The sequence below is a fragment of the Columba livia genome, chromosome 2, assembly GCF_036013475.1.
Source record: "Columba livia isolate bColLiv1 breed racing homer chromosome 2, bColLiv1.pat.W.v2, whole genome shotgun sequence".
Lineage (NCBI taxonomy): Eukaryota > Metazoa > Chordata > Aves > Columbiformes > Columbidae > Columba > Columba livia.
Window position 1 is genome coordinate 111389668 of NC_088603.1, and position 72089 is coordinate 111461756.

The window sequence follows — 72089 nt, forward strand, 5'->3', positions numbered from 1 at the left end:
AACACCATCAGTCATCCTCTAGACAGACATGCAACCCCATCTACTTTGGGCAAATGCTGGGACTGTTAGGACCTTATGAACTGGGGTTCACAAAAGGTACACTCTCCAGGGGGGAGCAGAGCACAACAGACATGGTGTTTGTAATGTTTTACATTGAGGTGCAAGAGCAAGTTCAGAGAAGGGCAACAAAGCTGATGAGGGGTCTGGAGCACAAGTCTGATGAGCAGTGGTTGAGGGAACCAGGGCTGTTTAGCCTGGAGAAAAGAAGGCTGAATGGAGACCTTATTGCTATACAGCCACCTGAAAGGAGGTTGTAGCATGGAGGGTGTTGGTCTCTTCTCCCAAGTAACAAGCAACAGGATGAGGGGAAATGGCCTCAAGTTGCACCAGGAGAGGTTTAGATCGGATATTAGGAAAAGTACTTCACAGAAAGTGTTGTCAGGCATTGGAACAGGCTGCCCAGGGAAGTGGTTGAGTGACCATCCCTGGAAGTGTTTAAAAGATGCGTAGATGAGGTTCTTAAGGACATGGTTTAGAGGTGGACTTGGCAGTGTTAGGTTCACAGTTGGACTCTGATCCTGAGGGTGTCTTTCAACTGATATGATTCTACGATTCTATGATTCCATGTAGTACCCCATGGCCAGACCAGTACCATGGACAGTCTCAAGCATGAGCAATCATCTGGAGCATCTTCTCCACTCAGCAATCATTACTGTTGCCTGACCTGTGATAAATAACAATTGCCTTTTATTCCTCTAGTAAATTTTTAACCTGCAAATCTGAAAACCAGACAACAAAATGGCATGCAGATGGTCTTCTGCCAGATCTTGCCATTATACTGATGCAAACTGACATCTCTAGAAGAACCTTGTAAACAAACAGAGTTCTACAGAAAAAGCCTGCAAAAACCTTTAAGAGTTTTCTCAGGCTGACTAAACATTTGCTGCCAGTCTCCTCATACAGGACTTAAGGTGTCAGTGCACTTTGCTGAGATATGACATTGGCTAAGACACCTATAGTCCCTCATTGTATGAGGACATTGAGGGTTTGTATGAGTCTTCTATGTTCCTTCTGTTCCATAAAAAGGAATGGATGCCATCAAAAACTTTCGGCAAGCACCTAAAATTTAAAACTCCAATGAAGATACAGTAGTTCTACATGGTGGAGATCTTTGCAAGGACAAAGATCTCCATATGTTATTTCATCATGCCAGGGCCTTCTCACAGCCAGAAATCTGGAGATAGCAACTCTAGAAAAAACAGGTAATTTCCCTGTTCTATACAACGGTCAAAAGAGCAGGATTAACCGACTCAAAAAGGGATGTTAAGGTTTCTAGCATTAACACAAAACAGTGCTCCCCAGAGAAGAGTGGAAAGATAATGTATTTATTCTCTTCAGTTCCTTTGCAGTGCTCAAAATACTTACATACCGAACAATTTATAGAGTAGACATAGGCAGGCAGGAGTCAGTACCCTTGTTCACAAAACCTCCATTGCATAGCATAGAGTCACTTGGCATGAAAGACCATGAAAGACGACAGACTTGCTTTTTACTGTAGAACATTGCTGGAGGGAATTCCCTCACTTCTTATTGAAAATAGAATGTTTTCAGCTGTTGATCTTCTATTGTAGTCTTTCCAGAAGTAAGATACAAATATTGCCCTGGTTTTGGCTAGGACAGAGTTAATTTTCTTCCTAGTAGCTAGTACACTGCTGTGTTTTAGATTTAGAATGATAAGAACGTTGGTAATACACTCGTGTTTTAGTTGTTGCTATGTTGTGGTCAAGGACTTTTCAGCTTCTCAAACCATGCTACGTGTACAAGAAGCTGGGTAGGGGCACAGCCAGTACAGCTGACCTCAACTTGCCAAAGGGATATTCCTCACCATATGACATCATGCTCAATATATATTTTTGGGGGAAGAAAGGAGTGACATTCAGAGTGATGGTGCTTGTCTTCCTAAGTAACCATTGTGCATGATGGAGCCCAGCTTTCCTGCAGATTGCTGAACACCTGCCTGCTGATGGGAAGCAGTGAATGAATTCCCTGTTTTGCTTTGCTCACATGCGCAGCTTCTGCTTTAGTTATTAAACTGTCTTATCTGAGCCCATGAGTTTCCTCACTTTTATTTTTCTGATTCTCTCCCTCATCCCACTGGGGGAGACTGAGTGTGCGCCTGCATGGTGCTTAGTTGCTAGCTGAGATTAAACCATGACAAATATATATACACGTATATATACACGTATATATACACGTATATATACACGTATATATACACGTATATATACACGTATATATACACGTATATATACACGTATATATACACGTATATATACACGTATATATACACGTATATATACACGTATATATACACGTATATATACACGTATATATACGGGCAGCAAGGATGAGAACTCCAATTAAAAGCCAAAGTACACATAATATTAATTAGAAGTATTACAGAACCAACAGAGAACAACATACTGTTATCCAGCGTGGAGCTAAATACTAGCATAGACACGCCGTACTGTATCTTGGCAAAACCAATTAGAAGGGTCTGAGTAGCCTCACACACGTGAGCTGGATGGCCACTGCAAAATTAAAAAGACTTATCAGGCTCATATGATGCATTAAATAAGTACTCCAAAAAGAAGTACCCATTACTTGACAGTGATGTGAGTTTTTGACAAAATTTGAAAAGTAACATACTCCATAGAATAAAACAAAGCTATACACAGTGTTCTACCATGCTTCTACAACATCAATGTGTTTTGTTTTTTGTTTTGTTTTTGGTTTTTTTTAATAACTAGGTAGAAAAAAAGAAATCAGATGGAACAGTGGTAAAGGAAATAGTCCCTTAGTGCTTAAAATAGCAGAAGTCTCATTGGGAAGATTAACAGCACGGGATATGTACACGCATAAATAAGTTGTGACAGTAGCTTGGACCTCTGTTTTTATAAAGCCATCTATTTTTTAAAAGATTAAGACAATTTTTGTTCCTTTGCAATTTATAGAAAATAGATGTTTCTATATTTATTTTTCCTCTACACAATGCACATTTAACAGCAAGGATAGTCAGGGAACTAAGTATCATTAATTACCTAGTTCTCCATAAAAATCAGGTTAATTGTGCTTTTTATGTCATGTTTCTGTATTTGCAGTAAGAACCTGTTCTTCAGAGAAGAGGTTGAAGAAATTTTATTAAGTATAAATATACATAAGACATATTAAGTAAACTGTACAAAAAATACACAAGCAATTAATGAGGGAACTGTATCCATATAAAAGCAAAAATCTACAAACGACTCATGCTACTGAAATGTACAGGTGCCAGTGGTACATTCTGAAAAAAAAAGAAACAAAACCAAGAGCAGTAATTATGTTCTAGTGCCTATTGTCTAAATTTAAAACCACAATCCAGAATGCAAATTAAAAAATAACTGACTACCTGACTTCATATATCACACACGAGCAATGTTCAAGGAGCATTGAAAAATTTCCTCCCTTTCAAAATGTGAAGACAATATTACCTAGTAAACACTGGCCACTGTTATTCTATGTTATTTTATGACAAAAATCCCCACAATATTTTACAGAACCTAGGTCAAAAGCTGATTCTACAGTCAATCCAGTTTAACTGATATACAGACCAATAGTTCAGCCCAATAACAAAAACATGTTGCCAACATTACAAATGTGGACTTTTTATTACTCAGACTATTTTAATTTCAGAATATTACGTTTGCCAGTACATGAAAGAAGGTGGTTGTGACCTTGATTCTTTAACCTATTATCATTTGGTTAGTATTAGTCCTTGGAAATTATATTTGTTTTAATTTACTCAGCCAACTGACTACTGCATATGACAAAGAACCTGCAGATACTAATAAATACAGGAACAATCAGCTATAGAAGCAAATAGGTATGAGGCACCCGAGAGAGCATAGTCCCTAAGCAAGCACATATTTTAAAGGAACGTGATTACGCTGTATGTTTCACAGCTTTACTTAATTAGAAGGTTATTATTTCAGATAACAAAAATATTAGAAAAAAAAATCACAAAAGAAAAAAAGCTCCTAAAGAGAAGGAACTGAGATTTGATAAGGATTAGGCTATAACATGGAAAAAAAAAGTTTGTAAAGGTAAAATGAAAGAGGACAACAGAAGAAAGCAGAAATACTACCCACCTGTCAGAAAACTTTTATAGCTGTCTGGACAAAAGAACTGAAAGTGAGAAGCTTAAATCATGCCATCATTGTCATAATGTCTGAAACAAAATACACATATTGGAGCCAGAAGATTCACACACTATGTTAAGGACAACTGAGTTTTATATATGGTCTGCGTAAGTATCCTGAAATAAAAGACAATTCAGTTTTTATTTGCAGTCTGTTCTCAGCTGGTCTAACTTAAGTTTTCTTATAGATGCTAGGGATCTGTGTTTCATTCAAATAGTGACTAATTATAGAATTAAGGAGCAACTTCATTTAGCTATCAGCAGCTAAAATCTTTTGAACAGACTGCAAAGTTGTTTTTATCATTGTGTATACAAATCAGTGATATTTATTATCACTGAACTCTTTAATAAAAACACTCAAATACTTCTATACTTTTACTAGGAAATATCACCGTAAACTATCCAAGATATAAATGCTGATTTTTGTTTTGTTTAAAAACACCTCACAAAGGTATATACAGAGTAGATAAGATGACACTACTTCCATATAGCACTGGAGACAAGTACATGTTCAACAGATGTTGTTACATTTTCTTCAATGTGTTTGGACTGAAGGCCCCCATCCACTAATTTTACTGCTACTTTCCTAAGCAAGAGAAATCAGAGTCTGTGCTAGTGGTCTAACAGGAAAGCAGACTCATTTTGGGCCATTTTGATGTATCCAACATCAGCCAAATCTACAACTGATCAGCTATATTGCCAGAATTCAGATGGTGTCCTACTTAGAACTATCTCTGGTACACATATTGAACTAGTACAATGAAGGTTCATCTGGGACTATGAGCAGATAGAGACAAAACTTCGTTTTCAAAATGACTTTCTTTCTCTAAACTATTTACAAGACTACTGTATAACTACTACTGATCTTTTCAAAGAGGTTTTTGTTAAAAAAAAAAAAACCCAAGCAATCTTACTCATGGAAGCGGGGTCTCTGAGTAGTTTCATATATAACTGAAAAAACAGGAGACTGAATGACATTTACATTTGGTCTTGCTACTAAAAGAAAGGCTTGGGGAAGGATGTCCACTGTCATGCATGTGCAACAAATACATATGTATACTAAGAAATACACAAACTATACTCCAGAAAGCATAACTCTTCTCACAGTTAGCAATTTTACAAGTTTACAAAAACCACAAATTAAGTTGCAGTATTTCAAGTTGTCAGTGTCCCCTCTGTATTTGTGCTCTCACTTGTGGTTCCTTCTTTAAGTCCACTTTGGGATGTTATTTTAACAGGCTAACTGTACTTTTGACTTACTAATGTTCCTAGAAGAGCACAAATGATTTAATGATAAAGGAAATATGAAACTAAATTGTTCCACAGTTGTCCTGTCACAGATTTTTGTAATCATGCATGATATATTGCAAGGAGGAAGCGAAAGCAAAGCCTTTAAGAAAATGCAAATATATTCTTTAATGTGTTTGTGTCAATGCAACAAAGGAAGTCCATAAATATTTCCTTATGCTTAAAACCAGTTTCACTGCTAAATGCAGGAAGTACCCATTCTTGTAGAAGGCATCATACCAGAGCTTCAGAAATGCAAAATTTTCATCTTCACTTTTTTTGTAATTATAGACTTTCAGCCTTCTTTTTATAACTGTCTAGAATTCTGGTCAAGGATGACAATAGATCTTCAGAAATGAATTCTTCATAGTCTCTGTCAATTTTTTCATTCTGTTCATCAAGATATTTCTAGAAAAGTGTTACAGAAAGTTTATTAGAACTATCATGGTCTCTATTGCACTGGTTCTGCTAAAGCATGTTAAGCAGGCATTGTACAGTTTAAGTTATTTCAATTCAACACTTCTCTGAAAGACGTTTACCAGAAGCAGATTAAACTTGACTGTTACTGCTGAAATTTAATAATCAATACTGATTATTTATACCAAGGATTTTGTCAACAAATTTATTTAACTAGAATCCCCAGACTCAGGGCAGCAGCTCCAAGTAACTGATACATTATTGGAAAGAGTAAGTTCTAATTTCCATGTGATTAACTGCAGTTGCGCATCTCTAGAAAGATTTAGTTTTGAATATCAAACTTTAGCTTACCTCTATAGACACTACATGGGTCGCAATCACTTCTAGAAGTCGATTCAAGTTATCACCAGCTTTCCTGCTCTCTTCTGTTGTTGTTTGCATAACAACTTGATATCTAAAAAGTAAAGACACTCAGAAAGTCACATCCATAATTATAAAATTCCTGACATCTAAAACAAACCCTTCACCAAGTATTCAATGTTTAGCTGTATTTTTTTCTATTAGCATTAACTTGAACCAACTTAGATTTGTATATCGACACTCAACTTCAAAGAAAAAGGACTTGCTAACCAATATGAAACAAAGTACATCAGAGACAGAATACAATCAGAATAGTCTTTCCAGACTTCAGGCTGTAAAATGGAGTTGTCATATAAGTTTGGAAACAAACTAATTTCTTTATTACAACAGTATATATGAAAAAAATTACGTGGAAACCAGGAGTTATCATGTAGCAGACAGAATTCTAGCAAAATTTTAAGTGTTAATGATAAATTCCTTTTAGTTGTGAATTTTTGAAATTTATATGCTTGCCAAATAATTTTACCTTACAATTCAAGAAAGTGTCTTTATCCTTGAAAGACATGAAAACCAAAATAAACTACACAAATAACTTGAAGTTATGGGCCTTACTGTCGTTGAAGATCATCCAATTCTTTTGTGGCTTCACCAAGACCTTCATTGACACCACTCTCAAGTAGCTGTTTATGCTTCTCTAACAACTCCAGTTCATTTGTCCATTTTTGCTCTTCCTCTCCTACCTCCTGTAAACATAAGGAAAGAGGGGAAAAAAAAATAAAAAGCATAACTCAGAAATAATCAGGATTTTTTTTCTCCTTTATATTACCTGATTACATTCCAATAGTAAATTCAAAACTCCAAACTCAGAACTAAAAAAACCCAAGGACATCCCCCCAAATCTGAAGTTTCAGGTATTTTTTTTGTATCACCTTCCACCCAAAACCAACCTAACCCTCCCTTTATTTCTCTAACCATATTTCAAGGTTTGTGTTACAGCTATTTTCCTTTCATAGGAACACTCAAAAAGTGTTATTTACATACTCTGCATACTTTAAATAGCTTAAAAATGGAACATGATGAAGAACTGCTTCTAGGTTAAAAAAATAAAATACTCGAATAAGAAAATTGCTTTCCCTTTCATGTCTGAAAGATGAGTACAAAATGTAAGTAATCCTCTCTCCAAGGAGAATGACACTGTTGACACTATACTTAGCACAATTAAATGCACAAAACCAAACTAAGTTCTGCCATCAACTAAATATGCAATTCTGGTAAATTACTGAAACATCATCCTTCAAAATAATTTTAATACTGTAGTTTTATCAATAGCATTTTAAAAATTACATGAGGAATTACGTGACTATGTTTTATTATAACCATCCAGTTGCAGCGGAGTATTTTTATGAGCTTACCTTAAGAGAAAAGCATATGCAACGGTATAGATCAGAAGCTAAGTTTCAGGTGATTTTGAAAGCAATAAACGAAATGAATTGCCTTCAGCCACCTAAGCCGGTATTGGCGATGAAATAACCCTGTTTCGTGGCTATAGCACAGAAGTAGGGATTTGAAAGAGCAGGTATGTTAAACACTAGTTCAGTTCAAAAAGCATTTTTCTCCTGGGCACTACAGCCCCACCAAAGCCATGCTGTTAGAGGAGCTGGGAGGCACTGAGGCAGCCGCAGCTGTTAACTGAGAGGACTATGTTTTGTTGCTAAACTAGATGTGAGGAAAAGGGTAGGAACTGCTCCCCCACTGGGGAAGAAAAACAAAGCAACTATTTTAGATAATTAAAACATTTAATGTGCTTTTAGTAAAATAATGTTTTCCTTATTTTTAATGCAATTAAACATATTTGCTAAATCTGTAAGTGTATTTATTTTATGTAAACTGAATAGACAAGTCAGATACTGTTAACTCTAAAATCTTCTTCAAGAACATGCTTTGAGACATCTTGAGGTCAGGATATGATTGCCATTGCTTTTATTACTGGATGAAGTAGCTTATGATTTACAAGATCTGCCAAAACACGATGCCAGATTTTCTTATGAGAAGGTGAAAACTGAGTCACTTAAGGTAGCACTCAAATATTTCTGAAAATAAAGAAACCTGCAAGAGGAATGGAGGGACACAAGAGTCCAAACAAACAAAAATGCAACCAAAAACCTTATGTATAAATATAACGATTAAGGATAAGGATACCATTAAGGACAAATTGTCATCAACCTATAAGAAGTTCTACCTTATGCTTCTGATGGTAAAGATCATCTAGCTTTTCAGCTTCTTCTTCCAGCATTTTCACACTGCTTTTCTTGTCTGCTACCATTACTTTCACCTAGAACAAAAACATGACCAAGAAAATAGAATTCAAAAAGATTTGCAACATATAAATCCATGCCATCACAAACAATATGTGGTAGCCCAGGAGTATTTAAACCAGTTCAGGCTGGGATTGCATTAACTTACTCCATAGCAGCCTGTGTGGTGCTTTGTTTTGGATAGGTGGCTAAAGACTGTTGGTAACACACAATGTTTTGCCTGTTGCTGGTATAGCGCTTGGTATAGCATCAAGGCAGCCCCTCAATGAATAGGGTAGGGGCAGGCAACAGGTTAGGAGGGTGCACAGCCAGGACAGTTCACCAAAATGGCCCAAAAGGATATTCCATACCCTATATTGTCATGCTGAGCAATAAAAACCGAAGTAGGGGAAGAAGAATGGGGAAATAAAATTTTCTTTCTTCCAATCCATTCTGAACCCAGTATTACTAAAAATCTTCCTCGTGACAACTTGGTAGCAATGGTAAGCCACACAGAAGACTGGAATGGGCAACTTTTTTTAAAAAAAGAACTTTTCAATGTTTATGGTCAAATATCTGTAAGCTGCGTAATCTTCAGCGCAGGGAATTCATAGTATTTCAACCATCAGGAGACCCCAATTCTCTCAAAAAATTTTAGGTTCTGTTGTAATTAAAGCAATCATCACACAGCTCTCCCCTCCTAGCACCACCAACCAGTCACCCAATCAGAAAACAACCCATCACACCACACTTCATGCAGGCAAAAAGGTCAAATGAGGCCAGCAGATAACATTACAGTATTTTAGTCCTAATCTTCATTAACCAACACACCTGTTCCAAAGTATCTGCCAACGTCATGTGCCGTTGAGTAGCATTCCTAATTTCTTCCTCCGTCTGGTTTATGATCTCCATAAGAGGAGCCTGTAATACATATACAAGAAGATCTGGCTAATGCAATTTGTTCATTTGAACTAAGATGTACACCTATACATCTTTTCCTTCTCCCGTTTTTGTTTAGGCTGCTGTACCCTCCAATATCAAACTTCCTTCCTATACTATGATGTAGTTATGGCAATGCATCACACAAGCTTTTCAAGGAAGCTTCATGGAGCTTCTTAACCTAAAAGAGACTTTTCCAACAAAACTTTTTTTTTTTTTTTTTTTTTTTTTTTTGGTGAGGAATAACAGAAATATTCAGTGTTGACTTGACTTACCTTGATCTGAGTTCTGTATTTGACTAGGCAATTAGGTCCTGCCTCAGGATTAAACTGAATCTCAAAATCGTGGCCTTTGGAATTCTCAGCACTTATTGGAATTAATTTCAGTTTTCGAGCCAGTTTATGATACTCTGCCAATTGCATTTCAATCTGTTCAGAGGAGAAAAGGGCAAAAAACATAGAAGAAACAAAGTGAAAAGCTTTGCAAAAAGTATTCATATGGTCTTCTAAATAGATTTCCAAGTTCTCTGGACAAACATGACCCCAAGTCATGCCACAGCATGCAAGAGCTGTATGAAATGACTGTCCAGCAGTTTGCATTGTTTGGATTAAGTGCTGGTTTATGATTCTCTCAGAGTTCATTCTGCAAGGTTTCTCAGTCTGTGTGGGAAAGACTGAATGGTTTCACCTGTGTTTTTCCCTACTCTTTTGCCATATGTTTTCCTGCCTCAACTTTTTAGGATTACTTGATAGAGAAGGAAGAACATGCTTGGAAATACAAATAACTAAAACAATGATCAGTCAGAAGGCTGTGCTACCATCCAGTGAGAGCTGGACAGGCTGGAGAGATGAGCAGGGAAAAATTTAATGAAATATAACAAGAGCAAGTGTAGAGTCTTGCATCTGGGCAGGAATAACCCTGGGTTCCAATATAAGTTGGGGAATGACCTGTTGGAGAATAGTGTAGGGGAAAGGGACCTGGGTGTCCTGGTGAACAGCAGGATGACCATGAGCCACCACTGTGCCCTTGTGGCCAAGAAGGCCAACGGCATCCTGGGGTGTATTAGAAGGGGGGGTGGTTAGTAGGTCGAGTGAGGTTCTCCTTCTCCTCTACTCTGCCCTGGTGAGACCACACCTGGAATATTGTGTCCAGTTCTGGGCCCCTCAGTTCAAGAAGGACAGGGAACTGCTGGAGAGAGTCCAGCGCAGAGCAATGAAGATGATTAAGGGAGTGGAACATCTCCCTTATGAGGAAAGGCTGAGGGAGCTGGGTCTCTTTAGTTTGGAGGAGACTGAGGGGTGACCTCATTAATGTTTATAGATATATAAAGGGTGAGTGTCACAAGGATGGCGCCAGGCTCTTCTTAGTGACAACCAAATGATGAGATAAGGGGCAATCGGTATAAACTGGAACACGGGAGGTTCCATTTAAATTTCAGAAGAAACTTCTTCATGGTGAGGGTGACAGAGCACTGGAACAGGCTGTCCAGAAAGGTTGTGGAGTCTCCTTCTCTGGAGACATTCAAAACCCACCTGAATGCCTTCCTGTGTAACCTCATCTAGGTGTTCCTGCTCCGGCAGGGGAACTGGACTAGATGATCTTTTGAGGTCCCTTCCAATCCCTAGCATTCTGTGATTCATCATGTTGATATTCCTTCTCTCATTGGTTTTGATGGGAAATGCCACATAGCCACACATCCTAATAACAAACTTTAACTTGAGCATACCTCTAGACAAAGCTTATTAAATGCTCTATTTTCTGATTAACGAGTGCCATTGACGTGCAAACGCCAGACAACATAAGTATTTTTTCCAGTCTTATGTGCTTCATACTTGCAGAGTATGAGGAATTTAAGTTAATATCAAGTGCTTGATAAAGCATAACCCTTTCCAAATGCAAAACATATTTGAAACTTTTTTTTGTTTTTCATCTAGCAAAGTAGAAGCTTTTAAACCCCATCACTTACAGAACCACATCTTTTCACCCTGTTTGAGGGAATTGAATTTGGCCTTTAAATCTACTACAACTTCCAATTAAGGGATCAATCCAGCCCTAAATGCATGCAGAGATATTGATTCAAAGCACTAGTTTTGCATTACTTCCTTGCTATCAAGTCTTACTATTAGTCTGAAATTGCTTGTGTTATCAAAGCAATTTCAAGTTAATGTTATCAAGGCTCTTGATGCTGTAACAGGAAGAGCTGACAGTGGTGCATATTCTGTTTATGTCCCTTATGATGCAGAAAAAAATGAAAATAATACATTTCCATTATGGTCAAAACAGAAAAGGGGCAAAGATAAAAAAAATTCAGAGAGATTGTAAACAGAAGCCATTCTTGTCACTTTAGCCTGTTAAGACATATCTGTGTTGTTCTTAAATTATTTAGGACACAAGTCAGCAATAGTGCAAGTCCCAAGTTTAAACTTGCATAATGAAAACTGATAGCCACCTCTCAGCATAGCTGGGTTTTCACATACCGCCTCTTTACTCCTAGCATATTTTAGCTCTTCATTCCACAGCTGATGTTCTTCTGCTTCCACTTCCTTAGTCAGCTTGTTAATGGTTTGCTGCAACTCATTTCTCTCATGATTTATTCTCTCAATGTCCGCAACCGAGTACTTTTGGTTATCAAAGATGTGTTGGAGCCGGGCATTCTCCTGCTTCATTGCTTCTACTTCCATTTCTAAGTTCACAAAACATATGTGAAATGAATGTAAAATACCAGCCTATATAGTTAATCTCTGTATTTTTATGATTAAATAATATCTGCATTTCAATACTCTAATGTACAAATAGCTATCAGCCAAAATAATCTCTATATTAGCAATAAATTTCAGAAAGTTTATTTGTAGCATCATCATACACTAAGTATCTCTCTCTGTCTTGAAGCTGAGAATTACAATTATTTTAAACCTATTTCTAGCTTCACTATCAGCAAAGCCCTCTTACCTCCTGTTTCAACTTCCTCATTAACACCTTCCACTTTTTCTTCAAGGATGACTATATGAGATTCCAGATTAGCCAAATAAGTCTTGTATTTCTGGACGTCTGCTTGAAGAGACAATTTCAGGTTTCGTAGTGTTACTCTACGATCCTGGTGAATGGATGGAAAGAACAGCCACTATTATATTGATCTAAAATAATGATCTTACTTTCCAGACCAGACAGTAGAGTAATTGGTCAACTTCAATAGTATAAATATAAAATTAAATACCTTTAATAATATTTTATCTCTGTGACAGCTGAATCAACTTAATCATAACAAAAGAATAAGTAATCATAAAAAAAAAAGTACCTTAATTCTTGCATTTCATCATTTAGTCTTGGATTTGCATTAGGCATTGCATTAAGAAAGTTCTTACCACAGATTATTTGCAACTTAAGTATGATAATAATACACAAAGGGCAGATAAAACAAAGGGCAAGGAAAGCTGGGAATACGAGCAGCACATTTTGCACAGTAGGCAGGAGTCTCAATTTGCCAGCTTCACAGCCACTAAAGCATTTTTATATTCATGATATATTAAAAGCAGAATCCACCTTTTCAAACAAGATATTTTCCCTAAAATGTACTGTTACAACTGAATCTTATAATCTCAATCCCTAATAAGTTCTTATACCAACACTTTTGGAAAAGACAATGTTGAAATTCAGACAAAAAAGGCGGTCCAAATATTTTATTAATATTTCAGCTAATGCAAGATCTCATTACCTGAAAATATCTGCATAATATTAAACAAATAGTAACTGAGGACTCCACAGCAAATGCCTTGTACTATATTGGTACAGAGTGTGTAATAACCTGGCCTAATTAAAATATTACAGAGCACTGAAAATATTTTTTTCATTTGTTGTAACATATCACCAGTATCTTCATTTAATAATGACAATAATGATCAATAATAGAAAATGCAACTCCACCATATAAACAAGCATAGACACAATTTACTAACCGGCTCATTTTCCTTTTCTTTTTCTAGTCTTGCAATCTCTTCATTAAGTCTTCTGTTGTCAGATATTAAACCTTCTATCTGAAATTCATCTATATTAAATAAATCCTCTATGGAAATAAAAAAAAAAAAAAAAAAATGGGTGCAGGTTACAAATAAATCTCACTGGATATCGTAACCTAAGCTGAATATCTGTGCTTTAGCTTCAGCACAGTATATACCCATTATCTGGACAATTATTTTAAACTAAAATAAAAAAACAAACACATCAAAAAACAAATAACAAACCTACCAAACAACTTTCATTAGAAAGCAAATAGACAAAGCTACAACACCACAAGCAAACAACAACAACAAATGTGTTTTTCAGTCCTCATAAGACCTCAAAATCACTCCTGTAAAGTCAGTTTCCAAACTCTCATACAGCCCACACTGCAGGGTAGTGGTTATCTGTTCCAGCTTCACAAGGTAATGCAATTTGTATACTCCTTTCCTATCCACATACTTCCTTGCCTCTTGAGACACCTCTTCCCTTACTTTCCTCAGTGTTTGCCAAACAATGGCATGATTACTTTTTCCTACTAATATCTAGTAACAATCTGGTAGCTTATGTTTCTTCTCTAACTGATGGCTCTGGCTTGCAATGGTAGTGTCCTTAGTCTGGCTTTTCATAGAAGGGCATTGAAAGTGAGAACTGTTTTTCCTCCTTGTTCTCATATTCTGTTGTTATTTCAGTAGGTGATGAAATGAATGAGTCAAAAAATTAATAACTTTCCACCTCCCTGAAGACAAACACAGATGCACGCTGAATTATATAGGGGAACCTTCACAACAGAGTATGGAACTCTTGCAGACTGTTTTCAGACCTCTTTGAAGCTGAACTTTCTTACTCATCATATGTGCATCCTCTGATAATATTTTTCTTTTTTTAATTGTTAACTTTGTCAGACAGAAACAAGAGTCATTTGCATAGATGGAGTTTGCATCTGAATAACTGTGTACTGCTTTTCTGTCACAAAGCCATTGAAAACAGTAGGGTTACACAGGTACAGCTGACAGCAGAGCATGACTTGTGTAATAAGTGATGGTCAAAATTTTTAATGTTGAACAAATCGAGTGGGATTCAATTGTATTATGCATATTATTGTAAGCAGTAACTGTGCTTGTGCGAGTTTGATTATGTTTTGTAGAACCTTGTTGTAGTAGTAGTTAAAGACAATGCCATAAATAACAGGACTACCAGGTGGTGCCATAAATAACAGGACTACTGGATGGTGTCATAGATAACAGGACTCCCGGATGGTGCCACAGATAATAGGACTCCCGGATGGTGTTACAGATAACAAAGCGCTCGGATGTTGCAACAGATAACTAAAGTTCCAGAGGCGGAAATTCCCAGCACGTAAACGAACGCATAACGTATATAAGCACATACGAAAGGTTGATTTGGTGTGCCTGTTGGTGGAACTGAGCTTCCCCCGGTCACCCAGCGCTGTTTTGCCTAATTACCGCTTGCTAAATAAAATCGATTGATTGACGCAGAATCGATTTATTGGCTCTTATTTATAACAACTTGTTTGTCTGTACTATTAACAAAAAGAAAAATAAGTCGAAGTAACTGAGAAGTACTTGGGAATTTCAGGTTCTCTTACGTCAGATCACTTTCACTTGTAAACTGAACAACAGTGATGCTAGGATAAAAGAAACCAGTAACACAATTAAATACTTCATTAAAACATGAAAACTTACTGAATTTTGATTGCACTTCTGCATCCAATTCCTCAAAAGTATCTCTCCCTTTCATGAATTGCTCATAGCACTTCACAGAGTAGTCCACGAAAAGCTGAAAACAATTAAAAAATGTTTCATTTCAGTGATTCAAAGGGCTGTAAAATATCTGGACAGTCTAAATGTACTTAACCAATTAAATTAAACAGGCACTAAAAATATCTTTCACTGGTTTGCCTGCACTTCCATAAAAATCAACTTTTTTCCCTTCCCTTTAAACACAGAATGTCACAGATTATATCCAGGCAGTAGGAGGCATCTAGAATTCACATTTAGAAATATCTAGAAATACTTGGTACATTTTTCTGGGATACCTAATAAGGATAGTAGGTACAATATTTAAGAATGTGCTATCTTGAAGCATATGATCCTCCCAGGTTTGTTTATGGAAACTGTAGGTCTGTTCAACAGACCTTTTCAGTAAATATGAAATACTTCAGATCTGCAGATGTCAGAGAACTAATCTAGAATTAAAGAAAGGTTACTCAAAAAGAATTTACTGGAGACTTTAAATTACAGATCTTTCAGAAGCAATTACATCAGTATTGTAAATTTTGTTTCCACATATATGCCTATGTATTGATGTCTAAGAACACATTTAGCTTAAAAGCATTTTTACTTGTCAACTGTCAGGTTTGTAACCTTACTCCAAAATTCTGATTTCATTTGATTTTTGCAATTTTCTAATTAAATGTTCTGGCACATCATACAGCCTCAAACATCTGCTGTGATGCAATTTAACACAGAGTTAGATCTGAATAGTGCTAATAATCTATGATAAATTAGAAAGAAAGCAAGCTGCTGGATTTTTAAATTTCTGAATTACATTGTCACCCTATTTTGTGGCTAGGCAATTAAACATTATGACCAATGTTTAAAGTGTAAACTGAGTAGATATTGGCAGGAGCCACCACATTTGTATTTAAGTCACTGTCTTTACACTGTACTGCTGTTAACCTTAGGAGACTCAAATGCCAAAGAGAAATACACCGGAGACCCTACTAAAAGAATAAACAAACAGCATAATGACCCCCATTGTCCACAAAGGAGAATAGAAACAGTAGCAACTCAGAGAATATGGCATTTCAACTTAATACCCAGTCTTCACCAAGAGACTGGCCACGATGCCTGCTCAGGAAACCAGCTGATCAGGCTTTTTCTATTAATATAATGCTACTATACTTACAAGAGAACTCTGTGAATATAAAACTGAATAGGATATATAAGTACAATTAAAATTCTGGTGTCATATATTTAAATTGTGTTATTACAGCACATGGCAAAATTAAGTTGAACAATACTGGTAATAATTTACTTCTATGCTACCTTATTATGTACAATTCCATCTTCTGTCTCTCCTCCCCAGCTCTGTCCATCATCAAACAATGGTGCATTTTCCCTCATGGCAGCATACAACTGAAAGGCACAGGTGTACATACAAAAAGCAAGTGTGAAAATCCCCATTAATTTTCATATTAGTTTTGTGTTCATAAGAAGCAGAATAACATTGGATTAGGATTTCAGCAAGCAGGGTGTAATGGCTCTGCTTCAGAATGTGACCACTCACATCAGGGTAATGAGCCTGTGCTTAGTTGACTGAAACTATAGATGAAGACACATTAAATGGACATTCAACACTGCCAAATTGTCTTGCTAAGCCAAACATGTCTTTTCAGCATAAAGGATGGGATTTTATGTGTGCCCAGTTCAGCAGTGGTGAACTTTTGTCACAGATTCCAAATTTTGCTCAGACCTGAGCTGGCAGCAGAGTTATCACTGTTAAAAAAACAAAGAACAAACCCTACTCAAACACAAAACCCCCTACTCTATACAACAATCACAGGACACTTGAATAATTGCTATTGAAAATTCCATCCTTAGACTTCAAATTTAGGAGAGGATCACAGAAGTCACAGGAAGATCTGCACTGAAAATGCATGATTAACTTTTCAAAAATTAATTATGTGGAAGGCATCATTGCCTACCAATTTATCCAGTGCACACAGTTAAATATTATAATATATCATTAAAACACAGTTTAAAGTTACTGAAAGTAAGGCTAAAAACTAGCTCCCAGACGGCAAGTAAGAACACCGGACTTTTTCTTTACAAAAGTGTCAAACGAAGACATTTTTAGGAAGCATTTAAGAGGTCTCTGTTGAAACTAACATTCCATCCTGAAAAATGAAACTATTTGACTTAAAGAAGACAAGTGATACCTTGACAGAATCAATTAACCAAACCAAAGCTGTCACGATCTGAGGCCATGTGTGTGGTGCTCCCACTGTGTACATGGAGCTTTTTGACAAAGCAAAGGGGTACCTACAAGGCAAAAGAAAATACATCTTTAATAGCTGGGGCAAACAGTGATGAAAACAAAAGAGCAGTTTTTTACATGTAGATCAAGGCACAGTAGGAAGAACAAGAATTGTACTTTATGCCAAACATCAAAGGGAGATAAGCTGAGTTCTTACAGCACTATTTTATCCGATTATCATGGGTTTCTCATTTTGTGATTCATAGAATCACAGAATACCTCAAGTTGTAAGGGACCCATAGGGATCATCAAGTCCAACACCCTTGCTCCTCCCAGGACTACGTAAAACTAAACCATAATACTAAGAGTCTTGTCCAGACACTCCCTTGAACTCTGACTGGCTTGGTGCTGTGACAACATCCCTGGGAAGCCTGTACCAGTGACTGGCCATGCTCTCAGTGAAGAACATTTTCCTAGTGTCTGATTTGAACTTCCCCTGATGCAGCCTAATTTCCTCTCCTTGTCTCCCATCACTCGTCACTAGAGTGGAGATCAGCACCGCACCCTCTACGTCCCCAGCCTTCTCTCCTCCAGTCTGAACAAAGCAAGTGACCTTAGCCACTCCTCGTAAGTCTTGTCCTTGAGACCTTTCACCATCTTGGTCATCCCTCTCTGGACATACACTAATAGGCTTGATATCCTTTGTATACTGAGGCACCCAAAACTGCACACAGGGCAGCACTAGTGAGATATACAGTGGGACAATCACTTCCCTCAACTGGCTAGCTAGTGAACAAATGGCCTTTTTTTGCATATCCAAAGATTAGGAACAATTAAGGCCTCATACAAAGAAGCATAAGCTATTCCTTCACACATTCCTTAGCCTCTTCATATTCAACTTAGTATGTTGGCTTGGTCTTGGTAGCAGCAGATTTGTCTTTCTCCTTCTGAAGCTACTGTGAGAGGAGAGATGGGCGCTGCAACACTAAGGACAAAGGAGTGTGTGCCCTGTGGGCATGAGGTGATTCACCATGAGACAAAGACCCCAAAGGAAAGACAACAAACACAAAGAAGGGATTAATACTCCAATGGATGATGTTTAGACTTCCAAACTGGGTGTGAAAGCCTGAAGGCTTTCCTAACAGATGAAAACTAACTGATACATGGGAGTCCTGTTCTTAGAGGGCAAGATGCTTGCTTCTTGGGTCAAATGCACTTTGCCAGCTGCTTTTCAGTTTTTCAATCAGCTTAGTGTCATGCAACTACATAAAATAATTTCAGAACAGCTGCATATCAAAGTATAATATTAATATTACATATAAATACAGAACACACAAAGGCTATACTGCTAATTACAGACATCCTCTCAAAATCTTCTACAAATAAAGGAACACAGAAGTGCAGATCTTATTCCATCTTTAGACTGACAGCTGCCTGAAGTTATTTTAAGAATATAGGACAAGAAGCTACTGATAGACTGATAGTTTTAAATATGCACTCGTGAGCCATTCAGCCTGAGAATTTTTAAAAATAAATTTAGATCCATTTTCTAACTCTCAAAAGACAACTTAAAGTGAGTCCTCAAAATAAGTATTTTTATACAGGATTACACTTTTGGTGCAGCAGAGTAAATCCTCTTGAGAGCAACTTCCTTTTCAATATTTCAGCTAGGTCAGCAGTTTAAAATGTTATAGGTTAAACCAAACTTTTATTAAAACATTGAGAAGTGAACAGAACAGAATTTTGCCTACGTCTAAGGAGCCCTGGTACTTTGAGGCCATCATAGGCTCGAATCTACAGGAGTAAAACACACTTCACTTGTTTTTTTAAGCAAGACTGAAAACTCACTGTTATCAACAGGGAGAACATTTTTTTTCTTGAAAAGTGTTAGTACATTAATTATTTCAAACAGTTACTGAAGAAGATTGAAAAAAAACCCACCCAGCTACTTAGTTTATTTTGTGGGTTTTTTTGTGTGTTTTATTTTGTTTTGGTTTGTTGTTGTTGTTGTTTGTTTGTTTGTTTTTATTTTTTTTGCTCCCACCTTGGTGTAATTTTTATTTCCACTGCCTACTTTGAAAGCAGAATGACAGAAATTACAAGAAAAATGATATTAACTAAATGAGCTGGATCCAACTTTCTGAAATTGTTTTTCAGTTCTTGGATTTTAACAGAATGAACCAGAAGAGTATGTCAAAAAAAATTGTGTCTGTCTTTCAAAGTTTAATACAAATAAAGGTAATGAAAAAAGAGCAAGCTTCCAAGTGCTTATAGTTCTGGAAGTTCACATATAAAATGTACAGTAGAGTCTCAGAATCAGACAGTAAACTTAGAACTAAACAAAAGGGAAAAACAATCACAACATTGTAGTTTCAGAGTCTCATCTGAATAAGGAAACCTATCTGTTCTCCGCAACTATCAAGCAGAATTCTTAGCTTTTAAATTTCTAGCTGTATCAAATCCATTTAGCACAACAATAATGATCTTACCCAAACTCTTTAAAAACTCTGGGAATTTCTTCTTCAAATTTTGAGTTAGGTAGTTCATAAGAAGGGCGGAGAAATCCAGAGATAAAAGTGAAGATTTTTAAAAAGTCCTTAACCGATGGAGACTGCAGCGATTTCATGGAAACATTATGCGCGTAACCATTCTCAGAAAGAAACTGAAAAAAATAGACATGGCATATTAGTCACTAAATAAAATCTGAAGTTGAAATCATAAAAAATAATTTGAGTAGTATCTTTTATGCCTAACAAACATTTAGAATAAGTTAATAAGTTACCTCACAAAGCTGCTTGATACATTGTTGGATGAATGTCTTGTCATGAAGTGGCCTGGGATCCTTGATTTTCTCTGTACCAAACATACCATACTGACTGTTGCGTGTACTTCCAGCCCCACTAGTTCTAAGAACAAAAAATAAATACAGTTCTTGTGACAACATAAAGAATTTACTTAATGTTTAAGTCACTAGAATTGCTACTTTTATGTTTCTTTTGCATGCCTGAATGTTTCTAGGATGACTGGAAAAACATCAACCTGGAAGCCATAATGCATGCACACAACAGAGGGGTTACTGCATTCTAGGCGAATATTTTCTTCAGTGTCCTGAAAGAAATAAAGTTTTGCAGAGCAGAAAAATACCCCAAAAATGAAGAAATAAAATGATGCAGGTCATTGAAAATAAAGCCTGAAATATTTAAGGAATACTTAAAAGGAATAGTTCCCCGAAACAGTGGGGTCCTACAAAAGATGATACTTGCAAGAACCCAGAAACCACAAACTAAGCTGAAAGGAAGGTTTGCATCTGAGAGAGAAGAAACTATGGCAGAGTGTACTGGGGATATCACTCTTCCTTAAACAGGCAAATGTATTGAGGAGCTCTTAAGGTCTGCAGTGCATATAATTCCCAAGAGGAAGAACAGCTCTAAAAGCAATTCCTACTCCATGGCATTATTGTTTAGTGATGAAAGAGGGGACGAAGACAGACCTAAAGGTCTGCTGGCCTCAGGTCCATTATTCCCTATAAGGAAAATTTGTCAAGAGACAAAAATTACAGAACGATGTGGGACTGTTATTGTTTCAATTTACAGTACAGAGATCTAACGCTGTTAATACCTTTTCCCAAAAAAGCTGACTTTTCTTTCCGACGTTGCAGGTGTAGGTTTGCCCACGCTCAGCTTCCCAAATGTACCTCTCTCCTGCCTGAGGGATAGGGAGAAGGATTCAAGTGACCATTTCATCTTTTGTTTATGTAAGAAAACTATAAACACATCCATATAAGCCTAAGCATCTTCAGCCTAGAAACATCTTAGAAAAGTCAACTGTTTTTAATGCATTATTTGTCCATTAACAAAACTACTTCTGCAAGGAGATTTCTAAGTATACATATTATGCATACACACCCCCACAGCCACCTCCTAAGAAATAGGTAAGAAAAAGTGTTACAATTTGGAATGTGTCATAAGTATACAAATAAATTTTCAAAAGTTTTTTGCAGAACTGGAGCACTTATTGGTGCAATTATTGTTGGCTGCAGGGAATTTTCTTCTTGCTGCTCCCATTTTTTTTTTCCACTTGCTACTCACACACTCAAACACATTATAGTAAATCTCTTCATAGTTAGTTTTATATACCTGTTCTCAGCAAGACATTAAGCAAGACTTACATCTGAGGTGTCTGAAGACCCATTTTGTTGTTGTCCTGCACTCTCAGTGCCATCATAGATTGCCGACCACTGCTTCTGGTAACATTTGAACTTCGTCTCATGGTGACAAAACTGTAAATCACAAGCTGTCAGTATTGGAAAATCCAGGATCTAAGAGTATTCGCCTTCTTAAACACCACAAGGACTTTCCAAAGGATCAGAATAAGCAAGTAGAACTGTACTTTGGCGCAGGCAGTGTGACAGACAGTTTTCAGAAATAATAGGTTCTCCTAAAAACAAAACAAAACAAATAAACAAACAAACAAAAATTTATTTCAGGCTCCAAAACTACATGGCACCAGCCACAGCCTTTCAAATTATTTTATTGATAAAAGTACCAGTGCTTGTTCCAAACCTACTATTTTGCCTTTATGTATATGTCGGTCATTTCTAACCTACAGGTTCCAAAAGCAAAATGGCTTAAGAAGTTTATGTTCAGTCAGCTGAGAGGAAGGCCACACTAACAAATCAGCCATCCATCTGTCCTTTATCCGCTAATTCAGAGACCACTTATTGGCTCTGCAAATGATAATGCAGTATCATAGCACAATAACTGGAAAGCCTATTCTGAGATAATATTATGGCTAACTTCAGGCTACACACACAAAATATAAATCAAACTGCAAGTATTGAACTGTCCCCACAGTGGTATTAAGTGAGATTTTGAGGCAAATAAAATTAACTCTGCAAAAAAATGCCAACTTTTGCCCTGAACAGACGATGTATTTTATTTGCAGGGCAGGCTCAAATGACTGAATCAAAAAAACTTCATTACAAACATTACCAAAACACATTAACAGTGTAAATTGTGACTCATGATCACACTTCTAGTTCCACTTCTCACAAACCGTGACAGAAATTTAGGTCGGGCCCACTTCCCAGGACAGCTTATCCACGACCTCAATTTCTCTGGGGCAGTAAGCTGCGCTCTCCCGCTGCTTTACCAGGGACCCACCTCAAACAGAGTAAATTGCCTCACCGAACGGGGAGTTTAAGAGCGCAGCTCGCTAGAATCGATGCACCAGCAGAAGAGAGGCCTTGCCCCGGTGCGCGGCCAACGGCTCCCCGGGCAGGGCCGTGCCCGCCGCCCACCTCACGGACACACACCCGCCCCACAGACAGAACAGACACTAGCCCGGAGCTGCTGCCCGCGCCCTCAGCGGGGAAGGCTCTCACCGCGGAGCGGCCCGTCCCAACAGCCGTTACCGTTAAGGCCGCCGCCTTCGCCTTCCTCTCAATTTCAAATCCGCCCGCCGATACGTCACGCACCACCACACGTCACAGCGAGGCGGCGGAGGGGCAGGATAGAGCAGGAGGGGGTGTGTCGTCACTTCCGCTTGCCCGGTTGCTCACTCGTAAACTGCCTGATTCCCCCGGAAGCTTTCAGTGGAAAACGCGTGTCCGTACAACAAGATGGCGGCCTCCAGGAGCGGCGGGACAGCGCGGGTAAGTGCGTGCGGCTTTGCCGTGCTGGGGAGGGCTGCGGGGCTTTTCTCTGCCCGCAGCGTCGGTGCGGCGGTTGCTGCGCCCTCGGGCTGCACGAGGAACACGGCGTGAGGTGCCCGGGGACAAGCCCGAGCTCCCAGGCCCCCTGTGCCCGCGGGCGCTGCTGCCGCCTCTGTCCCGGCGCTTGTGTTACCGCTCCCGGGTGCTGCCAGGTGAATTCCTGGTTTATGTAATTGCGTTGCGATGGTGCTGTTTTCTAACTTGTTAAAGATGATCTCAGAGTGCATCTAGACTGTGTAAAATCACAGAAGCTTATTTAAAAATTGCTTATTAGAACAAGACCAGTGAAGTAGGGATGAAGCAGAATTCATAATGGGAAAACTAGCTGAAGTTTGTGTGTGCATGGAAATGCCTGCCAGAAGAGTGGTGACACTTAACAGAACAGTAATAATTCTGAAAAGTGAACTCTTAAAAATTCCCACAGGAGTTTTCTGTAGGACTTGTGTGTGATTACCTGCTATGGTTTCAGGGAGCTGATTTTTCCTGCTGAAGCGGCAAGTGATGATGTCCGTGGTACATCGGCTGGCAGCGGGGTGGCTCCTGGATCATCTCACTTTCATCAACCAGTGTGGCTATGAGGTCTGTGACTCCTTTGCACGCCCTGGTGGTGTCGCTCTCAATACCTCTGTCATGTCTACTGGAGATTGCCACCATACTTCTAACTTTGCTGCCACCTCCACATCAAGAGATGGTTCTATTCCTGGTCCTGGAGATGTAGTAGAAGCAGAACTTAAAACAGCAAAAACGAGATACGTGTTTCGAGAGGAGTTCTTTGACATTTCTAAGCCCCATATTGCTGTAGCTTCTGAAGAGCAGCTGTGTCAGGGATGCCCGGAGTTGAGTCTCACAGAAATTAAGGCCAACAGCAACAGAGAGGAACACCAAGAAGGAACCAAGAGTGGCATCGGAGGTTCTGTTGCCAGTGCTAGGAAGGTATGTTCGCTGTAATACAGTAAACCCTGGTAACTAATATATCACTAACGTTGTTTTGCACATATCAGTTTTCTGAGGTTGCGTAGGAGAGCAGAAATGTTTCTACAGTAGATTTCAAGATGACTGGAAGAGGTAATCACTCCTTATGACATTCTTGTGTCCCTTATGTCAGTAATGCACATCCTGTGACTCAAAAGTAGCGGATTTCTTACAAAATCTTCTGATGTTTGTTGTGGTCAGGCACTTGAGCTGAAACTCTGGAAGCTGTCAAGATTGTGCAGACGAATGTAATTGTGAACACCTAGTTCATTTTCTCCTGTTATAGACAAGCTGCATTTGGCAGCTGAACAAATATCTTCTGATGTGGAGCAGAGGAAACGTGAACATGAACTGTGGTATACACTAGGTACCTTCAGTTCCCAGTGCTGTGAGCAACAGTTCAAGAAGGACAGGGAACTGCTGGAGAGAGGCCAGTGCAGGGCAACAAAGGTGATGAAGGGAGTGGAGCATCTCCCTTATGAGGAAAGGCTGAGAGAGCTGGGGCTCTTTAGCCTGGAGAAGAAGAGACTGAGGGGTGATCTCATTAATGTTTATAAATATGTAAAGAGTGAGTGTCATGAGGATGGAGCCAGGCTCTTCTTGGTGACAGCCAGTGCTAAGACAAAGGACAATGGGTGCAAACTGGAACACAGGAGTTTCCACTTAAATATGAGAAGAAACTTCTTCTCAGTGAGGGTGACAGAGCACTGGAACAGGCTGCCCAGGGAGATTGTGGAGTCTCCTCTGGAGACATTCAAAGGCCTGGACACCTTCCTGTGTAACCTCATCCAGGTGTTCCTGCTCTGGCAGGGGGATTGGACTGGATGATCTTTTGAGGTCCCTTCCAATCCCTGACATTCTGTGATTCTGTGAACATAACACAGCCTTAAGCCTGTGTACCTTGAGCATTCCTACAGCAGCCTATGTATTTTGAGAACATCTTTTTGCTTATTGGACTCCTGCTAGGAAAATAAAGAGATTAAAAGTTTCTTTTGCTTTCAAAAGAGTTAATTTGTAATTCAGGTGTGTTTGATTTTTTTTTTTTCATTTCATTGTGGATTAATATTTTTTTTTTTCCACTGTTTGCTCATTCTGCAGAAACGTAAAAGGAAATGTGTATTCAACCAAGGGGAACTGGATGCTTTAGAATACCATTCAAAGGTAAGTCTCAACAAAAGTATATTTTGCAAGTACATGATACCCGGCATTGGGTGTGTATGGGGTGCAAAACATGCTTACAAACAAGTTTGGTTCTTGTAGCTTGTTCCACTGATGGGAAGGTCATCTCTCCAATCCTTAAATCATACAGAGAATATCTACTGTGTATGTTTATGAAATGAACTAAACATGAAACTGCAGCAGAGACATTTTGAAGAGCTTGAAGCTGCATTCACAAAGTATCTTTTACTGCTATGGATAGCTGAGCATCACATAGTGATGAATTGAATATTAGTTGAGCAGGAAGTGACTGATTTGAAATAAACAGCATACCCTGTTCTGAAGATCAACTTGTTTTTAGTATAACAGGACACTGCCAAGATTATTCAAAACTTCTCTGACCAAATGTGCTGCAAGATGTCTTGCTTCTGCTAATGAGAAACAATTATTCCCTCTAACATTTTGTATTGTCATACTAAAGTATCATGAATGAATTAGAATGCAAGTCTCTATTTAGGCTTACATCAACGATATACTGGTGAAGTTACAACTGAATTGTACTGAAGCATGTTAGTAAATCCTAGAAATGTAAACTGTGAATAATGTTTGATGTGTTCCTGTTTCTTTCCTACATAGTGATATGACCTGAACTAGGACCTACACGTGCTTGCTTTCCTCTGACAAAGGTGTTAGTCATATTGGGCTTTTTAAATAAAATTTGTTCCTCTTGGATCATATTTAAATTACTGAATTTTTTACGCTCAGATGGCAACGATTTTGTAGTAAACATGTGTAGCTTGCTATAATATAGTGTAGAAGTCCTGTAATTATTGTGAATAATCTATGCATGTGCAGAATCTCCTTAAAGGAGAGAACTTGGTAGTTCAACGTTAAACAGAGGTTTATGAGTATGAAAATATTAAAGCTAAAATAAAGTAGCTAAATAATAGCAGTAAGGGAAGAAATAAAGATGTCTTGGAGGCCTGTGTAACTTCAAATGATTTTTGGTGCAAAAAGGACACAGTTTTGAAACATCTGTGACCACAGCCTCTGATATAATTCTCAGATTAAAATGTATTATTTTTTAATTGTATTTGTAGTGTTAAAGGTTGTAGCTCTGCAAGTCAATTCGGGTTATTTTGGCACTTATTCATATCTTTAGAAGCATTAAAAAAACCAAACCAACAACCGAATTTGAGTCTGCCAGTGACAGTAGGCATTGAATCCACTTATGAATTTCAGTCAGAGCCAACATAAGCAACAGTACAAAACATGCTAAATTCTTTCTGCATTTTTTAAAACTACTGTTTAAATTGCTTGATAGTGAAGAGGTTTTGGCTGCCTGTGGATTAGCGTGAGTGTAAGAAGAAAAGCCATCTGCATTAATTCAGCTGTACAACTTGTAGCATTTCTAAAGATATATTTATTAATTATATTAAAGCAGTACAAATTTTTACTATTGCAAACCTAGGCACTAAAAAGTTACGACTCTGTCTTCTAAGATGACTAGATGGTGGTGGTATTAAAGAAATTATTTAAAAAAAAATTCCTCCCCCTGTTAATTTGGAAATTGCAATAACGAGTATTTTGTAAAAAGATCTTGTAAAGTTGAGGATTCCACAACCAGGAGCTTTAGAAAACGTAATAAGTATTTGAAACCTTTGATAAAGCTACTGTAACTGGTAATACTGCTTTTCTAAATGAACAAAAATGCCTTGCTGATAATTAAAATCATAAAGGGTCAATGATTTGGGAATAAACTATGTCTCTAAATTTTACAAAGGGAGCGTGCTGAGGTGAATGAGAGTGTATATAGATCCAAGAATCTCGTCTACTCGGACTCACTTGCAGATTATTTGAGATGTGCATCACTTGGAAAAGTTACAAAACCAAATGCTAATAATTTAACTTGATTTGCTTATTGTTCTTCCATAGTACTTTTAAAATGCATAAACTATGTTTTTTGAAAGTGAATTGAAATGTTGGGAAAAAAAAGATTTTTAGATCCCAGTATACATCTCATTTAGAAGTATGTTTATGGGCACAGTAACTTGAAATTTGATTAGAATTTTAACTTCAAATTATTGCTTTTAAATTTATGTTTGTTCGGAAGAATAGTATTCTACCTCTATTGTCTGAAATGTTTTATTCAGTAGTCTCTCACTCTTTCTTCCTTCAGGCTTCTAATTGTTGTCACTTTACCAGAAAACCAACAGAAGTTAGCATGGCCTCATTTTCATGCCCTTATAGCCTTTAAGTCAGTTATTTGGCAAGGATCCTTTCCCTGCTCTGCGGATTGAAAGTGTTTTGATTTCTGTTGCCTTCCCTAATCAAGTAGGTACTTGAAAGATCATTTATTTTTCCCTTGTTTCTTTATGCCCATACAGGTCAGGAAACTCATTTGGGAAGGCACTTGGCGTTTAGTCCAAGAAGGACTCAAAAGTGGTTTTCTTCACCGCAATACTGCAGAAGTCAGTTGCAGGAAGAATGTTGGGCCTGGACACATTGACTGTGGATTGGCTGAATTATGTGAAATGGCAAAACAGTTTCTAGCTGTAAATGAAAGTGACCATCAAGCTGTACATGTGCTAGATGATGAAACCTCCATTCCAGAGCAGGACCTGCTTTCGTGTGTTACAGAAAACAGTTCAAACTGTGCGAAGATAGTTGTGTTAATGGGGCAGAAGTACTTGGTGCCACCAAAAAGCAGTTTTCTTCTGTCTGATATTTCATGTCTACAGCCCCTGCTGAACTGTAAGTATCTTCAGGCATTATAATTTACCATTCCTCTCCTGCCTGGGAAGGGCAATTTAATGTCAAGTTGACTAAGGATTCAATGAACGGATATTAGTATACAGCATCACACTGATATGAAATGCTGCAGCAAGCTTTCAAAGTCATATTTCTGACTTTGTACAATTAGGTGAGCGTTTTCAAAGGAATCTTGAGCGGTAAGGAGCTCATGTTGTGGGGAGATTATCTGTCTCCAGGAGGTTCCTTTAAAAATCTCATCCACAGTATTTTACATTAAGCCCAAAATACAACAGTTTGTGAGCATGTTCTGGGCCACTGTCAGGATAGAAGTAATGTAAATGCATTAAATTGGGACTACTTATGCTGCTGGGTCCCTGCCCCACTGGATGAGGCTGTAACGTAGATGAATCCATGCTACTGCTAGGGTGGTGTTGCAGCTGTCTTGGATTTTAGCTAAATTAGACCATGGAGGAGGGATGAGGTTATGCACCTTAAAGCAAAGCTTCCTGTACAGATTAATCCTGCTCAGTGGCAGAGTCTGTTTAGATTGGCATAAACTGATTGTGAAACCAACCTGTGGCCCCCAGGGAAGGTGAATGTTTGAGAAACTGCTGCACGCAGCTGGAGGTGAACACCACTTTAAATAAGACCGTGAGCAGCTGACTTGAGTGGACTTCTCAGCTGCTCCATTTCACAGCTGAGAGTATTGGCTTAAACCAAAATTAGTGACAAGGAAATGGTGGGATTTTAGAACTAATAACTCCTCTGTAAAAGTAAATCAAAAGCTGTCCAAGCCAGTATCCCCAGCCTTAATGGGTCATGCAGAATGTTTTCAGCTGACAACGTGCTTCACTGTACTTCACCATTCCATTAGCTTTCAATTTGACCTTCATTATTATTGTTATTATTATTAGCAGCAGCTAAACTTCATCAGACAGTCTTACAGGAAAGATGGATGGTGCCTGTGAGCAAGAGCTGGGGATTACTGCTCTGCCCTTTATTCAGTAATTTTAGATTTGTTAGTTACATATGTTTCCTCTCATATGCAACTAAGATGTTCACTGATATTTTTTTTTTTTTATTATTAACAAGATATGCAGGAGGTGGGATCTTATTATCTAAATAATAATTTTATATTTGAAGTCCAGAATTTAGTCAATTAGCTGTTTTCAAGTGGATGAAAGAAGGAAGATTGCTATCACTATGCAGAGTTCTGCATAAAGCAAGTTTGGATTCTCGTGGAGGTCAGAGAGCAAGTCAAAAACTGTGCTTTTAATGTAACCAGCAGTGAATATTAATATAATGCCATAACTTTAGACTTTTTTTGAGGAAGTGTACTGTCCATTTAAAGTATTTTTCTTCTCTCCTTTGACCTGCCAATAGAGAAGTATTTCTTGCAGGTCAGCCCACTGTCAGGATAACACCTCCAATGTTAGTAAAGGAACAAGATGTAGAAAGCACATTTAATGGACATTAAATATTAAACAGTTATTCTTATTAGCTATTTAAATAATTGGCATCAGACTCAATGAAGGAACAAATATTTTTTCCTGGAAAAAAATAAAATAGAAGAGTACTGTTTATTTCATGGATGTGTCCTGTATCTTCTGTCCTCCAACTAAAGGAAACCCAGCTTCTCCCTTGAAAACTTTCCAGTTTTCTTCCTCTTGCCCATTATTTTCCATTTCATGCACGGGGTCTGTCTCTGTCTTTCTCCACATCCAGGAGTGCAAAACACAGTTTTCTAGGGCTGGTTTGGAGCTCTGTGTGTCCCACTTGACCTGCTGAAAGATCAAACAGGATGGGAATCTTGTGTTGGGGGCTGCGGCCTATCACTCAGCTGGGTGCCCTATTACATAGCTTCTGTTAGGAAACTTGGAGAAATTTACATCTTTGAGACTTGCACTCTGCTATCAGGTTGTTAGGTTGTTTTGTTTTTTGTTTTGTTTTGTTTTTTGTTTTGTTTTTTTGTTTTTTGTTTTTTTTTCTGAAAGTCCCCAGGGTGTTCAAAATTTCTTTGAGGGATCAGACATGGATCACATAAAAACCCTTTCCTTAGGTAATCAGCCTAAAAAATCTCTGAAGTATATGATTATCCGAATTAAAGTGAGCATGCTAGAAGCCTTTTAACTTCTTATTTGGAAAGAACAGATGAAAATTGTGGTTTTGCTGCGTAGTTGCTCTTTTTAATGTTGTCTGTACATGGGTAGCTAAGCCTTTATCAGTTTTAACCAGTAGATTTATTTTAAAATTAATTTATTGGCTTTATTTTTTTTTAATTTCACTTCCCAGACAAGAAAAAATATGATGTAATTGTGATTGATCCACCATGGGAGAACAAATCCCTTAAAAGGAGTAACAGGTAAATTTTATAGTAAAATCAAACAGACTTTGTGGTTTTAACCTGCAAAGGGTAATTAACATTTCAATATACTGATGCAATCCAACACTAATATAGCTCTGAGACTGTAGCTTAAACTAGCAAATATTTTGACACATGCCTACCTTCAAGTCTATGAAATGTCTCGGGGATTTCACTGAAATGACTTGGATGCTTTGCATACAAAATATTTGCAAGAGTAGCTCTTGAATAACCTGACTGGTGAGAGAATTTTAGTCCTCGAGACTTGTAAGACAAGCCTGGAGTCAGCTGTTTTGTAATGCCCAGATCATGCAGATATTAATTTGAAATTAGTAGGGTTACTTCAGTGGGCATAGAGCTAGATAAATGTGTAAATATTTCTAGGACTGAGGTTGGATTTAGAAGTTTCAGGTGCAGGTGGTGGGGTGTGTGTGTGTGTGTGTGTGTGTGAGTATGGTTTGTCGTTTTTTTTTTTTTAATTTGAGCTGTAGTTTGAGCTTCAGTCTTATGGGTAGAAGAAAGTGATAATGCAGCAGTAAAATCCTCAAGTGCAATAGGAACTTTCTGAGTACTGTAGTTTATGAAGTCATTAACTTAAAATTTTATGGGCTTCCTTTTCCACTGAGTAACATCAAGCCTTATGCCAGTGGAGCTCTCTTGATTATGGTAGGATCGTATCCATGTGAAAAAAAGGGCAGACAGCCAATACATCCTTACAACTTTCTAGAATAATGTCTACTGTAGCTTTTGAAGCTTGTTATGAAGACATACTTTGAAGGTGCAGAGACTGATAGCAGGTTTTACTTTGAAAGCCCTACAGAAACATCTAGAAACACAGAGTTAAACTGATTCAAGTGTATTTCCTAAGTATTTATGTTACTCAAAGGAAAGCGGTGGTCTGTTTTCCAAGGTGACAAGTGACTGGATGAGAGGAAATGGCCTCAGGTTGCTCCAGGTGAGGTTTATATTAGGCATTAGGAAAAATTTCTTCATGGAAAGGGTTATCAGGCATTGGAACAGACTGCCCAGGGAGGTGGTTGAGTCACCATCTCTAGAGGTGTTTAAAAGACCTGTAGATGTGGTAGATGTGTAGATGTGGTAGGTCATGGCTTAGTGGTGAGCTTGGCAGTGTGAGGTTTATGGTTGGACTGGATAATCTTAAAGGTCTTTCCCAACTTAAACGATTCTATGATGATTCACATGCCTGAATTAGCCAGCAAGGTCCTCTCTCCCTTACAAAATAAAGGCAAAATGTGGAAGAGCTGTCACTGCTGTTAGTTACCTTGTCGATAGCTAATCTTTGATAAGCATTTGACGTCTGGGTTGTGAATCTTGTTTCCTCTAGGCAGTCTAGTCTAGGAGGTGTTTTGGATTTTATCCTTGTTACCTGTTTCTCATTGTTGTTCTCACTGTTGCATTGTATAGGGATCCTCAGTATCCAGAACAGGGGCTGTCAGTTCTAGTAGGCAGCATGCCAATGTTTTTGATTCTGCAACTGTAGATTTCACAAACTGCAACTCACTAAGAGTGTAGAAAACATCATGAGAAAGATGGTAGAACAGGACAATCTGGAAAGCATACTCTATTCACCTGTGTAGCATGCAGTTAGCTCAAAATTGTGCAGAACTGTTCTGAATAACCTAGAGAACTTTTACCATGGCTGGTAATTTAAAAATAATGAATAACTTCTGCAAATAATTGGAGAAGTGATTACTCTTTTATGACCTTTTAACTTGCCAGTCAAATTAATGTTGCCTTTGCACTTGTAAATGACTCACTTGTCATTTTCATTCAGAAAAGAGATTGCTTATTATGAAAAGTGAATAATGTTACTTTGACTAAAGAGCTACTTTTCACTAAATAGCTTTGTTCTGGTGTAAAGTTAAGAGTATTGAATCACATATGATAGTTCTTAAATGAAATGTGGGCTTTTAGACTTCTTCAGAATCATAACTCTTAATGCTTTATTTGGGGAAATAGTAGAAATACTTAGTTAAAGGTGCTGCTTGCTAAAGCTTAAGTACATATACTGAGGATTTTATAGCAGAATCAATCAGATTTAGCCACTGGGTGTCAGTCTTGATCCGTTTTTATGACTTGTGTTGTCAGGAGATAATTCTTGAAGTGTCTTGGCTGTGTAATTTCTTTATCCATTTGTCTTGCTTTGCAATTTTTATATTTAGTGTATGCTAACTTGTTTTCTCACTCTATTGGTGTGTAGATACAGCTACTTGTCTTCATGGCAAATCAAGCAGATTCCTGTACCAGCCTTAGCTGCTCCAAATTGTCTTGTAGTCACGTGGGTGACTAATAGACAGAAACACTTACGTTTTGTTAAGGATGAACTTTATCCTCATTGGTCTGTGAAAACACTTGCGGAGTGGCACTGGGTGAAAGTAAGTTCTCAATTTATGTTGTTCCTTTCTTGGAGACTGAGAGGTCTTGCACTGTGACAAGTCATATTCTTATAATCTGTCTATTTATTACCATGTGCTTTTGTATTTGAAAGGTATGGTATCATCAATATCTTCTTTTTTATCAAAGAAAATGTCTCAAAAAAATGGATATGAAAATCTTGCTCTGTGTATTTTTAACTCCTTTGTGTCAGATTACTAGAGCTGGAGAATTTGTATTGCCTCTGGATTCTTTACACAAAAAGCCTTATGAAGTTCTTGTATTGGGGAGAGTTCAAGGAGACATAAAGGAAGCCTTAAGGTATGCCAGGGTATTTATGGTAAATGTCTTTTCTGAGGCTGCTAGGATTCTCTTTGTATATACCACTTGTTCACTCTATGGTGTAATGTCTCAGAATTTTCTCTTGGTGACATCTTTTGGCTGATTTTTGGACCTAAAAATAGCCTTATTAGCTTTGGGATGATGTAGTGCTGTAGTGAGATTGAAGGATGGAAACCTTTGTTCCTAATATCTGTCTGCGCTGGGGAACTGGCTCAGATAAAAGTCTCGTGGATAAGGCTTCGTTTGCCAACAGCTTCTCTTGGACCATGAGTCCTTGTTACAGGCTGATGCCATTTTGGGGATGCTGGTGATTTTCTACATGTGAAAACATACGGAACTATGTTTTTGGTCCTCATTGACCTTGTGTGGCTATTGTTAACCATGTTTTGTCTACAGCCTCAGTGATTTCATAAACTGCTATTTTATATATTATGGCTGAACAACACTCAAATTCCCTTAGACGTACATGAAGTTTGGCCGTGTGTTACCTGCCATCTGAAGTAATTCTATGAGAGCTGCAGCATCACATTTGGCGGCATTCATTCTCATACTTCTTTTCTTGCTCTTGATTTATGTGACAGGAAATCTGAAGATGTACTTCCAGTTCCAGAACATAAGTTAATTGTCAGCATACCCTGCAGTCTGCATTCACATAAACCCCCTCTTACTGGTACGTTTTGTTTTGTTGTGTAATGTGTCTGTGAGACAGTGGACTTGAATGTCTGAAATCAATGCACCTAGAATGAGATACCTTTATATATGAAGTGCCTTTAATTTCCCAAATCACAGAATCGCAGAATGTTAGGGATTGGAAGGGACCTCGAAAGATCATCTAGTCCATATGCCAAGCAGTTTTGTTCAACAGGACTTGTGGTTCCTCAGTGTTTCTAAAAATGCTGTCAGGCCACTTAAGTCTTGGTCTCTAAAAATGAATATGAAAAGTAGAACTTCAAGAATTACTGTGTGAATATTTTAGGTAGACGTGAAAAAAAAACTTGCATATTTAAAATTAGTTTTTTAAATTCTGCAGAACAGTTTACAGATACTGTATGTATGGAGTTATGCCAAATGACCTAAAGTGCCTTGGGAGGAGGAACTTTGGGAATATATAAAATAGGAAATCTAGTTAGCTAATAAACACAGAAACCTCTTTATTATGTCATCCCGAAAGAAATGTTTTTATTTCTGCATGAGCTGCTTATACATCTACAGTTGTGCCTTTAAATCCAAAAACTTAATTTAAAAAAAATTGTTAACAACAGGCAACAACCTGCTTGTTTCTGAGGAGCTGTATTTAATTTACTGAAATTGAGGTGGTAACTCCAACCAGCCAGTTAGTGTGTGTGTGAATTCATTTTTTTTGGAGTTTAGTCCAAAGGGTTTGGAGATTTCTGTGTGATACACTAGCTTTTGCACATTGTTCAGAGCAAGCTTATGTTGACTAGTGTCATCAGTACCAAGTCATCCTACTTGCATCATTATAGCACCTGAGTGCTATATACCTCCCACAAAAATTGTTCCATCCTCCCCCAAGGGGGCAACCCATGATGAATCTGCGAATATTCCAGGTGCACGTGGTGCTATGTAATCACAGCAGAAAAGGTACATAGAAGAAATGCATAATGCTGTTGGAGAGGAGAGACATCACAGTTTGCTTCACTGATGTGCTTTCCTTTTTCTGTTCTCAAGGAACAGAACAACTTCAGCTTGGAAGCTGATCTGAACAGTTGTTATATGTTCAGGGAGGCTCTAAAATTTGTACTCTGAGCTTGTATTTATTAATTTAACATACATATGTATACCTGTTCAAAAACTGGGGGGTGGTACAATTCTAGGAGAATCTTTTTGCAGTTTTGAAGCCACATCTTTAAGAATTAGGGCTACAGCAGGAAGTATGTCTGTTGATTTTAGCTAATGAATGGTCAGGTAGTGATTTGCGAGGCAGCCAGCTAGCGCCTCTTCAGGAAACTAATGCTTAGCAGCACACTCAGACACAAATAGGAAACTTGTGAGGTATTCAAGGGTGCAAACCAGCAGTTTGTATGTATTATAGAGAATTCTAGTGCCTGGATGGTCCTCAGAACACTGGTCTTGTAGGGAAGATTCTAGAAACCATATAGGGGAATCCTTTATAAATGATGATCCTGAATGGGTTTTGAAGTAAATTGTCTGTGCTAATTAATCTATTTCTTTAGTCTTTACTTGAATGCTGGGATTTGATGCTATTCTGCAGCATTTGTTTCTATATGAAAAAAGTGAATTTACTGTTGAGCAATATCAGTTATTTACAAGGTTTTTATAAAAGTGCATGTGTATCTTACAGTTTTGGCAGCTCCATTCAGAACACGGTTATGGAATGAAAAGATAGACCATAAGACAAAAGCTATGTGCTGAAGCTTTGACTTCAGTGTTGTAAAAGGGTATCGCTTTCATGATTGGACAATATTCTCAAGTGGCCAGTAGAGAGCAGCTGAGATCCATTCTGGAGTGGTTTAGAAGAAATTTGAACAGAACCAGAGATTTGGCAATGGGGGAGAAGGACACTTGTGTTCTTTATGCTTTGTTTTAGTAGTAACAAAGCCAAAAATATTAGTATTTACTGATGCTGTCTGGCACTTTATTTCTTGTTACTACTCTAAAGGCTGTATGTTGGTACATATGTAGCCTCATAATGACTGATTATAATAATTTATCTCTTTGGGAGAAGAGAAAGATGTAAATTAAAGTAAGCCATCAAAAAGAGATGTTTGGGTTCATGCAGAGTGTTTCACCATGAAATTGTGACTGTAGGGGTTTTTGGTGATGTATGTGCTGTGTTCAGTGCTTAGAGCTTTAATATGTCATTGTAAATGTACTTAAGCTTCTTTATGCAAATGCGTTAAAATGAAATTTTATCACTCCTGGTTTTTATTCAAATAACAGCAGGTTTTCTTCCTAATTCGATTCAGTGTTGCTCTTAGAAGCCATGGAAGGTATTCTGTTACACAGGTTATGTGAAGTAATGTAGGACTTCAAACACCTTCTTTCCTTTTCCTGTTCTATAGATTCTTTTTGTTATAGCTATTTTTCCTCCAGTTTTTAAGTATGTACATTTATTGCTAGAAAATAATATTGTCGTATAAGGCTATGTTTAAAACCACTGGAATTAATTCCTGACAATGTTCTAGCTGCTTTGCATATGTCTAGCAGAAGAGTGCAATGGAAAATACTGGGAGCCCCCTTCTCCTGTAGCAACCCTGGCTTGTTAGGCTGTGTTATAAACGTGTTCTTCAAAGTGAAAAGAAGTAAATGCCTTTTGTTACCTTATACACCTTGTGAGCCCTTACTGTTAGACGAATTGATAGATGCATCTACATCTAGGTTTAACTTGGAGCTCAGGAAGGAGGCAGAGATGTAAAGCCATCTTTGTGCCGAGTTTCAGATCATTTGCTGGTCCTGCTCTGGTCAGAGATTAGACACACTGGGTGATGAGGACCTTTACATTGCCAGCTCTTTTGAAGGGTTATTATGAAGTGAGTTCAGTCTTGTGCTTTGCACGGCTCACAAATCAGACAGTCTTTTTCACTTTATCCAGTTTGCCCCACAGAACTTGCTACTTAGGTAATGGAAGCTCAAAAGATAAGAGAAAGCTGTTGCTTATTTCAAAAATGATTCCTCCTTTACCTTATTTAAACATTCTTGGTGGCATGCATCTTCAGTGCATGTTTGGGGTTGAGAACAGGCAGGTGTCCTGCCTGACCACCGGATCGCGCTCCAGAAGGAAGTGGATTTTCTGAAGTGGGATCAGTGTTACAGCTACCAGCTGGTTTTGTGCTGACTTCAAGTGTCCTGGGGCATTTGGTGCCCAGGTGTCAGTGCCTAAGTTGCTGCCATAGTGTTGGACACCTGCAAGTGATAAACAATAATCTATTTATTGTCTGTTTGAGATGGTTATTGCAAGTAGTATCTGTAAGTGGATAGACATGGGTGTTTTGTTTTGTTTAAATCTATTCCTTTGGTAGAGAAACCTTGATATTTAATCTTTCTACTGATATAGATCCCCTAACCTGTTTCCAGAGGAAAAAAAACTTCAGACTTTGCTTAAGGGTTATGAATCAGATCCATGTGTGTTAAGATAGCCTTCTGGTGACATAAGAGCCTAACAAGCTGTAATTTATAACTCAAATACCGATTTTCCTATTTTAAGGAAAGCAGCGTTATGAGATTTTATGACAACAAAATCCAGCAACATTGTTTCCCTCTTGATACAGTAATTTTCATTGCAGTGCTAGTTACCACCTGATGTGACTATGTGAATACTTACAACCTACCAATGGAAAATCATGCTATAATGTGATCTTGAACAATATGTAATCTGTCTCTGTTTTTGAAAAAAAATCTCACACTATAAAAAAGACCATCTCCCTGGCAGCAGGAGAGGGGGAGATTCCTGGGGCTTTCCTTTTAAATTCAGTAACCAAATTGATTGAAAGATTCAAGTTTCCTGCTTCTGTTAAACTGACTATTTTTTTGGCACCTCTTTTTTGTCTTTTGGCAAATGACTCTTTGAGGTTGGTTGAATCTCCTAAGCATGCTCTTAAAATTTATTCTCTTAGGCATAGGAGTTTTTGGTGCTTATAAAACTGCTTTTGATTAGTGGACTTAGTGCTATGATTATATTTTTAATCTGTATGTTTTCAGAACAAATGTCAACATTACTAATGTGCTCTTAATGAAATTTGTCACCTAAATAATTGCTTCCTCTACTTAGCAGCCCATATAAAGCATAAAATGGTTATATATATATTTTTTTATAGGGAGGTAGGGAAAAAGTCGTATTAAGCCTGACTTGGCAGTAAGCTCTGCATGATCTTATGCCCACTAGGGCCAAAAAGATACCATACAGATGTCAGGATCTGCTTACAGAGAGCTTGTTGAAAGCTTTTCAGTCTCTTCTGCAACGTCCTGTAAGATGGGCTCTCTTAGACGATCAAGAGAACAGATTTTTGGAAGACCTTTGTTAAAATCATAGAATGGTTTGGGTTGGAAGGGGCCTTCAAAGGTCATCATGTCCAACCCCCCTGCAATGAGCAGGGACATCTTCAAGCAGCAGTTTGCTCAGAGCCCCATCCAGCCTGGCCTTGAATGTCTCCAGGGGTGAGGCATCTACCACTTCTCTGGACAACCTGGGCCGGTGTTTCACCACCTTCATTGTAAAAAATTTCTTATATTCCTTATATCCATTCTAAACCTACCGTTTTTCAGTTTAAAACCATCACTCCTTGTCATGTCGCTACAGGCCCTGGTAAAAAGTGTTTATCTTTCTTATAAGCCCCATTGAAGTACCAGAAGGCCACAGCAGGGTCTCCCTGGAGTCTTCTCTTCTCTGGGTTGAACAACTCCCAACTCTCTTAGCCTGTCCTCACAGGAGAGGTGTTCCAGCCCTCTGGTCATGTTGGCGGCAAACTGTGCACAAGAAAACCTTAACTAATTAGAGCGTGGAAAAAGAATAATACATTTTTACCACTTTTTTTTTTTAATATGGTGAGTTTGCAAAATGGTATAAAAGCAGCTACTCATAAGTGGTATCTAATTAGATGAACTCCCATGACACCAAACAGCAATGAGTGCAGCAAGTCTTTGTCAGAATGTACATTTTCCTCTAAACCTTCCAGACTCTTCTCTGCAAATGTTAAATCTGTTTAAACATTTTAGCTTGCCTCTAAAAGAAGCAGGTTTTTAGAATAAGATTCAAGCTGGTAGCAGTATTTTTTAGATTAAATGCTGCCTCGATGATAACCCATCCGAGATACTAATTTGACATTTGTTGAAGGATGGGGGAAGGAGAATAGATTTATGTGCTATGCCAAAATACAAGAAAGTCTGCAAAGACCCATTACAAAATATTTACAAAGAAGTTTTGAATGGGTTGAAGCTTTGGAAGAGGCCATTGTGTAGGAAGAAGATTTATCTGGGGTTGGTTAACACTTACTAAAGAGTGAAGTGGATGCTCATCTTTCTGCAACAGGAGCAGTCCATGAAAAGATCAGCTGAGGTGTCACAAAGGGAGTCTGCGACTGGCAAACTTGATGCAAAAAGTCAGAACTTGGATTGCACCAAAATAAAAGTATGCTGATTGGATATATTTTTGCATTCTACACTGATCATATCTGAAGAGATTGAGTCAAGCAACATGGTGTTGGATTTATGAGATGTATTTTTAAGCTATAGAAATTCAGAAACCACAGGGAGAACTGATAAAAAATGACCAAGCTAGCCTTTGGAAAAGGAAATGGTTTCATAGGATTCCTTCTTTTGTCCTCAGCAACAAAAATAAAATCTTAGCATGTAATTTTTAGTAGAGATATATTTTTCAGTCTTTCTGCCTCCTTTGTACTGTGTACTCCTTAAACCTTTGCTTTTTTCATACATATTTTTATACACAGTATCTTTGTAGCTGTTTTCTGAAACTTAGTTAAGAATTTGCTTGACCCAGCCACAAACTGAATGGGTCTATATGGCAAGTAACATGTTTAACAATAAACTGCTTACAGAAATACGTTTTATGTGAAGTGCAAGGTCTATTTCTGTCACTTCAAGAATACCGGTTATAATCAGTGACACAACTGATGTTAATGACAGGCGTCTGTTTATTTGGGTTTAAGCAGTAAAAATACCCAACTGTAGAAGACATTTTAGATTTGTGTTACTGAATGAAAGACCACAGTTACAGAAATATTTCTTCAGTTGCCAAGTTGGTGAAAAAGAAGTTCCTGCATTTTTATAGCCCTTTTACTGCTACGCTTATTTAACCGGTGTTTCTTATTTTACGTTTTAACAGTTGTGATCAAAAAAATGCTTTTATCCCCTTTAAAATGCAGAGGAGAGGGTGTGATCTTAAATAAGGGAAGGTTTTATTTACTTCTTTATTTTAGAAATGTCGCCCGTGTGTTGTAGGAGCTAAGTGAGTCTTTATGAGGTGTTTGGTTGTTATTAGTGAAAAATTCAGAACTCATCTCTGTAGAGGCTGAAATAAATCCTCATTCCCCTTCCTAAATGAAAACCAATAAATCAAGGCTATTGAAGGCCTTGACAGTATTGTTCAGAATCTCAAGGGCACTTATTTAAGATGACTTTCTCAATATAAATAGTCCAGCTGTTTGATGAAACCCCAGAAATTAATTTGCTGTCACTTCATTTTTTTAATGAAACATTTAGTTTTTCATCTGCTAGCAGCACAGGGGAGGTTTTATTTGTTTACTATTGTTATTTGTACCGTTGTCACTGTTGTTGTCTTCTGTTTTTCTGTTGCACAGCAGTTCTGGCAGAGTTTATCAAGCCAGATGTGGAATGCTTGGAGTTGTTTGCTCGCAACCTGCAGCCTGGCTGGACCAGCTGGGGAAATGAGGTTTTGAAGTTTCAGCACATTGATTATTTCACTCTTCTGCAGAATAAAAACTGAGTTGGGTCTTGTAGCTTAATTTTGAAATTCGGCACCTTCCCAGCAGCTTCTCGAACTTGCCTTTGTTACTGATGGTGCACTCAGAAGGTAACAGAAATAAAACCAATTGCGCTTCAGTTAAAATTCTTGAAGTGACAGGATATCTGTTTCATGTTATCTCAATTTGTTCAATCTGGTGCTTTATTTTAATGATGTTGAAATATTTAAATACTGATGTTAGAGTGTAAGTCCATCCCTGTTCCTTTTCAAACCTCAAGAAAAGAAAGATGTTCACTACAGCTATAAAATCTGAGCATCGTAAGTGCTACGGTGTTGCCATTGTAATGTATTATTTTTAAAAAATGATAATGTATTATTTTTAAAGAGTGCCAGTGGGAGTGTAAACAGTTCTGAATTACGTATGTTTCTTTAAAGAAGATGTTTTTTTGCAAACCAGTGGATTTTTAACTAAAGGAATCGTGAAGGCAGTGTACCTCCTTACATGTTTGTATCTGTCTGTCTGCCTCGGAGAAAATAAAAAGAACAGTGCTTGTGTTAATTGGCAAACGAATTGTTGACTGACACATTCTATGTGAAATTGCACTTTAAAAACTGTCAGCAATTCCATCTTTCTGTATATGGTGTTAATTCTTTGAATGCATTGTAAATGGTCAGTCTCAACATTTTACGAATTCTGCATATGAAGCTGTTAGATTTAACTGAAATGTTAACAGATTGTAAGTATTAAAATATCTTTCCTTATATTATTGGAACATTAAAAAGCCATGCCAGTGAACTGTATTTTTCAGCTTGCATAAAAATGTCTGTTTTTTTTTTTCTAAGAATGCTACACTTTGTGTGTCCTTTGCTACCCTTAGATTTGCTTTGAAAAATCAAGAAAGGAAACTTAATGAACCCTCTGCCGCTTACTCATTTACAGCACTAGAGGCAGAGCTGCTGGACAAGTTGATTTCCCTGATGGCAAACTCCTGAGTTCTGACTGTTTATAATGGGGAACAAAATGCGTTGCATACCTTCTTTACATTCATTTCCCTTTTGGGAGTCTGATGAGCTGTGGAGGTTTTTAAATTAATCTTTAAATGTTAGCAGGTTATTTTTTTAAAATAATTTTGTAATAAAAAAATAAAAAAGGAAAAACTTGTCAGTGTCTTGTTTGCAGACCTAGTTTCTGTCTTACTGTTCAATTTCATGTTTTGCCTACTGGAGCAATAGAGTTAAGAAAACAAAGAAAATGTTTTTTTTTCTTTCCCCCCCCCAACAGTTAAACATATACTCAACATCAGTAAATAATGTAATGGTGAAAGTAGTTACCAGACACAACAGTTCTTGCTGCATCATTCTACTTAACTTGCATTTTAACCTTCCAGTACGTGAGCAACCTTACATACTACTGTAAGGGATAAGAAGGTTCTTTTGTTGCTTTCAGATCTGTGTTCCCAGACAGAATTCCCCTGCCCTCTCAAGGTGGTCTCATCCAGTACTAAATCAGTGCATGAGACTTGAGGATGGAATGAATCATAGCTGCTGCACACACCTTGTTTCCCCTTTGTATTCTATAAAACAGCACAAGAAATGACGATGTCTGTTCCACATCTGCTGCTGTGAATGGCTCTAGATTATCTTTTAATTGCAAATAAAGGAAGGGGATGAACAATCTCAGAGATCATGAAACCACCTTTCTCCTCCTTTGAGTGAAGCAGCAGAATCCTTGTAAGGGAATGCCCTTCTTGAGGCTGTTCAAGAATTGATGACCTATTTATTCTGTCTTTTCTGTGTGGTCCCTTGGCAAGTCCCAGCCTTCCAGCCCTTCCTCTGTCTTCTGAGCTGCTGTGCTTGGAAGCTGAGCAGCGAGTTCCAGCAGCTGGGAATCCACCCTCCTGAGTGTGGTTTGTATGTAGACGGCATGTGCAGGCAGGCTGTAAGCTTGTCAGACTGGTAACCAGAAGTTGAAGGTTGAAGTCTAAATAATATCTGATAAATAGTTACAAAAATTGTGCCTTGGACACCTGTTTGCTCTGCAACTTTTCCAGTACTTTGGCTATGAAGAAGACCTTGTGAATGTGTCGGAAGTGGTGTTCTACATCTGCAGCCAACCTGAAACAATGAGGTTTTCTCAGGAAGAGGTTCAGTATATCTCAGTTTGTTGCTAATCCAGAAATCTCACGGTGGTATTAGCAGCTGATAGTTTCAGTGTCATCTTTTAAAAATTACTTTTGGCATGTTATGCTTAATTCATAATTTAAGTGGCCTCTTACACTTTTCTAGCTGTCCAGAATCCCAGCTGTTCCCAGCCAGCCATCAGATCTTCCACTGTCAATCAGATGATTCCTCTGAGGCAGAATCTAAAACGTACTGAAAAGTCAGTGATGAGTGAAGCCAGCCAATATAAAAGGACAACTCAAGATCCAATTTCCTTTCGTGAAAGAATAATATTATCTATATAAATTGCTCTATATTACTTCTGTGTGGAAAGATGCCCTCTGTTGTGTCAAGCCTTGTATGGAAAAGGAAACCTGCTCTGAAGAATTTACAAACTTAGTAAGAAAGTAAAGGACGAGGAAGAAGGTAAGGATGGAGGAACACAAGATAGTAATGAGATGTTGGGGTGAATGTGGTAAACAGCAGCCAAGGTGTTATGCACATCTTCAGTGTTCCTTAGAAATGATAGGTTTTTAACCCCCTTTTTCAAAGAGATTTTCTGCTTTTCTATTTTGGTATGTTAAAATTTATACACTCCAAGGAAAAATAGGGGAAGTGTGTATTTTACTGACAACATCGACAAAAAGGGAAGGTTTTTTGCAGTTCTAAATTCTTTTTGTGGCAGTTTGGTGAAGTGAGAACTGTGAATGCTCAAGGATTTTCAGAGAGTACTTTATTTGGTACATCTGCTGTTATTTTAGCAGGACAATGATAAAAAAATTATTTGTCTAGGTGTTTTCCACTGCTTAAAGCGTTTTAAAATTATGGGTTACTGAAAAAAAAATCAGTTTGTAGAGCAAAAAGAAGTAATTTTAAGGTGAAGCTCCTATATGTAGAGTACATCAAGTGTCATAATCAAACTTACTTTTATGAAGCTTCAGATTTGAGTATGATTTCAAAATGTCAAATTAGCATATGACCTTTACTTTTATTTTAAAACTTTTATAAAGTAAAAAGAATTAGACCAGTAAGATATGTTTTTGGAATAGTGATTGCTAGGCATGAACACCTGTGAAAACAGGAAAGTTTCTTTTGCAAGATTAAACATTATTTAAAAAGTGGTGTGTGGTGTGAGCAGCTCTTACCTCTTTATAGGATTTGGCTCAAGTATGTGTCAGAAGCAGTAAAGAGTTGTCTTTGAAAATGAATTTCTAAACTATATAGACAATGACAAACTAATGAGGAAAATGCTACTATGCCTGGAGAATTGTGTTTGTTAACCTCAACATACCATGTAAGACTTAACTACTGCTTGTTTTGGGTTGAACACAACAGTGAGGGAATGGAAGATGGCTGGAGAATAGCAAAGGGATGAGGTTTGTTCAAGTTGCTGCAAGAATTCACACATAGAGTGAATAGTGGAGTTGTCCTGTGCAGGGACAGGAGCTGGACTCAATGATCCATGTGGGTCCCTTCCAACTCAGGACCTTCTATGATCCTAAGTCTTGTGGTGTCCCAGCTGGCAGGTATTTTTTGAATACTTTGCCAAATTGAATGGAGCTTGCTTGACTTAATGACTTTTGCCACAGAACGTTTTTGGGTTGTAATGACCAGGAGTGTCCTTGTGTGGCAGCACGTTGCCATCCCATGCCCTTCAGCCCTTACCTGGATGGGGATTGACCATGGAAAGTGTCACAAAGCGGGTCTAAACTGCAAGAGCTAAAAGATGCTTCTGTGATGTAGCTGTGTACCCTGGTTACACCCTGATGCCGTAGGAAGGACTCCCATGATAAGGAGGAGCTCCACTGTCTTTTGGTCAGGGCTGGTATTGGTAGAAGAGGCGCACACTGTGACCTAGTGTGAATCAAGGGCTCTGCAGTTCCAGGAAACACCACCCAACATTCCCTTCCCTTGAATGATGAGACATTCTCTCTTGGAAGCACTCCAGCTGCCAGGCTGCAGGTGGTCCTCCTCAGTGGTTCTACCTTCTGGCTTTGGATCTCCCTATCAGTCCTGCGAGAAAGGCTGGGGTGCACCATTGGCAGCGGGGTCTTTGGCACTGGAATCCCAGTGTTGTTTCCTTAAGAAATGTGGCATTTTCAATCTTTTTCTTGTGATAAGAAAAGATGAAATTTCTGTTAATAATTTCAGAACATTTATGTATTTTAGTTAGTATTTTGCCATCTACTTAAGACAAAATGAGTCTGACTTTCTATAAGCTCTGGTTACTGCTGTTTGTTTTTCCTTTCTTCTTTCCATCTTCTGTTTTTAAAGTGATTTGCTTCAATTGAGCATCTATTTACACATCAGTAACTTTATTTTGTTACATCAGAGTCTCATTGGTGTAATTGGAATTGCCTTGAATTTCATGTAACTGTAGAGAAGGCTTGGCCATAAAATGGTTTGGTTTAGGAAAACCCAGTTTGAGTTCATTTGTCAACTGTTCACACAAACAACTGTACATAACAGAGTGTAGCAAGGTAGTGAATGGAAGCAACAGCATCACTGAATGTGTGAACATGCCATCCTGAGGCCAAACTCTTGGAGCTGAGGATTTGAAAATGTGGCAATAGCAAAATTGGCTGTTGTCACAAGGACATAAAACGTGCGAGTCACGTGTGAGAAAGCTGTGATTTCTCCATTAATCCTTGTGTTGCCTGGTTTGTAGGAATGAGAATAGACAAGAACCAGCAGCAAATAAGATAAACAGAAAAATAGTGCCGTAGCAGGGTTGTTTTCCACAAGTGGGATTTTATTTATCAGTTTTCTGGTGCTACATGTTTGATAACAAAAGAACGTAGTGAGACCTCATTTTATGACATTAATGGAAATGATAGCCCTGCCTCTGAATATAGATGACTTTTTTGAGATCAGCTAGGGAGACAGAATTCATGGATAATGTACTACTAATAAAATGCTATGAAGGCAAATATTTGAGTAAGATTCTTCTTCCCCTGACATTCAATATGCAGTGACATGTCTTCTTTTTTCCCATCAGTAAGGAAATTTTCTCAAAATAGAATAGCTGTATTACTTCAAGCTAGTTAGAATTTGGGCACCACTTATTCAGTTTTCCTTCTATAAAAAACAAATAATATCTTCTGCTGGGGAAGATGTGGGTCAGACATTCTCGTTTTGTCTGTAACATTGCCCCTATTAGCCTCAAACTAGATCTTATGGGGACGACAGTCCCATAAGCACCTAGATTCGATGAGCTATTCCTGACCTTGGCCCATCTTAGACCTGCTTTTGTTTCCATTCTCTTTCCCTCCTTGAACAGCATTTTTTAGACAGTTGATGTGTAAGAAAATGAGGAACAGTAAAGAGGATACAACGAACCAAGTGGAAACCGATGTCCAAAATGCAGTGGAATAATAAAAAGAGGATCGTACACTTTCCTAAGTTGAGCTCACAGCCAGTGCCACTGCAATGCTCATGGCTCTCTAAGCTGCCTTTGTGGACTGGCTCTGAGTCTTTACAACCTGTAAAGATCTATCTCTTAGCCTTTTTTGAAACAGAATCATAGTGTTGTTTTGGTTGGAAAAGACCTTTAAGATCATCAAGTCCGGCTGTGAAAGTAACACTGCCAAGTCCACCTCTAAAGCACGTCCCTAAGCACCACATCTACACATCTTTTAAGTACCTCCAGGGATGGTGACTCAGCCACTTCCCTGGGCAGTCTGTTCCAGTGCTTGACAACCCTTTCTGTGAAGAAATTTTTCCTAATATCCAAATGAACCTTCCCTTGAGCAACTTGAGGCCATTTCCTCTTGTGCTATCCCTGGTTACTTGGGCAAAGAGACCAGTACCCTCCATGCTACAACCTCCTTTCAGGTAGTTGTAGAGAGCATTTTCAACATGAGTGAGTGCATTTCCCCTGGCCAGCATCATTAGCACAGTGGACATTGCATGCTGCTGGTGACAGGTCAATTGCAGAAAGTACAAAAACCTGAATTTCATTTCTGACTTTTTTTCCCTATCATATTTTTGTTTCGTGTTTGTTTGTTTGTTTGTTTGTTGAACCGTATTGCTTAAAGAAGGATCCAGGTAAACAATTGTGTTATTCATGCAAATTGCAAGATAAGGGTCAAAAAAAGAATAATGTCATAGTTTTGTTGTCTGCCTAAAGGAGGCAGATTTTATTATATATGTTAGAAACTGAAAGATTTGCTGTAATAATACTGTAATAGGCTAAAAATATCAGCAATGTGGGTCATGATTTTACAGGATCATTAACTGAAGTTTGTGGCTAAATTTTGCTGTTTTATTTAATAGTATTATCTTGTAGCACTTATATGCTATTAATTCAGGAGACACCTTATTGAAAATATTTTTATGACACTGTTACTACACTCAAATTGTTCAATGTGTGATTTTAACTACGTGACCTTTGTCTATTTCATTACTCTGTGCACTCCAAAAGTTAGGCTGAGTTCAGAAAGAAAGTATGTGTCCTTTTCTGAGGTTCATGGTTCATCTATTGGTTCATATAACTTCAAAGAGACAGTTTTGACATAAAGAATATGTTTTCCCACATCAAAGTGACCCAGTCAAAACTTCCATCTAAAATTTTACGAGGCCTACAGCCTAACACATCAAAAAACCCCAAGAGGATTTAGATTACAAAGGACTATTTCTGACCGATTAATGGGCTGACAAATTTACAAGGATTTCTAAATTTCTAATAAGGTCAAGGAAGTGCAGAACAAAAGAGGAATCTAAATATTATTACAATTTTCACTGGGTAATGCAACTTACACATATACATATATATTTTTACTGTCCTGTGACCATCAAGGTTAATTGTGATAACCATCGAAGTAAAAAATGCAACAAGAATCAACAATATTAACGTTCCTCCTAACATCATAGGAGGAAAATTTTGGTTTTTATAGTGCTGAAAAGCCTCATTTATGGAGACTGGGAACTGTCTTACACAACAATTTCATTTTGATGATATAATCATGGCTTTGTATAGCCATTTACCTAATGACATTACAGGTCTGGAAGAGAAACAGGATTATATTATTCCATAACAAAGTTACTGAGGTTTTTCTATTGTACTAATACTAAGCCTCTGCTTTTACATGCAATTTTGTTAAGAATGCTGTTTAAAGGAAATGATTTATCCATTATCATACTGCTCTTGTTGAGTTCCTAAGTAGACCTCCAAAGCCAAGGCCTTTTGTTAACTGTTGCTGGTGATAGTTGGCCATTTTACTCCAAATCAATATGGTGAACAAACTCTTAAATGAGTAGCTTGGCTATTGATATCCTCCGCATACACACATGAGAAGGTGAAATGCAATATAAATTGAATATCTGGCTTTGTCACATGTGCTTCTTTTCAGGAGGATTTTATTTTTGTACAAAGTAGTGTGTACAAAAGAAGAAAATATCCCACAAATTCTGAGAGGAATGATGGGAAGTGAATAGTGATCAGACAGTGGGATCTGTCGTCTCCATGGGGGACACACTTCTTGAAGGTGATCCCTCTATACTGGTGAGTGTTCTGCTTGGAAAGGTTGCGTCAACAACAGAGGATTCACTTAAAATGAAGACATTGCCTCTTAGTTTTTAACTCTCAGTCATAGATCATTGCTGGAAATCTAAATAGCTCTCTGAGTTTTCCAGATCTGATCATTATGCAAAGCCTCTTTGTTTGACAGTAGTAGCAAAAGCAGATGAAAATAAATCCAAATGCACTGGTGGAGGTAAGACTACCTTTGCAGCCTGAAGATATGAGGTGATATCTGTTGTCTTCATAATTTTTTACTGTCTAACCATTTATGAAATGCTTACACAGTGAAGATGTAATAGTTTTCATTTAAAATCTTGGTAGTAGATATTGAATCTGAGACCAGCTGTGACACTTGAGTATTTCCTGCTTTGATGAACCAGATGATGAAATAATCTAATTAGTCTCCTCATGAGAAGCAGTCAGAAGTATGATAGCTTTCCTATTTAAGAATCAATAAAATGGCAAGATGGTAAAATTTGTCAGGGCATCTGTAACATGAATGTTTTGTTATGAAAAAAATGGAAGCTTCATACAGATCTTATTACAGAGGGTTACTTGTCTTCCTTTGCAATAGCCAGGGATTAGCACACAGGCCTTAGCTTTTTGCATATTCTTATGTATTTGTGTGTTTGTGAGAGAAGTGGGTATGTGAATAAGATTTACAGATACAAGTATTCCATATTCTTTCTCCCAGTGGGTACTGTAGATGAGGACTTCATTTTTGCAAGACTTTTATTCATTCTCACCTTTTTGCATAGCTTTTCTTGGAGGTACATGTAATGGTCCTCAGATGGTATGCACTTGGGTAGTTTCACTGAAGTTGATGAAGTTGTGCTAGTTTACATGAGCAAAGCTGTAGCCCTTTGCCTGACAGTTCCTTCTGTCCACTTTCCCCATCACTGAAGATCTCTTCTGTGAATTTCTCAGCTTATTTGGATGGTAGAAAACAACAGACAGCTCCCTATAAGGCAGGCATAGTATTTTCTAAACCATCTGTGACTACTTTTTGACTCATCTTTTTCCATGTGACCTCAGCCTTTTTACTCACTACGTCAGAAGTAGCTCCTTCCACTTCTTGCAGGGGAATCAAACCAAACTGTAATTACAGGCTGCATGTGTTTATACTTAGTTGTTTGCCTTGAAGGAACTGAGCTACTGCCAGCAGTTGAGGGTATTTGCAGTTCACTGTCTTGTGAATGTTGTAGCCTTACATTATAATCTGCATTTGTATCCCACCTCCTGCAGAAGTGAACTACAGCTGCTCTTGCTATTTAGCATTTTTAATGTCTTTTGTGTCTTCTATCGACCCCTAGAAACATCACAGGCCACAGTTTTAGAAATACTGAGCTAAGTATCTAGCAATTCTCACTTCTGGGTCACACAGTATGTTGGAGCTATGCTCTCTCTTTCCTGGTAAATCTTTCACCTGCAGACATTCCCTTTTATCTGCTTGTCCTAGTATAGCTTGTTTGTGTTGATACATAAATCTTTTAGACTGAAAAAGACCAAATATTTCAGGAGGCTTTCTAAAAGCAGCCGAAGCATTTATCTACTTTGGTTACAAATATTCTAGCTCTACCTAGCAGAATTCTACGTCTGGGGAAAGCTTAACATCATCTGCATTTCTCCCCCTGGATGGGGATCTTCAATGTATCATTTGTGAGTAGTAAGTCTCTTCTTTGACATTTACAGTTGCTGTTGCCATTTCTTACCTTCTAATGTTTCCAGGCAGTGAGTCTTCCAGGAGGGACTGATCTGTCTCAGACTGAGGTTCACTCCTCTCCTCTGGGAACCTGTTTTGAAGTTTCGAATACCTCAGCTATTCATAAAAAGGCAATACAACTTTGCTAGCCCTGAAGAGTGCATCTGTCTCGCTGACTCACCACAGAGATGCTGAAAACAAATATACTTGCCAGTCCTGATAGTCGTGCTGAGTTGGTTGGCTGTTTCATGCAGTTGGAAGGACAAAAGTAAGTCTTCTCAGGAAGGGCTTTGGGCAGAGGCACCCAGCCAGGACAGCAGGTCAATGGGAGCAACAGCTGGACTGCTCCTTTGTCTGGTTCATCAGAGAAGGAAGGACTTAACTGTTGCAGGTGGTGTCAGACTGAATCTTTAGCACCTAGGAGAGGAAAAAGAATTGCTAAGTATGGCCAACAGGGACTCCAGGAAGAAGTGACGGGTAGCATGCAACGAGGGAACTCTTATGAGGTTCCCCAAGAGAAAACTAAGTCTACATAGTAAAGTCTGAATTCCAAAGTAAAGGGTTAGTATAAAAGTTAGGATTCCTGGTGAAAACTTGTAATGCATGTCAGGCTCATGTTTGTTAAAAAAGAAAGTCTCCATTGCTAACCTTTAAAATATTCAATGAACCATTCACTTATTTATTGAAAATTTTACCTGTGATGAAGATTCTCTTCAGATTGCATGGTCTGAGCCCATTTCTGGGTTATTTTCTCCTCCCAGTTTAAGTTTGCAGTATGCTCAGCCATATGTGATGCAAAATGCTTAGCCATGTATAATGCAAAAGATCAGACAGACAACTCAGTCCTTCAGCTGCTGTTTTTGAAGAACCCCCTTTCACGTGCTCATTACTGAGTAAGAGGCAGACAGTCATGTATGGTAAGTCACTTTTCTGGCTTGCTTACTCCATCTTTGGGAGTACTATTGTAGAGGAAGAATGAAAATGGAAGGTCCAGAACAAGATTAGAAAGAACAGAAGTGCTTGTTTCAAAACACTGCAATGAAGGATAATGTCTAAAATATTGTAATGTAAAGGGATAGCATTCTATTATGCAATGTTGTGGTGTGTTGTGATGGTCATAGTGATTGGTCTCACGTCATGCTAGACCTAGATTTGCTTGAGATTCATTTACGCTTTCTCCTGATTTTGAATGTCACGAAATATAGTCGTCTGACTTAAATATCCAGGTGAGACAAGAGTGTCGTATTTCTTTAGCTCTAAATGCAGGTACAGTTGGTATATCGTCAGCCAATTAACAGAACAGAATAACACTTATTTTGCTTGAGAACTTCATTTTTGTTAAGAGTTTTGCACTTTGAAATGTGTTTATCTGTAATTCAAACCTAGGGGTTGCTTATAACAACAACAACAAGATCACATCAGAGAAAACTGCCCACAGTTGCATGAAAGAAGGCATGCTGGTTACTGAATGAACTGAAAACTTATCCACATGTCACTGCCAGTTCTTTTACTGTGTGCTTCATAAGAATATCCCTGGTCTCCTATCTGACCTAGCATGTTCTTTTAAAAACCCCCTGTTGTGGCAAAGCTGGCTGTCACCTGAAGAAAAGCAGCAAATACAGAAAACCACTGATGGTGGCACTAGAGGCCTATCCCTCTATTCTTCTCCCCAGAAAGCTAATAAAGAACATAAAAAATAGATGTTATCAGGCCATCGAGAATTAACAACATGTAGCAGATGGCAACACCTACCCTTTGCTATATATCTAATTTTAGCCCAGACTATTTACCAGCAAGTTGTGGCAAAGGTTAAGGAATCCAGCGCCGAGGAGTGGGAAGCGAGTAGAGACAGGAGCGAGCAGAGGGGTCCTCTCGCACTTCTGGCCCTGTTTTAGGTTATCATGTTAATCAGTGGCTTTGCACACCACGATTACTCTTGGTGAACTGAATGAAGGTGATCCTTTCAAGCCCAAACTATCAACTGGTAGTTATAAACTACAGCCCTCAAAATCTGTGATATACCCAAGGAACTGGAGCTGTATTCTATGGCTGAAACTGAACCATCCCCCTAAAGGTGTTGTCAGGGGAAATGCAATGACATTATGCAGTGTACATGTGGGGTGTGCATATGTTTTTATGGATGTACATATGTATTTTCACTCTTTGTGTTTTGTCCTTACCTGGTATTTTCTCTCTGCTTTATTAGATTTTCTTTCCTGATGCTAGCCACAGTGTGATTTAGGACAATAAAAGCACATTGATGTATGTTGAATCTGCCACTCTCATGACGGATCATCTAGACTGAGAGCATGTCTTCACTGCTGGCTTAACTCAGGCTCCTGCCCACATTTTAGTACAAATCTCTCTGTCAGCAGCACACTTAAACTTTTCACCTGGGCTTATCTGAGCTCTGTACAGATGTCTGCTAGGCCAGCCAGGAGCACAGGGTAAAGCCAAGGTGTTGCTGAAAGACGGTCTCTGAATGTCCAACTCAGCAATGCAGCCGTGCCGTGTCTGGTTCCGCTCAGAGAATGGCTGCAAAGTGCTCAGAGAGAATGAAAGACATCAGGATTTCTCCCCCAGGATGGAGGATGCCACCGGTGCGGTCGGCAGGCCCCCCACAAGATGGTTTTGAGACCAGGTGCTCTGGTTTCTCAACCTGAAGAGAAGCTGATGCCACTGCTGGAGGTGTCCATGGTGGAAGCTGGAGCCCTTGAGCAAGTGACAACCAGCATCTAACATTCTGTGATCTAACATCCTTGCCTCTGCGTTCCCTCCCCACCGCCCTTCACTGAGGCCAGACCACACCGACTTTGCTATAGACTTACCTCACGGATGTGCAAGCTCATGTCCTGCAGTGCAGGACCGTCATCTCGGTACTAACCAAGGGTCTCACTGGGTTCTCTGTCCCAACCCAAACCCTTTAATGGGCTTTTTCTTGCTCCATCCCTGCTAGGTCTTTTGGCCGTAGGCTTAAATTTGCCCATGAGTCCATACTGGGAAGATGCAGGGAGGTCTGCAGATTAGAAGAGAATTGAAAACTTCTGAAGGAACGTGTAAGCAATGGGAGGATTTTCCCCAAAACACTGGAAGACAAAACCTTCCTTTGCTCCTCCTTTGAGAGGGTGATGCATAGATTCAATTTCTTTTTTTGTTTAGTTGCTGTATGACAAGCTGCTTTACCTAGTGGGAAGTTCCATACAGAAGATATTTAAAATGTTTCTCTGCTGTGGATGCTTTGTGTGAACGGCACCTCAGTGAGAAACAAACTGCTCTGAGTTGCACAAACGAATAAAAATGGCCTGAATCCCTGGTTCTGATATACTGACTAACTACTGTAAGTTCTCTGTATTTTGTGCCTGGTTTGAAGTGCCTGAAAGTTATTGGTTTTTATATTTATTATTTAAAAGACTTCTCCTGGGAAGACAGCTCTGGCCTCTCTAGCTGGTTCAGCTATGTTTTTTAAGAATAAAAAGCTCACAAACCTGTTCATTTGAAAGTTAGGTTAATAGAAAAAGGACTGTTGATTTTTTAAAGTTCAGTTTTCACTTTTAGAGTTGGAAAGATCATTCATAAGGAATCATCTGAGGAGTTTTGCATTTTCCTTTATAGACCTGCTGCAAACTTCACAAGTACATGCATTAAATTTCTAAGCATATTTTGACATAAATATTTTTTGAGGGATGCAAATTGCCTTTTGTTAGTAGTCAAAATCTGAAATGCTTGTTGTATTAGGTAAAGCACAATTTGTTATCCCCGAGTGAATCTAGTAGCACTGGTGACTACAAAGTACACAAGAAGCTCCAGTTATTCCAGTAATTCTTGTGTAAGTGCTAACCCATGTGACCATTTAAGAAGGACAGTCAATTATTAAAGCAGCGTAACTTTGTACATCCCAGGATTCCCAGGGCTTGAATATCTCTTTAGCTTGTAGTTACATAGCATCGAATAAAATCAGTTCCTGGGCAAATACTGCTGTCACAGCTGAGCTGCTTTGTAGTTATTACTTAGTTAATGGAAATAGTTGAGAAAACAATGAAAAAAAAATCAACCCAAACTTTAACATTTCTTATTCCCATGCCCCTTTAATTAAGATCTCAAGAAGTTAATAACTTCTAATACATTCTATAAAAAAGCAGAGAACATCTGGCATTTGACTTCATAGCAGACACGGAAAATAAGATGAAGCATTTTTGTCTTTATCCAGCTGACTGCACCATCTTTGGGCGATGAGCAATGAGCCAGGGTCTGATCTGCTTCCTCAGCTGCCTTAAACTGCAACAGGCCTTAAAAAGAGACTTTCTAGCACGAATAGTGTTGAAATTAAACTTTCAGAGGATTCATTCAAGTTGAAGGTTTGAATATGTTGACGCACAAGAGGCAAATAACCTTTCTCTAAAGGACTTTATTCTGCAGCATGCTCGGGAACTAGCAACAGCCTTGAATTAATTGAATGCAGTATACGAGAGAGGTATAATGTAGCATCCAGACACAATACAATATATTCAAGTATTTGTCCATATGTAAGTAGTTAATTGACTGTGTTGCTATGAAGCACAATTCAAGGTTATTTTATTATCTTTAGCACAAAGCTGTGCAATTTTGAAATCACAGAGGTTGCGAAATACATTTAAGGGCAAGGTAGGCTTAACTACAATGTTGCAAATGACAATGAATTTTTTTGCTTGTTTCTATCTTACTGTACACTTTATAGATCAGGGATGGCATCTGGTGCTCAATGAAGTCCTCATTCTATTTAATTTTTCTGCTAGGAGGAATTACAGTAAAAGAAATCGTGTGTGGTTTCCAAGGGCATGCATTCATGCTAAAAATGGTTCACATTTAGGGTATTGACTCTTGACCAGTCCCAAACATTCATGTGTTATGATGTAAACCTCTCCAAAATAGGGTGACATTAAAAAAACATTAAAAAAAAATCCTATACAGGGTTTAGTTTCTTTGTCCTCTTTTCCTAAACCTTTTGAACATCTTTTCTCCAAACCCATGAATTCTAGAAACTTATATAAAAAGCTGAGATTCTTCTGGAAATCATTATTCAATTACCTTGGGAAGTGCTGAAATTTTGAGATGTTTAATGAAATCATGAGACCTAGATTCTCCTTTTTCTTCTACCCAGGCATTCACCTGGACTGTGTGAGGCTGATGTGAAGACGAATGTTAAAGTGCCACTCCATCTTACATTACCTGTCTTTAGGTCTAAATACACAAAACCGGAGAGGTCTTGCTGGGCTAGAAAATTTTGCATTCTTGGACTGCATTTCCTACTTCTTTTCTCCTGTCATCCATCAGTGCAGCTGCAGCAAATGCTGCACTGTATGAAGAGCAAACTGGCACTTCAGGCAGAGGGCAGACAGGACAACAGGGTGTGTGGATACTGCACCAACCTGTGTCACCCTTGGGGTACAACGGTCAGGAGGGGCTGAAAGGATCAAAGGGAAGGTTTTTGTATGTTCAGGAAAAAGCTAAACCTCGTTAAAGGCGTACAGCATTTCTACTGGCCAAGCAAATGGCACAAGCTTTCTTTCCTGTGCAAGCACAGATACACTTCAAAATGTACAATTTGTGTATGTGTGTGGAGCTGAGGGAAATCATAGAATCATTTTGGTTGGAAGAGACCATATAAAATTTAGAAATGTAGCTATAACTTCAAATTATGAGGTAGTTACAAATGCTGTTACACAGTATTTGGCTTCTTAATCCCTTGCTATTTAAGGCAGATGAAAATGTTTGTGAAACATCACAAAAAGCTGTTATTTTTAACAAGTGACAGGCTGATCCTAGAACATAATGGCCAGGAGCTTTTTGGCAAATTAAATAGAATGATGTTCTTAGGATGAGTATTAGATAGGAAAAACTTTCCAGAAACAAATATTTGAGGGCTAAAAAGGAGATTTAGTTAGGGAAGTAAAATAATTTATGAGTAGCTTTGGGAAGGGAATTTCCATGAGGAAGAGATACCTTGCCAACGTTATCTATACATTAGATGTAGTCTGTCTATATGTAAGAGAATGAAAGCATGCCCTCTACATCTTCAGTTACAGTGACTGTATCAGCTAATCTCTCTGAGACTGCCAATGTCATTCTTTTCTCTAATACATTAAAAAAGAATGTGGACTGCATAGTACTGTATATGTTCTTGGATTTCTTTGAATTTGATAGCAAGTTATAGGTGTTTTCACATCAGTGTCGAGACCCTAAAGCACTGTACACAGCTAATAAATGCATCATAACTAATAAGAAAGGAAACTGAGAAGTTGAAATAGAATAATAAAAGAAGAAAAACATTGATTCCTGCATGATCCTGGAAAATGACTGTTATGTTCTGTTAAAGAAATTAAAATAACTTCAGCAAGGATTTATTATTGAAGAAAAGTAGATGTGGGACTGAAATCTAGAAAAAGAAGCAAAACCAAAACATCACCACAAACAAAAAAATCTTTGGCAGAGAAAAAGCACCAATCAAGGCATAAATTGAGTTTTAAAAGTATTTCTAATTAAAATGTTACATTTAATATGAACAATAATACAAGAGATATATATTTGAAATTCAGAGCAGGTTCATTACCTATAGGAGAGCTTCTAGATGCTAGCTAGGCAGCTATGATTTCTAACATCCCAAGTTAAACCAGCTATAAAGAAGTCTATCTGTTAATAGTTTTCCTAATGCATCTGCCATTTTGGTGTCTAAGCACATTTGCTCTTTTCATCTGGAGTGAAAAAGAACAACCAAGAACCTGTGGAGAGTTCACATTTTTTGAGGTCATTCTAGCCCAAACTGTTTTGACACAGCCACCTGCAGAAATTGCCCAGCTTGGCTGTTCATTAACCATTTGTGGAATTTTGTTTCCATGACAACTTCCTATATTATACTATCTTGTAAACTCAGTAGAATTCAGCCATCAACTTGAAACACCTAAATGTTCCTCTGAGTTGCATCTCTTGTTTCCTTGGCAACTTCCTCTCGAATCACCCTAGGATATTTCAAGGCACCCTAGACAAATTTCATCGCATTGATCTTTTTAATGAATTTACACTGACCTGCAGTATACACATTGTACCAAACTTAAAATATTAGATGACAGAATCTTTATTGATTTCATTCAAATGCTGCTTCTCAGCTGAAATCCAATTACTTTGCCCCAGTGCGTACGTTTTCCCCATTAAGGCTGCAAAAACAATGCTGTAAGGCGCTATCTATATATATGCAGACCAATCAGAAGATTAAAAACAACTTCGCATACTAAATGCAATATTTCTGACAGAAACAAGGACACGTTTTTGCTGCTCCGGAGTAATGTGTGATTATTATGATAAATTCTTATGTGAGAAGGTAAATGCAGAAAAAACAAAACCAAAACCAAACAACCAAAAAAAACCAACAAAACCCCCCCACAAGAAGCACTAAAACTTGCATTCTTTTCGGTACAGTGCAAATGCAGAAGCTAAAAAAATCATAACACAAGAAAAATATCCCAGATCAGAAATTCTCCTCACTGCCCAAAAGAGAAAAAAAGAAAAGAGAGGTAACACAGATTCCGTGCTGGTCACAAAATACGGCAAAACTTGGTTACTCAGTAGGTCTTCCCTAAGTCTGCTCATGCAATTCATTGTGCTGTGTTGGAGCAGTGTAAGATGCTGAAACAAACCAGATGAATCTTGTATCTTAATTGATTGATTCCTTTTGTATCCTTTTGTATTCCTTTTCTTGTATCTTGATCTTGATTGATTGATTCCTTTAAGGAAATAGTGATCAGTTCTGAGCCAATATTCAGTCTTTATAGTGAGTAAAAGACCATTTCAATCTCCCACTTTTCTCCTTTGGCATAGTCTGGTCCCACAGGCTACAGAAGAAGTGGGACCTGGATTCGCAATGTTTGAATGGAAGAGCAGAAAGCAGTTAATACCCAGAAAATTAATCTTTTGGAGATAAAAAGGGCTAAAAATCTGAGATACATGCACTTGAGTCTTATACTCATCTGTATTTAATCCCACCACACTCCGTTTTCCCAGTGTAAATCCATATCCTACTATTTCTAAAACTGGCCTACCTGTACTTTGCTGACCTCCACCCCGGTTTAGCATCTTCCCATTTTTCCCATTGGTTTCCCTTTATCTGGTTTATTGAGTCTGCTTCACTCTAAAGTAAAACTAAAACCAAACCTAGACAACACATCGAGTTCACAGGCTGATTTAGCCTCTGTGCAGCTGAATATGGGAATATATTTTCAAAAGCATTAAAGTTAGCACTTGCAGCATTCTTTGCTGACTTGTCTTTCAGATCGCTCCTGCAAGGGTCATTTACTGCTTTCGCAGATGTTCTGGAAGCTTTTGCATCTCAGCTTTGTTGACAATTTGATTGTCTCCTGTGTTTTGTTTTTCAGAGAAAGAAAGATCTGAAGTCACATGAGTGCTCAGCAGCGCCCACACTTGCTGCTTTGCCAGCCTTTAGCAACATTTGCTTTTGGAGCCACCAGAAAATCTATGTTCATGCTCATATCTGCAGGGGCTCAAGGTTTATGAACGGGTGTTGACTCTGGTAAGATATTTCAATCTTCTTGTTCTCAAAATTTCTTCACAAGGCTGAAAATAACTCTTCTTACATGGCAAGAACAACTCTCTCTTCTGATTAGGTGTGACTGAGTTGGCTCAGGCAAGAACAATTTTCTGAGTATGTCTGAATCTGATGTTTTAATCTGAACCAGTCAGCCTTATCCAAGAAAGATGTCTGGAGTAGTCTCTTTTGGTGAAGATTCTTTAAGTCTAGCTCTGGTCTGGTGCACACAAGATCAAAAGGAAGGGAAAAAGCCGTGGAAGAGGAAAAGGACTATATTTTTGCTGCTGTGAATTGGCTGTCACAATGTCAAGAAGTACCAACATTTGTGTAAAGGAAATAGAATTGTTGCTGACAAAGAAATGAACGAGGGATGTTTTAAGAGAGAGAAGAGCTATTTTACTGATTTGGAGTTAGACTCAGTGCTGAGGTGCAACCTGAAAGGAAATTAACTGCTTTAAGCTTTCAGAAAGCCTATGAAACAAACAGACCTTAACAGACCCTTGAACCACATTAATGCTAATTGACAGATGTGCAACACGTGAAAAAAGATTTGAGATGTACAGTTATAGATAAAAACTAAGTAACAATGGCTTTGTAAGAGGTAACTGGAGGTGATTAATTCATACTCTAAAAAAAAAGAATTAGTGAGCTATTTGTCTAAGACAGAATGGTCATTCCTCTACCTTGTGTCTGCTGCTTTCGTACTTTTTGCCTGGCAGGAAATGATCCTTTGAAGACATAATGACTTGTCTAATTTTCTGCATGTTAGAAGTCTCATTAAGTGTAATAAATTATTAATGCCAAAGAGATTATGGTGGAGAGCATTTGTTGTATCAGAGCAACAAGTGTAAAGCCCTTCTGGAAAAAGCTGTGGCTTGTCTATGTCTGTACAGTACCGGTTTACTGGGAACCCAAGCTTGGTAGCTTTGGGCAGGATAAATAATAACATTTATAAGGACCAGACTATATGATGAATGTGTAATATCAGGCAAATAAAAATGTTAGGAAAGTTGAATGCTATTAAACTTCCTTGTCTCTTGAGCTAAATTATATATTTTTAAAAGAAAAAAATTATGCATGCTCTTTCCAAATCTCAAATGCATTTCATAGTGTTTGGTAGATGACTTGCACTCCCAAGACTTGCTTTTATGTAGAATGCACTTTAATTAGGATTTTAATGGATTTCTTATGTCACCATTCAGGGTTATAATGTGCTGTCTTCTCTGGTGTTTTAGCCTAATGGTAAAATATTAAGTTTTTAGTAGAAATTTTTCTTTGAAAGTATTTTTTTCGTTCTTGCTTTTCTCAGACTAATTGTTCTCTGATGCACAAATAATTCAACTTTATTTAGGTAGGTGTACCAATACATGATCGACTGTGATTGCTGAAGGGGATTAAAGGACTAAGTTCAGGAAAGAATGTGAAAGTCTTTCAATGATTTCAGTTGGCTTTGGATCATGCCAGAACCAACTTTTAAAGATACTTCTCTTCAGTTCCATATTGACACAAGTGTAACGGCACATTCTTAGTAAGCTTAAGTGTTTTCTTTGTCAAAGTATATGATACCAAGGTGTATGACTAGAAAGATTTTCTGAATGCGATTATCCATTTGTTTTTGTCACAGCGTAGCTCTTAGCAAGCAGCACAAATGTATGTGTGTTCGAAATAAATGGTGTTTGTTGTATGTATGGAATCAGCTTTTTGAGACAAAGTCTTACTACCCCACTACTTTCAAATAATTGACAAAATTGTTGACATTTTTAAAGAGAAGGAACAACAGCAACACCAGCTTTATTTACCCTGGAGATAACTAAAATCCACAAGTTTAGAGAGAGGATGCTGATCTGCACTTCTACTTTTGGTATGAAGGGGTGTAAAATATATGGCCTTTGTTCATTCAATTTGGTTTCATTCTTGACTTAAATTCAGAGGGATTGCCAGCAACAGCAAAATGCTGCATGACATGGTCGTACCTCTTTTGCAGCTGGGCATGTGCCAATGGCCTGAGGGTTGCATCTGCTTTGCATATGAATTTGCAGAGTATATTCATCAGAGCCTAATGTGCAAGGTTAGCCTTTATATATTTGTATGAATTATAAAGCAACTGATAAAATATGTTTCAAAGGCTGCAGGGGAAAAAGTATAAAAAGGAAAACTGACACTTCTTGTGTCCATCCCTCTCTTCATGCATTATTTAACGTGCCTTCTACTGCCAATATCCATCAGACAGAAATTCTTCAGGAAAAAAAAAAAAAAAAGCTAAAGCTTTATTTGGAAGACAAAGAACCTCACAAGTCAGATGATATTTGTCCTGAACTGAATGTTCACCCTCCTAGGTGCAAAGCAACATGAGAATACAACAAGAAGATTTTGGTGCCAGCAGCACCTTCAAGTATATAAAGGAGAGCTTGGAATCTCTTCCAAAACTGCCCAGTCAGTGAAGTGTGCCATTCGCCTTCATTCCCTATTTACTTTTGATTTCCCTAGGTGAAATCCTAAAACAGTGAAGACTTTGGGGTGCAGTTTTCAAATGATGATTTGCCTCAGAAGGCTCAAGTTTTGGCTTCTCTCATGCCTACAAAACCAGAAGGGCTTTTGACCAAGAAGTTTCTTGTGGCTGAGGATTCTTCTCCTTCTCTATCCCTCCCTTTGCAGAGGGACCATATGAGAAGTCATGTTGAGGAAGAAGTGGCTATGACCATTTCAAATTGTGTTCCAGTCATTTGGGGCTTCTGCAAATATTTACTTACAGGACTTCCTTCTCCTCCATAGTGTCTCTTGTGCTCAGAATGGGCACTAGGGATACCTCAGGGAAAGTCCATTCTTTGGCCAGGTAGCTCAACAACATCAAATCACTTTACAGAATCTCACTTCAGAGATAGAAAATGTAAACATCTCTGGCTTTGTGTGTGTGGTGGTTTTTTGTTTGTTTGTGGTTTGTTTGTTTGTTTGTTTTGTTTTTGTTTTCATTTTGTCTTATTTTGTTTATTTTTTTATGAAAGCTTAAATGTGCCTCAGCTGGTGAGGTCATCATAGAGGGAACCATGGGAAACAAATGAAGTATTTTGTAATAGCATGTTTTAAGTCCAGCAACCAGATAAATCAGGGGCTGTGCAGACTAATAACATATTAACAGAGAGGGACTGAATCTTCCATTGTACTGGTACAGTTGAGGTCAGCAGAAAGCAATGCACTGGACTCTCATATAATCTCTTTGGTTAACAAATGGTAACAAAAGTAAGGTTGCAGGGTCAGATTCTATGCTTGTGTCTATGTTAGAGCCCCCGTCTTTGTCATGGACACCTGTTGGGTGCACGAATACTCACGCTTGGTTGTAAATCAGACCTCAACCCCATGTAAGACCCCAAACTGAGACTGGCACCCCTACCCCCAGGCCTACTGTGCTCATGAGGTCTGAAGAAATGGATAGATGGCAGAATCCTGCTGCCGTTAAGTCTGCACACGGTATTCATTTGGAGAGGTCTATTTGAGTCTATTATAACCATGTCAAATATTTGCCTTTCACTTTGAAATAGTGTATACCAGTTGTCAGTCAAGGTCACTTTTCTTTTCCTGTCAGGACTTTTGAGCTGTAGCAGATCTTTTCTGTGAAGAAAATGACCTCCCCTTAAACCACCCATATTGTTGCAGTGCTAAAAGTAACGCTGTAGCAATTTAAACACAAAAGTGCCTCATGATTTGGAACAGACACTGTAAATCTGTTGGGAATCAAGGGACTTGGGTTGCAGGTGTGTGACCCAATAGCCTGGTGAAAATCCATTTTGATTTGTCTACTTGTAAGGGTTTCTACATCACACTTTGAATGAAGATGTTCTTTTTTATTAGATAAGAGAGAAAACCTCTTTCTCTTTAAAACCAGTGATGTACCAATATTGAATGAATGTGAGCTCTATTTATGTTTGACTGAAGTACTTTTGTCATGGTCTGATCAATCCTTCCTGAAGCTCACAGAAGCCTTCCGTCCGGCTTTGCTGAACTTTGCATTGCAGTTTGTAAGGGAAGGCTTCAGAAGGCTTTGCTTACCTTAGAAAACATACCCCTGTTTAGATACCCCAAGAGTTATCAATCCACATGACTGTCGTGTCATTTTAAAAAAATCCTTGCAAATATTATTTATTGTAAGTACAGTTATAGGACAATTTTGTATAATATAGCAAACAAAATTGTTGAAATTGAGTGCTTTATTTTTGCAAATACTCTTCACAGGTATGGATGTGCTTGCTATACTTTTTATTACACAAATTAACAGCATGTAAAGTGGTGGAGGTAACAGTCTAGTGACTTCATATGAATAGATGCTTAGTCAGTGACTGTAAACAATGTAAAACTCAGGGGTTTTTGTCCTGAAATATTACAACTAGCTTCTGATTTTTACCTGTTTCTATTACAAGACTGTATTTGGAAATTGTCAGCTGCAGAACAATTATAACTGCACAGCCATGAAATTCTGTTGTAATAGTTGGTAGCCTGCAGTTCAGCATCCACCTTCTCATATGCCTGACAGCTCCATGTTTAACTCACAGCAGTGTTTTTTCATTTGTCTGCCTGAGGCAGATGTGAATGTGTAACTAATATAACTGAAATATATGAATGCATTTCCATAATTAGTGTCCTATGAGGATAGTTTTGGATTTAATGGGGGATTCAAATTTTAGGTGTCTTGCAAATTGCAATATTTCAACACTGTCCTCTCAACCAGAACTCAGTTTAAAAGCCACCTGTTTAAAAAAATTAAGAAATCCACAACTAGGATAGCCTAGCATTTAAATCAGAGAAATAAATGGAGTGAGATGGAGACAATGCAAGCAATCCCAGTAGAAAAATATTATTGAAGCTGTGGTTGGTAAACATTTGGAAATAATTTTTAATATTTTTATTCAGGATGTATTCAGTAATTAGAATTGGCCCTCCAGGTAACCTTTCATGCAGCAGTAATATTATTTCAAAGTGGAAAAGCTGAATTATTAAATGACTTAAGGGCACAATATTTACCAGATATAATCAAACAGAGTATAAGAATGAAGAAGAACTTAGAAATGCTTTTCTGTATAACTGCTTCCTGCAGTAATCATGCAAGCTTCTAAAACCGAAATCAGAGCATGTGCTGGCTAGGGGGATGTTTGCTTCCATTGGCCCTCCTTAATTAAATTCTCCATGTATGCTACACTGAAACTGTAGACACCTAGAAGGAGCAAACATAGACAAAGGAAAGTAGTACTGCCATGGAATTTAACATCACTTCTGTTTCTATTTGGCTTGCCTTTTCATAGTGTGCTTAGAGCCCTATCTTATCCATTTCTTAGGGAGAATCCAGCAGCAGTTATCAGAGGATTGCAACTTCTGAAAGAGGTATGCAGCAGGAATCATAGAATCATAGAATGTCCTGAGATGGAAGGGACCCACAAGGATCATTGAGTCCAACTCCTGTCCCTGCACGTGACAACCCCACAGTTCACACCATGTGTCTGAGGGTGTTGTCCGGTCTCTTCTTGAACACTGTCAGGCTTGGGGCTGTGACACCTCCCTGGGGACCCTGTTCCAGTGCTCCACCACCCTCTGGGGGAAGAACCTTTTTCCGATGTCCAGCCTAAGCCTCCCCTGGCACATCTTCCAGCCATTCTCTTGGGTTCTGTCATTGGTCGACAGAGAGAAGAGATTGGAAGGAAAAAAAATGAATGTCAGTAACCAGAGCCTGTTTGGTTTTTCTGCTGGGGGAACATCAGTCAAATGTTGGCAGTCTGTTACTCTGTAATGAAGCAGCTATTTCACCACTGCTTTTGCTATCTATCTCTGTGTCTTGATTTGCTTCTGGATGGAAGGCTTTTCTCACCTGTTATTTCATGAGAGAAGAAGAAAGTCAGAAAAAAATAATAATAGAAAGAGTGTCCTGCTGGGCAATATCCAGTTGATTTATTGATCAGGCTTGTGAGGGCTCTGCTGGACCAGAAGTCCTTTGATGTCCCAGTTTGCTACCAGATGATAGCGTCTGGAACAACTTTTGTCTGCAATAGAAGACAACATTACTCTCTTCTTTTATCAAGGTGCCTGCAACTCAAAAGGTCTGTGAAAAAGCCACATCTACAAAGTTTATCCATGTCCTTGGGCAGGCATTATTTGGTCTGAAGTGACCAAGTATGAATGACCAAAATATCAGAAGTAGAAGCATTAAGCACTTCCCTTCTTCTGTTTTGTTAAAAGCAAATCAGAAAGAGGTCTGAAAACAAAGGTGTGGAATTTCATTTCAAAATACTTTCCTATCTAAACAGGATAAAGAAGAAAGTGTGTGGTGTGTACAAAGTCTGCAGTAATTGGCTCAGACTTGTGATTCTCCTTAAGCAGTGACTGAGTCCCCCGTTTTGGGGACTATAGAGCAGTGGCTGCCTTCCCTTTGCAGACAACTGGCCTCCCACGCTTTATCTGATTGTCAGGAGAAAAAAATTGCAAGGGGAAATTAATGTTTCCCAGATATAGAGGTTTCTGTATTCTTTCATGCCTTGAACTTTGTTTATTGCTACACCATCTGTGGTCCTGTTGCTAACTGGTGCCCATCAAAGTTTATGCATGATCACAGCTCTCTTGAACTGCCTGTCACCTCACACTGGAAATGTCTTCTCCTGTTCTGCTGTCAGCCAACTCTGAACTGTTATTGAAAATCATCCCTCAGCATCTTTGTGCTTTTTCTAGAAGTTCAGAAGGCAAATATTGGTGTCTTTCTGTGCCTTTTTAAATTTATGTGGAAAAACAGTTTTATTTCTTTGTACCTGCAGCTCAGGAGTCGAGGACATTGACAGCTATTGTAAAGTGTCTCAGGTAGTTTGATAAGTGTGCAATGGAACAGTCTTTGCCCCAGCCACAAAGATCTTCCTGGTATTCTTACAGAGAAGATTAAATTAAACTGAAAACATTTCCCAGACCACAGGCATTTGTGACTCAGTGTAAGCATTAGCCTTACATGTGAAGGTGACATTGCTGGGGTTGTAGAGGTAGGAAAAAAAGAGAGGCAGCACAGGAAACTCTGGACAGACCCTTCACAAACACTGGTACAGCCCTGAGATAAATGCAAAGAGGGGGCATCTTTTTGTTCAGACAGAGCTTGAAACAGGCTGGGAGATTGAGGAGAAAAGCTCTCCTCTCTGATTCTTGCTTCTTCTCCCACAGAAAAAGGAAGAGTTGTTCAACAGCTGCTTGGATTTAAATGGACAATATTACCTTTTTGCATATATAATCCTAAATATGTACATGCAATTAAACTTTTTTTTGGTTTATGTATTTTACAGGGATGCCAAAAGAGTCAGCCTCTGACACTACATGAATGCGATGGCAAAGGACTAAAGCCTATCTCTTAGTATTGGGTGGGACTGATATTAGCTGAACCCAACCCTGACACTGTCCTGCACTGTCTCTTTATCTCATTGCTGAATCTCAGCTCTGAGCTTTGCCTTTGCCCCTTCCTATCTGGTCCTCATATAAGTGTGAAGAAAAAATACAAATTCAGTTTTTCTTAGGAACATATCAGGAACATACTATTTTCAATTAAAACATAGCCCCCACCCCTTATATAAGACTTTTTTTTTTTTAGCTTGCAAATGATCAGCTAGTGGAAGTTCATCCATAAGAAAAGTGATAAATCTGCCAGAAAAGCTCATTAGTTTAATTTATTCTGATTAAATACAAAGATTGTTCAGTTCCCTATTTCATCAAGGATTATAATCAAGGTTTTAAATGTGGCCAGAAGGGACATCTCAGCTAGTTATTCAGTCTGTGAGACAGAAAGCAGGTTTTATATAGCAAAACACAGTTAAATATGCAAGAACATCATGCCCGTGTGTGAATTTGAAATACGCTTGCGTAAGGATCTCAACATTTAACATGAGAAATTTCTTGGAGAGATTCATTTGGGGATTGGGGGTTGAACACCATTATTTTTCCTCTCATTACTAATGAGTTTAGCATATAAACTTTTCATAGAAATATGAGGAAAATAAGCAGGTAATTCTTTGTGGTTCAGAACTGATTGGACAGGGATCTGGGTTTTAGGGAAGAATCTTTTCCTGTATTTCTTGAGCGACCTAAAATATTTACGAAAGCATATTAACGTTTTGAGGGACCTTTCACATAGCAGTTCAAAAAGCAAGCAACCACTTCTCCTAAAATTACTGCTCACAGTGCCCGTGGCTCAACATGTGTTTTCCAGCAGCTAGAATTCACTCATGGTTTTGTCCTATCTTCCTCTTCTTTATCTTCCTCTTTTCCATCTTCCTCTTTTCCATAAAACTTTACCAGAGTCATTTCTAATCCCCACCTCCCCTGTGGGTGGAAGCTATCAGTGAGGCAGCTGTGTGCCAAGGACTGGTGTTTTACCAACTGCTTGTGCATTTCTGTAGCATAACAGAAGAAATTACCAGAATGAATCAGACCCATGATTTCTCTAATCCACCATCCACTGACATCTATTATATATTCCTCAGAACCGTATAAATTCTCCATGTTTGTTTCCTGTTTTCGCCTTTTTCAGAAGTTGACTTTGTATAGTCTGTGGAAGTATGGAAACAAATACATCATAGCAGAATACAATAGAATTTCAGTTGAAGGAGAAACATATTTCTGGGCTGTTCCATCTGCATAATAAATGCATGAAAAGGGATATCTGCTGAAGCCTGAACTGTAGAATGATTAGTGCACAACAGTCCTTCCACTTATAAAGTTATTTTGGGCACTTACCACCTGTGAATATATGAGCACAAAGTCATTTGGGAAACACAAAGCAACATTACTAGGGGATTTGAGGCAAAACATTTTGACTCATAAAACTCAAAGAATGTTTCTAAAGTTGAAAACAAGATTTAAGCATATTTAAATAAGAGAAAAATATGGTAGAGAAAACATTAATTACTTGTTGAATGTTGCTTAAGAGGACTTAAGAATGAAAATGTGCAAGATTTGAAGAAAATACCCGCATTGAAAGAAGAGATATATTACATTTAGTTTCAAGTGGAGCACATTACACATCATTTGTTTTGCAGAGGAGAGATGGCAGACCAAAATCCAAGAAAATAAGAGTTTGCTGGAAAATGCCCGTTTGTAAAAACTAAAATTTGGAGAGCAGAACTTAAACTCCTGCTTCATCAGGGCTGAAATTTTTGTTCTCGACTCAACTGATGTCCCTAGTTAAATGCTAACTTTATGATTAGACTACCTAGGAATGGGACTTCAGGTGCAAGATCCCTCTGCTGGTTGCTTTGTGCTGGAGGCCTCAGCCTGAGTGTGCCACAACCTGAGGGAGCCATTTCCCTTGGAGGTCTGGGACAGGAATGAAGTGGCCAGTGATGCAGAGATGACTTCTGGGCAGCCAAGAGCAGTGTGATTGCACTGCTGCCTGTCTCATCAGAGGCCTATGCCCTGCAGCAGTGTGTGGGGTGGCCTGCCATAGGGTATGGGGACATGTTGCCCATCCCTCCTTGTGACCAACTGTACTATATGTTTCTGCTTGGACTTACAAGTTCAGTAACAGGCCATGTGCTCAGCCATCTGTCTCAGGCCCTCAGGACTCGGAAATGCAGTTGCATTACTGTAGGCTTTTTATCACATGGAGCCAGGTGGCCTACCTTCTATTGCCATTAAAATACAATTCTCTTCAATGAATCCTTGCATGTGTGCAGGGGCTGCCACACTAGATTATTTGCAAGTCCTGCCACCATCTGGGATTTATGTTGAGTGTTATTCAAATGATACACAGTGGAGCCTCAGGAAAATAATGGCAGTGAAGAGAATGTACACTGAATGCATTCATTGACCCTATTCCATCTGAAAAAATGCAGTCATTGCCAGACACAAAATTTTCTATTGCCTAGGAGGAAAAATAGAATTCATTAGACTCTTTTGATTATAGATTTCTTAAAAAATAATGATTGTTAAAAAGGAATCGTGTGCATTAAAGCTCAATTTACAAGAAAGAGAGAAAGTGTCATGGATGTATTGGTGAATTATTTTCAGGTTTGGGCCCATGTATCTGACTGATTAAAGAAAGCTTTAGTTTTTCAGGCAGCCTCACATGTGATGAGGTGGTTGTTATGGCAACAATACATTTTTTATGAGTTATAATAATGACAGAGCAACATCTCATCCTTTAAATTATCAGGATTTAAAGTTACAGCTGCTTTGTTTTGTCTTCCATACACCCCTTGAAAATACTGAAATATTTTCATGACTATGTGGTACCATCTGTGTGCTTTTCTTGAATATGTAAAAAAAAGGAGCTTTAAGAAGGGATACACATTAAGCTCATAACAACTTCCATTATGCCTCATGAATATTCCTTTTTCCATCTCGTCTGTGATTACTTTTTACCATTTTGAAACAAACATAATTCTCACTTGCAGCATGACAGGCTGAAATGTAGCCAAAGTGGTGGAACGATTGCTAGGTGTTCCCAAAATTAATATTGCTGCCACAGTAACTTTCAGTTAAGCTTGAAGGCAGTAGTTTTTTGGCATGTTTCTGGGAAGTTCAGGAAACAATGCACCTCAGTGACCCTCGTGACTCTCCTAGATATCCCTGTTGGAAAGATTTGGTCTGAGGTGATCTTACTGCTCTCTCCAAGGATATGGTGCATGTGTACCTCCTTTGACCATGACCACTGGCCTCAGCAGAAGTCTGGATAATACTGCAGACTTTTTTTCCAAGAGAAGAAGGATTTTGTCCTCTTCAGCAGGGAGAGATCAGGAATTACATTCACACATATCTCCCATTTGTCACTACTCATGTGTTAAGCAGAAATACCCAGATATTTCAGTCTTTAGGATTCTTTTAAGCCTAGTTGCCTTCAACATATCCAAGTCATTCACTTGAACAGGCCATTCTGCTGTTGTTGTTGACCAGGACAATTTTATTCCTTTGGATGGGCTAGACTGTACTAAAGAGAAATCATGAGCAGTAGCTTCAAATAAACTGCCCTTGGTTAGGATACCTCTGGAGTCAATTTTTGAGACTTTATTGCCTATTCTGGAGTGTAGTCCATTCACATGCAGGAGCACATGTGTTTGCACTGAATGCAGGGCTCCTCTCCTTGCAGCCTGAGAAACAGATATTTCAGCTCGGTACTCCTCCTTTCTACTGATGTTATTAATACCAGAAAAAGCGGTTGTGGAGGAATAACACAAAAGTGAGTTATCTGTAGAAAAAGCAGAAGTGGGATCCAAGAATAATTTATAAATCCCTCACTGTTAAGGAAGTCACGCACTTAAATGATAAAAAAATAAAGTGTGTGACTTAGTTTCTGTATATCTCTTATGCATATAAGAAAAAATTTTGCTTATTCTGGAAAGTGTTTGACAAAATATTTGGTCCTCTACAACTGTCAAGCTTCTTTACCTCCTTGCTGAGATCTGCCTTAGGCCATTTGCTGACAAATGTTCATGTATCATTACTTCTAAACACAGAAGAGACTATTTTAAACATTAAAAAAACCTTGCCCATGTGTCCCTTGAATATCTTTCAATGAAAAAAAGACATTTTCATGAGAATTTGATGATAACTAGAAAGTGCTTTGTCCAGCACTGATAATTAGCTGCCTTTTTTTTTTTCCCTTCATTTGAAAATGAGGTCATCCTCAGTACTCACACTCCTCTTGGCATCTAAAGGAAAGCATTACTCTCAAATTGAATGAGAAGAGTCTGAAAAAGATTACTTTTACAATCTGAGATCAGTCATCTTGAGAATGAAAAAATGTCCATGACATATATTTATTATAGGAGCTTTTTCTTTCCTTGTACTTTCAAACTACTGCAGCAGCACATACAAGGCTTGAAAATAACCATTTTCATATTGGTTTCAAGGGACTGTCTGTCTGACTGAAAAATATCAGGAAAGACTTTTCTTTATGTGTAGTTTTGGAGAGTGGAACAAAATACATCTTTGCCTTGATAGCTCTGGTTTTAGATTAGTTCTCAGAACTAAATGAATAAGTATTGTTCTAGCATACCTAACTATTTAATTTGGTAGGCATATAAATATCACAACACATGCAACATCTTCACCTTGGGATTTTTTTTCTGCTTCCCAGAATTTTTTGAAGGATGAGGACTGTACAGAAGATGAGATTAAGATCTGGAAGAAATTCAAAGGTTTATCTTTGGAGAAGCACTCCATAAACTTAGGAGATTACTAGATGTGGAGCTCCTATGGATTGAAAACTTGTTGAAGGATAGGATTAGATGTTTTTAACTTTTTTTGTTCAAATGAGAAGAATGACTTAGAGAAAAATAGAATGTAATTTAATAAATAGAAATGCAAACATAGCTAGGGATAGTCACATATAGACGCAGAATGAAGAGTGACGGCTATGTAGCAATACTGCAGAGAAGGGTATTGGTTACAATAGCTCACAAGCTGAACATGAGTCATGGTCTTGTGGCAAAGCAAACAGCATGCTATGATGTATATAAACTAATGCACTGCCCTTAAGATATATGAAGTCATACCATCCTCTAGTGTACTGGCATGGTTTTCGCTGCAGAGCGAAAACAGGCTTGCATGGGTGTTGAATTTAGTAAGGATATGAATGAGAAACAAATTTTAAGAAGAAACACATAAACTGTAGAATAATGCAGATGTAAGATTGAACAGATAGAGCCATGGAAGTTACTGAATATTTCTCCTTTCCTACAATCTTAATTTTTTTCATTTTCCCAGAGGTCACCAATTCAAAGCTGCAAAAAACAGCTACAAGAAGGAAGATAAAATTATTTTCTACATCTGCTGTTTCTCTAAGGCAGGGAATACTAAGTTGAGGACTTGAGTTAAGGATGAGGAATATTCTTTTAACAAAGCATTGAAGTGCCAAAGTAGATTGCCAGGAGAAACACTGGAATCTGTCAGATTGCCTTTAAGGACTGGTTGGAAGGACATCTATCAGGAAAGACAGTTCATCCTTAGGGTGAAGAAATAACGTAAATAACTTCTTCAGCTCTGTTTTATAGGTTTATATGAGTGTTGAAGTGTGCTTTCTCAACTTACAACACAGTGCCATTCATGGCCTGTACACAGTTAACTGAGTCTGTGTGTTTTGATCTTCTTTCACCCTCCTTTTTTAGTGTGCATTCAGAAACAGCCAGTACATCCTGTAACTGGTATTTCAAAAGACTGGGTAAGTAAACCTTTCAACAAATGCTGTTTGAAAAAAATTTATTCATTTAATGACACTAAGACTTTTGCAATGATGTGATGCAATATAACTAGAATAAAATATTCCAATATATAGACATATTTGCTTTAAATTGTAGCACTTTGGCTACCACATGGAGGACATTAGGCAAGTTGTTGTTGGCTGATATCAAGACTTTACATTTCTTACTATCTAGTCATGCATAAACACACATGCTCTCATCCCGCAGCTGGAATGCAATAAATTGCAATAAGGGATTCTCTAGAGTGCTGAAGATGTGCTGTGAAAAGTTCTTAAGATGAGT

The 72089-nt window shown here is 38.2% G+C and overlaps 2 protein-coding genes and 1 long non-coding RNA gene across 15 annotated transcripts; 1 reads left to right on the forward strand and 2 right to left on the reverse strand.

Moving 5' to 3' along the window:
* Positions 1-3180: 3180 nt before the first annotated feature.
* On the reverse strand, positions 3181-23087 carry NDC80 (NDC80 kinetochore complex component). 5 transcript variants are annotated; one of them, XM_065053257.1, is made up of 17 exons: positions 22943-23087; positions 21698-21966; positions 21148-21234; positions 20312-20435; positions 20019-20191; positions 17492-17594; positions 16599-16688; positions 15234-15327; positions 13488-13594; positions 12484-12628; positions 12012-12217; positions 9810-9962; positions 9427-9516; positions 8541-8633; positions 6914-7044; positions 6293-6395; positions 3181-5932 (listed from the first exon to the last, which is right to left on the reverse strand). In XM_065053257.1, exons 2-17 carry the CDS (start codon positions 21796-21798, stop codon positions 5810-5812), a joined length of 1923 nt encoding a protein of 640 aa, XP_064909329.1. In that variant the 5' UTR covers positions 21799-21966; positions 22943-23087; the 3' UTR covers positions 3181-5809. The 5 variants fall into 5 exon arrangements, with proteins under 5 accessions (XP_064909329.1, XP_064909328.1, XP_064909330.1 ...); XM_065053256.1 differs by having other exon boundaries at positions 22913-23044; XM_065053258.1 differs by having other exon boundaries at positions 22844-22994.
* METTL4 (methyltransferase 4, N6-adenosine) lies at positions 23068-41802 on the forward strand. Of its 9 annotated transcripts, none has more exons than XM_065053261.1 (9): positions 23068-23182; positions 23712-24175; positions 25313-25375; positions 27760-28126; positions 30419-30488; positions 32710-32884; positions 33097-33203; positions 33806-33894; positions 40520-41802. In XM_065053261.1, the coding sequence occupies exons 2-9, from the start codon at positions 23744-23746 to the stop codon at positions 40663-40665; spliced, it is 1449 nt and encodes a 482-aa protein (XP_064909333.1). In that variant the 5' UTR covers positions 23068-23182; positions 23712-23743; the 3' UTR covers positions 40666-41802. The 9 variants fall into 9 exon arrangements, with proteins under 9 accessions (XP_064909333.1, XP_064909335.1, XP_064909339.1 ...); XM_065053263.1 differs by having other exon boundaries at positions 40523-40930; XM_065053267.1 differs by lacking the exon at positions 40520-41802 and adding an exon at positions 39232-39432.
* Positions 41803-42539: 737 nt separating this feature from the next.
* On the reverse strand, positions 42540-44675 carry LOC110357026 (uncharacterized). The gene is made up of 3 exons (XR_002410443.2): positions 44470-44675; positions 42921-43017; positions 42540-42759 (listed from the first exon to the last, which is right to left on the reverse strand). It is a non-coding gene; the product is annotated as an uncharacterized LOC110357026 (long non-coding RNA).
* Positions 44676-72089: the final 27414 nt, after the last annotated feature.

Bases quoted from the DNA above. Each gene is read 5' to 3' on its own strand.
- NDC80 (XM_065053257.1), bottom strand. From the start codon at position 21,798: ATGAGACGAAGTTCAAATGTTACCAGAAGCAGTGGTCGGCAATCTATG. The intron at 12,218-12,483 runs GTAAGAGGGCTT...TTGTGAACTTAG, and splicing joins TGAGGAAGTTGAAACAGGAG to AAATGGAAGTAGAAGCAATG. The intron at 7,045-8,540 runs GTAGAACTTCTT...TTATGTTTACAG, and splicing joins TTTACCATCAGAAGCATAAG to GAGGTAGGAGAGGAAGAGCA.
- METTL4 (XM_065053261.1), top strand. From the start codon at position 23,744: ATGATGTCCGTGGTACATCGGCTGGCAGCGGGGTGGCTCCTGGATCAT. The intron at 25,376-27,759 runs GTAAGTCTCAAC...ATGCCCATACAG, and splicing joins CTTTAGAATACCATTCAAAG to GTCAGGAAACTCATTTGGGA. The intron at 30,489-32,709 runs GTAAATTTTATA...ATTGGTGTGTAG, and splicing joins TCCCTTAAAAGGAGTAACAG to ATACAGCTACTTGTCTTCAT.